The sequence below is a fragment of the Canis aureus genome, chromosome 11 (genome assembly GCF_053574225.1).
Source record: "Canis aureus isolate CA01 chromosome 11, VMU_Caureus_v.1.0, whole genome shotgun sequence".
Classification (NCBI taxonomy): Eukaryota; Metazoa; Chordata; class Mammalia; order Carnivora; family Canidae; genus Canis; species Canis aureus.
The window spans coordinates 1,182,374-1,254,462 of record NC_135621.1 but is presented as its reverse complement, the minus strand read 5'-3'; the positions used below and the strand labels follow the sequence as shown (position 1 = coordinate 1,254,462).

General features: G+C 46.3%; 2 long non-coding RNA genes across 4 annotated transcripts; both read right to left on the bottom strand.

Moving 5' to 3' along the window:
* Positions 1–12,556: 12,556 nt before the first annotated feature.
* LOC144322917 (uncharacterized) lies at positions 12,557–47,820 on the bottom strand. 3 transcript variants are annotated; one of them, XR_013388503.1, is made up of 6 exons: positions 47,685–47,820; positions 47,361–47,455; positions 35,262–35,998; positions 23,928–24,095; positions 14,113–14,249; positions 12,557–13,088 (listed from the first exon to the last, which is right to left on the bottom strand). It is a non-coding gene; the product is annotated as an uncharacterized LOC144322917 (long non-coding RNA). The 3 variants fall into 3 exon arrangements; XR_013388502.1 differs by lacking the exon at positions 47,685–47,820 and having other exon boundaries at positions 47,361–47,562; XR_013388504.1 differs by lacking the exons at positions 23,928–24,095; positions 47,685–47,820 and having other exon boundaries at positions 47,361–47,560.
* Positions 47,821–50,209: 2,389 nt separating this feature from the next.
* Positions 50,210–69,305, bottom strand: LOC144322916 (uncharacterized). The gene is made up of 2 exons (XR_013388501.1): positions 69,094–69,305; positions 50,210–51,088 (listed from the first exon to the last, which is right to left on the bottom strand). It is a non-coding gene; the product is annotated as an uncharacterized LOC144322916 (long non-coding RNA).
* Between the last annotated feature and the right edge of the window lie 2,784 nt (positions 69,306–72,089).

The window sequence follows — 72,089 nt, the reverse complement described above, 5'->3', positions numbered from 1 at the left end:
GACTGCAGAGGTAGTGGAGGCACGGAGATGTGCCTGCTGGGTTTCAAAAAGGAGCACAGAGAGGTTGGAAGCATCCTACGGAGGGGGTGCCCCTCCTAGGATAGGACACCAGGTCCCTGTGAAGGCTACGGATGGTGAAATCTGTCCTCCTCTCTTTCACCTTCTGGTTTTCCTCCTCTTTTGTTCTTCCTAATTCTAGTTTAGCCTCCACCCTGCATCCAAGACAATGACCAAAGAGGCTTCGTTATGACATCGCGTCCTAAAGGAGGCCGAGCTCTGGCTACCGGGTTCAGAAATGGTCATTGCCTAGGTGTATGCTGATCCCCCGAAGTCGTGGCTTCACGGCTCTTCTCTCCCTGCAGAACGAGGGGAACCACAGGTCTTACAATGAAAGACGCCCACTTACACTGAGGCAGGACTATCCCTTGTGGAGGACGTCATCTGGGCTAAGTAGGATTAGTGGGGCGATCAAGAATAGTTCGCAGGTGAGACATAAGCAAACACTTACCTTTGAAGTCATGCTTTATTTGTTCATCCATTTATTATTTGTTAAATATTTTCATTTCATGTCCTCTCTATACCCAACATGGAGTTCAAACTCACAACCCTGAGATCAAGATCCCCCAACCAGGCCAGCCAGGCACCCCAGTGCCATGTTTCATAACTCTTTGCTTCCTTGCCTATCTCTGCATCGAACTGGAACATTAAGTCCTGGACGGGAAGCTTTAGTTATCTCCGAATCCTAGAATGTTCTCACTGTATCCCAATCCTAGATTGACATTTACCATTGAATAGCACTTTAAATAAATAGTCAGTAAAATAACTACTACAGTAAAGGAAATTATCAACTATTCACGTGTGTGGGCCCTGCTCCCTGGGCTCCCAGGGAAGCTATGGTTTCTTTCACATTGATCAGGTCCAAATGACTCCACCACACCTCAAAGCGTGGGCTCAGTTTCTGCCCTGACACATGTAAGACCCCTGCTTCAATTAACATGTATCAATCAATCAAAGAGAGCCTGACCGGCTCAGTGTGGTTCATAAGAACATGGGACTCTTGTTCTTGGGGTAGCAAGTTCAAGCCCCATGTTGGCTGTAGAGATTACAGAAAAATAAAATCTTAAAAAAATCAATCAGTTGATCTTGGAGAGACAGAGCCCCGGATCCCACAAGGGCAGAGAGCCAACCTACGAATCTACTCACAATATTATAAGCAGCAGTGCACAAAAATTGTACTTTCAGAAGTCTCCTAGAGTGGGGGACACACCAGCCTTAAGGTGTTCAAGTGGAGAAGTGGGGGGCAGTCCCTGGAGCGACAGGGTGGGGTCAGGATCCCAGGGGTCCCAAGGACAGTGGTGCCAACTGTTCCCAGGCACAGGAGCAGGAACCTGGCTGAGAGCAGCGGGGCTCGGGCCAGCTGTCTGCCCTGTGTGGCCATAAGCTGCAAACCCCTGTGCAGTTATGGGGCCCAGTTCCTGGGACAGAGCAGCAAAGGCCAGGAGTGCATGGACACCCTCCCGGGCAGGAAGAGAACAGGTCTCCACAAGGGCAGCCCCTAAAATTTGGAGTTTTAAACTTCAGTCACTTGTCTGTGGGGAGGCTGAGAAAATTGAGGCCGTTGCACTTTAAGTTCACAGTTAGCACAAGTACTGCCATTCCAGGACCCTGTGTATAAGAGCTAAAATTTACATTACTTCAGTTACAGGAAAAAAAGAAAAAAAACTTACAGCTTAAGGTCCCAGAAAGCCCCATATTAGAATGAGAACAAAGCTCAATGCCCTTGAAGGCCTCATATCAAAATGTAAACAGAACTTGAGGAATTGCTCCAGCCCTTCTGGAGGACCCTGAGACCAGCCCTTAAAACTAAGCTAAAACCCACCTCGGGGTCCAAGTCCCTGCTCTGCTGTGTGGGATATACTTGGACCCAACCTTGAGTTTGTAAATCAACCCTCGTGTGTTTGCATCGGTGTCTGCTTGGACAATCTTGGGCACAACACCCCCAAGTGTTGGGCACTTGCAATCTTGGGCACAACACCCCCAAGTCCCCTCCCCACCTGGGCTGATACCCTGTCCCCTCCCACCCAGGCTGACCCTCAGTCACCTCCCGCCCACAGCGGCTCACCACAGCCCCTCACAGAGGTCCCACAGCCACGGTCGGCACTCTGGCCATCCCCGGCCTCCCAGGAGAAGAAAGGAGATTTCAGCAGGACACACTCCTATGGTGGTCCCAGGGCTCCCTGCCCAGGATGGCAGCTGGTGACTGGCCGGTGTCTGTGTCCCTGATGCCGGCTCCTCCTCCCCGGTTTTCCCGCATGAAATGAAGGAGGAGGCTTCGACTCCTCCAGGGACATCACACAGATAGACCTGGACATCAACAAGATGTTTAGCAGGCAAATTAAGTTTTGGGACTGCTAGAGGGTGGGGAGAGGCTGTTGAGTCAGGGGGCTTCTAGGCCCCGGGGGAGGCCCAAGGGCTTCTGGGTAGGGAACACGGGGCTTAAGAGGCCGGGGAAGCAACAGCAGCCAGCAACACACCACTGTATGGTTGGGTGCAGGGGATGACACCCATGCCCCAATCCCCGGGGCTTGGGGGTTGAGGGGGTCACTAGGTCGGTGCCTCTAGGGGTTTCCATGGGAGCTGAACCACACAGGGGCGAGGGACGGCCCCTTGAAAAGCAGGGGGCTGCGGTGGGGCCCGTGGAGGGCAGTAACCGGACCTGCGGGCCAGGCGGCATGGCCGTGGCTGGAGCAGGACACACATCGTTCCCATGAGGGTCGGACGGGTCAGGGTGACACCCACACTCGGTGTTTTATATATATCTAAATTCTATGCATTTAATTTGAGACAATTTGCAATTTGTAAGCATACAGAGTATGATGACCCCCAGATAATGCCCCCGGTCCAGCCAGTGTCCTGCACTGACCACACGGTGCCCCAGGTGCCGGTGTCACAGCAAACCCCAGACTGGGATCGCCTTTATCTCTAGACGTATCCATGTGCGTCTGAGAGAAAGTGGATGCCCTGTGTCGGCAGGCCCCCCATGTCATCCCCTCTTTCCCCACCCCCACAGCATCCCCCTTCATCATAATCCCCAATGGCATCCCACCTATATCATCCCCCTCACACTGACACAGCCCCACACAATCCCCACCCACACTATTCCCCCCACCATCCCCCCTGCACCATCCCCCACACTCCACCACCATCATGCCCCTGCCCCCACAACATCCACCCCCACAGCATCTGTCCCCAGCAAGGACCCTGGGCAGCTGCCCCCTGTGGGACATACTCAGCCTCACCGGGGTTCTCTGGATACCCTGCTCCCATCAGAAGACCGGGTTTCCCATAGAGTACCCAGGGGTTGCAGGAAGGAGGGAAGGCAGAGAGCCCCAGACAGGGTGGGTGCAGGTGAGTGGTGCAGAGGACCCACTGTGCCCTGCCTCCACCCACTGTCCCTCCTGGAGGGCAGCACACCCTGCATAGGACACGCCCCTAACCCAGAGGGACATGGGCTGGCCTGGCCCCAGGCTCTGTGGGGTTGGGGTGATTTGAGCCCCCCCAGGCCCAACACAAAGACTAATGGGATCCAGCCCCCCATGGCCCTGGCCAGCCCTGGATTCTGGCCCCAGGCTGAGAGAGCCCTCCCACAGCTGGATGTGGCCTCTTGGGCCCTGGGTGTGCCCCACAGATCCAGGTCGCTGACCTAGGGCAGCCCTAGGAATCCCGGGACACCCAATGTTGGGGAGAGAAGGGGTAGGCTGGTGGGCCCCACCCACACCCACACTAGGAGACAGGCTCCACCAGGTTCTGGGGCCCCAGGGCCCCGAGACCGGGGTCCAGCTACACTGCAGGGAACAGTGCAGGAGTCCATGAGCTCAGGTCCAGCTCAGCTCTGTTGCCCTCAGAACCGTCTCTCTTGCTGAAACCTCAAGACATGTCCCCACCCGGAGTCCAAACATGCTCCCAGGTGGGGGACTCCAGCACCCGTCCCCACTCCACATGTGATTCTTGCCCTCCCCAAAAGGACAGAAAGGTCTCCCTCCACAGGGGAAAGCACGTGCCCTCGGCTCTGAGCCCCATTGCTGTAGATCGTCAATAAAGTGTTGTGGTGCGAAAATGCACAGCCAGCCCATTTATGTGTATCCCAGAACTCTGAGCAGAGGGCGTGGAGAGACCCCGAGAGAGGAGGAGGGGCTACATCCATGCCCCAAACAGCCCCTACAGTGGCGCTGCCAGTCACACCCAGCTGACATCCTCACATGCCTTCCAGGGGCTGCCAGACACCAGGGTCAGGCACCATAGACTTTACTGGGACTCAGCCTGTGCCCAGCAGGCCAGGAGGGGCTGGGACAGAGTGACAGCCAGGGAGCCTCAGGGTACCAGTGTCTGTGGAAGAGACCTGGGTGGTCTGTGCTCTCTCTGTCCAGGGGGCCAGGGCTGGCTGGGTTCCGGGGCACTTCCTCCCCTCCCCGTATCCCCGTGCCTGTGTGCCTGGGGCACAGAGGGCCTGCGGGGCGGTAGCGTGGCCCTGGAAGGGATGTCAGGACAACAGGCCCTTGTGTTGTGCCCAAGATTGCTAATCCGAGAAACCACCAAGGAGCCCACACCGATGCAAACTCCCGAGGGTTTCTTTACAAGCTGGAGCTTGGGTCCAAGTGCACCGGACACAGAGGTGTAGGGATTTGGACCCCGAGACTAAGAGATGTAGCAGCTTTATAGGAGCCAGTGGCACATGGGAATGCTGAAAGATGTGTAGTCATGTTTGTCCACACGCAGGTGGCTGGTTGAATTACACTTTACCCTATAGTATCGACTTGAACTGGCCTATTACTTTGGTCAGAATCGGGCGCAGCTTTGTGTGGCACAATGCAGGGTTACAATGTGATGACCCGATTTCAGATTAGGGTGTGCCCAGCGGCTTGAGTCGGGTGGGGCAGCGCCTTAAGCCATAAGCAGGTCACGTGGGGTCATAGGGGAGATGGATGGTGGAGCACAAAATGGAATCAGTCTTGCTCTGCTTGTCCAGGGGTAAGGGATTTTTGTTAAATTTACTGGGTCCCACACTGCAGCTCACGCACGTGGGCCACCCTCACAAGGTGTACTCGGCGTGTACGAGTACACCTTGTGGTGCTAGATCTCTCACACCAGCATGTGGAGGGCACCCTCCTCGCCTTAGTGAATAGGGGCTGGGTGAGCATGGGGCTCAGCCTGAAGGCCAGGCAGCACAGGGGACCAAAGAACCCCAGCCCCGTCCCCACCCAGACTCCCAAACACAGGCAGTCCCAGGGCTCCCCAGCCATGGGCAGCTGGCTCCTCAGGAGCTCCCACCAGGATGGCCCCGAGGTCTAGCTCCCTGCTGGAGAGGCATCAGGGAGAAGATAAGCAGCCAGCGCATGGCAGGACCCACTTCCGCACATGGGAATATGGCCAAGCCGGACCTTCCAGCTCAGCCTACCCTGCAGCAGAAAATCACTGCACGCGCGAGCCATTGGTCTGCCATGAGAGCCTAGCTAGCCGCCCAGCGCCAGCACCAGAAATGATGTTGTGCCAACCATTTCGGCATTTGGGTGAGCCAGCCAGAGGATCCAATAGCTGCACGTGATAGCTACATGTGATAGACACACACACACCACAAAACCAACAAAAGTTGGAATCCACCCAATGTTGTCTAACAGCAGCCAGATGGTTACATACACGACGCTGTGGTCCCCAATATGATACATTAAAGACGCAATAAACCATGACTGCAGAGGTGCTAGAGGCACAGAGATGTGCCTGCTGGGTTCCAACAAGGAGCACAGAGGGGCAGGAAGCATCCTACGGAGGGGAGGCCCCTCCTTGGAAAGGACATCATGTCCCTGTGAAGGCTACGGACGGTGAAATCTGTCCTCCGCTCTTTCAGCTTCTGGTTTACCTCCTACATGCCATTTTCCTCAATCATAAGACCAAAAATTTATTTTATGTTTTTAAATTTCTTTTATTGGAGTCCAATTTGTATGAATTCTTGCTTCAGCAAGGGTGCCATTCAGGAGGAGAGGAGAGATAATGATTTTCTCAGACAGACAAAATATAAAGGTGTTCATGACCATTTAACCAGTCCAGTAAGGAATTTTAAGAGGGACTCTTCTAGTGGGGGAAAAAAAGAGACCAAAAACAACAACTCTAGAAAGGCCCAGAGTACGTCACCAGAAACACCAACTCTTCCGGTAACACAAAATCACAAAGTTCATATCTTTGAATAATCACTCTGAATGCTGATAGACTAAGTAATCCATTCAAAAGATATAGGGTATCAGAGTGGCTTAAAAAACAGGATCTGGGATGCCTGGGTGGCTCAAGGTGTTGAGCATCTGCCTTTGACTCAGGGTGTGATCCTGGAGTCTGGGATCGAGTCCCATATGGGGCTCCTGGTGGGGAGTCTGCTTCTCTTTCTCCCTAATTTTCGGCCTCTCTCTCTCTCTCTCTCTCTCATAAATAAAATCGTTATTAAAAAAACAAGATCCATCTGTATGCTGCCTACAAGATGCTCACCTTAGACCTAGACACACCAGCAGATTGATAGTCAGGGGAGGGAAAATCATCTACCACGCTAATGGATATCAAACGAAAGCTGGAGGACTCATACTTATACCAGACAAATGAGATTTGAAACCAAACCCTGGGGGACACCTGGTGGCTCAGTTGTTGAGCATCTGCCTTCGGCTCAGGGTGTGATCCTGGGATCCCAGGATCGAGTCCCACATCGGACTCCCTTAGGGGAGCCTGCCTCTCCCTCTGCCTGTTTCTGCCTCTGCTTCTCTGTGTATCTCTAATGAAAAAATAAATAAAATATTTAAATCTCAAAAAGGAAGAACAAATACTGTAAGAAGAGATGAAGAAGAACATTATTTCATAATTAAAATGACACTCTATCAAGATCAAACAACTAAATATTTATGCTGCCAACATGAGAGTACCTAAATATAGAAACCAATTAACAACAAACATACAGGAAATCACTGGTAATAATACACTGACAGGGGATTTCAACACCCACTTATGGCAATGGACCGATCATCTAGCAGAATCAACAAGTGAACAATAGCCTTGACACACTGGACCACAGGAACTCAACAGATATAGTCAGAATATTTGATCAGAAAGCAGAATACACATTCCTTTCAACTGCACATGGGACATTCTCCAGAACAGATAATATCAAGGCCCACAAAACAGCTCTCAACAGGTACAACAGTAACAAGAAGGTTGATATCACACCCTGTACATTTTTGGACCACAACGCTATGAAACTTGAAGTCGACAGTAAGAAAAAATTTGGACAGACTAAAAATATGTTGAGTTTATGATCATCCTATTAGAGAATGAATGGAGTAACCAGGAAATTAAAGAGGAAATATAAAACAAACGAAAATTAAAACATGTTTCTCCAAACCTCTGGGATGCAGCAAAGGCAGTCCTAAGAGGGAAATACATAGCAATACAGGCCTACCTCAAGAAACAAGAAGTCTCCAATACACATCGTAACCCTACACCTGAAGGAGCTGAAAAAGAAATAGCAAACATAGCCTAAAGCCTACAGAAGAAGGGAAAAAATAAAAAAGAGAGCAGAAATAAACAATATAGGAAAAACAAAACAGTAGAATGGAAAAACAAAACTGAGAGCTGGTTCTTTAAAATAATTAATAAAATGGATCAAGCCCTAGCAAGCCTTATCAACGAGAAAAGAGAAAAGACCTAAATAAATAAAATCACAAATGAGAGAAGAGAGATCACAATCAACACCAGAAAAATAAGACAATTATAAGGGAATACTATGAAAGATTATATGCAAACAAACTGGGAGACCTGGAAGAAATGGACAAATCCCTAGAAATGAGCAAATGAGCAGAACTGAAATAGGAAGAAATAGAAAGTGTGAACAGACCCATAACTAGCAAAGGAATTGAATCAGCAAGGCACCTGGGTGCCTCAGTGGTTGAGCATGTGCTTTGGCTCAGGTCATGATTCCGGGGTCCTGAGGGATCAAGTCCCACATCAGGCTCCCCACATGGAGCCTCATTTTCCTTCTGCCTATAACTCTGCCTCTCTGTGTCTCACATGAATACATAAATAAAATCTTTAAAAAAGACAACAAAGATGTGAAAGGACCTAAATAAAATCACAAATGAGAAAAGAGAAATAACAACCAACACTAGAGAAATACAAACGATTATAAGAGAACATTATGAAAAATTATATGCCAGGAACCTAGAACCTGGAAGAAATAGATCAATTCCTGGAAATATATAACATAGCAAAAATGAAAAAGGAAGAAATAAGAAACTTGAACAGATAGATAACCAGCAAAGAAATTGAATCTGCAATCAAGAATCTCCCAACAGGAGATGCTTAGATCAATAGAACAGAATGGAAAGCCGAAACAAGATACAAACCTGTAACTCTATGATCCATTAATCGACAACAATGCAGCAAGGAATATCCAATGGCACAAAGACAGTCTCTTCAACAAACCCTAACCCTGACCGCAGGATAAGAACAAATGGTGTTGGGAAAACCAGGCAGCCAAATGCAGAAGAATGAAACTGGACCACTTTCTTACTCCATATATATAAAAAATAAATTCAAAATGGATGAAAGACCTAACTGTGAGACCTGAAACCATACAAAGAAGAAAAGATAGGCAGCAAAGTCTTTGACATTGGCCATTGGGTCTTCTTTCTAGATATGCCTCTGAGGTGAGGGAAACAAAAGCAAAAATCCTATTGGGACTTTAAGAAATTCAAAAGCTTCCGCAAAGTGAAGGAAACAACCAAAGCTAAAAGGCAACATACAAAATGAAAGGAGATATTGGTAAACAACACATCCACTAAAGAGTTAGTATGCAAAACACATAAAGCAAATATAAATCTCAAGATCCTAAAAACAAATTATGCAACTGGAGATGGGCAGAAAAATGAATGGACTTTCTCTCTGAAAGACTGCCAGATGGCGACCAGACACAAGGAAAGACACTAAGCATCACCCATCATCAAGGAAATGCAAATCAAAACCACAATGATAGTTCACCTGACAGCCGTCATAATGGCTAATATTAACAACACAAGAAAAAACAAGTTTTAGTGAGGCTATGAGAAGGGGTCGCTCCCTTACACTCCTGGTGGGCATGCGAACAGATGTAGTCACTGTGGAAAACAGTGTGGAGGGTCCTCTAGTAGTTAAAAATAGGTGATCCCTGGGTGGTGCAGTGGTTTGGTGCCTGTCTTTGGCCCAGGGCATGATCCTGGAGACCGGGGATCGAATCCCACATTGGGCTCCCGGTGCATGGAGCCTGCTTCTCCCTCTGCCTGTGTCTCTGCCTCTCTCTCTGTGACTATCATAAAAAAAATTTAAAAAAAAGTTAAAAATAGAGCTAACCTACGATTCCAAATTTGCAGAGCTAGGTATTTACCCTGAGGACACAAAAGTACTTTAGTAGATTCGAGGGGGACACGCAGACCAGTGTTTCTAGCAGCGTTATCAACAACAGCCAAACTGTGGATACAGCCCTACGTCCATCGGCAGATGAACGGGCAGAGACAGTGTGGTAAATATACACACTGCGACATCACTCGGTCATCAGAAGGGATGAAATGAAGCCATTTACAATGATGTGGAAGGAGTGGAAAGAATTTATGCTAAATGAACTCAGAGAAAGATAGATACCAAATATCATACAATTGCATTCACAGGTGAATTTTAAGAAACCAAACAAACTGGCAAAGGGGCTCAGGGGGGATGAGAGAAGCAAGCCAAGATACCCACTCTTAACCACAGAGAATAAACTAATAAATACCAGAGGAAGGTGAGGGGATGGGGAATCAAGGGATGGGGACAGTGGAGGGCACCTGTGACCAGTACCAGGCGTTGTATCCAAGTGTTGAATCACTAAGTGGTAAACCTGAAACTATATCATACTGTGTTTACAAACAGGAATTCAAGTAAAACTTTAAAATAATAATTGGTAGTATTGATGAAACATGTGCGCACTAGAGAAAAAATCAGAAAGGCAACTAAAAATCTAAATAAAGAGTATTTAGAGCCACAAATCCCCTCCTTAGCTCAGCTTGGAAGAAGTCTGTAATGTCTATTCTGACCCCATCAGAAGCCTGGATTTTGAGTCTCTGGGGAGGCCACTAATTTGGTGGAGTCAGGCTATCTTTGAACCCAAAACCTAAATAGAGTGCATAAAACTCAACGACCCAAGATACTAGGAGTCCCAGTGCAGGCACATGCCAGGACCCAAACTCTAACCATACACAGACATAACCCTAACCCTACACTTAATCCTAATGTTAAACTAACCCTTAAACAAGACCCATCACTAATCGACAACCAAACACAAACCCCAAGACCAAAACACATTCAGTGAACCTTCCTGCCAACACTCACCCTAACTCCTAAAACTATTCGAAACCCTTAACCCTGACCCCTGTCTTAAATCTAACCCTAACCTCAACTTAATGTACTCAAATCCTATTCCTAACCTTAACCTGTACCCTAACCCTAACCCTCTAATACTAATCCTATCTCATACCCCAAATGGTACTCTAACTTGTACCCTAAAACTAACTCCTAAACTACTCCCTAAACCTATCTCTTACCCTGACCTGACCCTAATCCCTAACTAAACACTAACCCTAACCCTAGCCTTAACCTCTATCCTAAACCTAATCCTCGCCCTAACCCTAAACGTAGCCATAACTTTTACCCTAACCCCTAACACTTACCCCTAACCCTAACTCACACCCTAACCCCTAACCCTAAATGCAAACCTAAGCCCAACCCTAACTGTAACCATAACCCTAACCCCACCTCCAAACCTCCTGTCCTAATCCCTGAAGCCTAAACCCTAAACCTAACTCTAAATCCTGTCACTAACCCTAACCCCTTTCCCTAATCCCTAACCCCCATCTTAACTCCTAACCACTGACTCTTAACCTTATCCCTCACCCTAACCTGTATTCCTGTATACAGCTTAATCACAAACACCTAACATCTAACCTAAGCCTAACCACCAACTGCCTCCCCTCCCGACCCTACCATTCATTCTACCCATTCACTTACCCTGTGGTTCTGAGTAGTCCCTTCTGATGTGGACGTGACCCCCAACGGCGCCTCCAGAGTCCTCCAGGGGGTCCTGAGGAAGCAGGGCTCCTGTGAGTATGGACATGGCCCCAATTGTTCCTGAGTCATAGTCAGAGGGTCCTGAGGATGCTGGGTCTCCTGTCACTGTGGACTATGCCTCACATCGTCTGGAAGCCTCACAGCAGGTCCTCAGGTGGCCCGGGGCTCCTGTCAGCCTGGACATGGCCACAGGTCCCCAGAAAACTCACCACACGTCCTGAGGAGCTGTGGGCTCCTGTCAGCATAGACGCAGCCCCATATTTCCCGAAGCCAAAGTGCATGTCCTGAGGAGGACGGGGGTCCTGTTAGTGTTGAGGTGGCCCAACATTTTCCTCAAGCCTCACCAGAAGACCTGAGGATGCTGGGGGCTCCTGTCAGCATAGATGTGGCCCCAAATCTTCTCAAACCTTCACAGTGGGTCCTGAGGAGGCTGGAGACTCCTGTCAGTGTGGATGCGGCACCCACATTTTTCTTAGGCCTCACCACAGGCCCTGACAAGCCTGGAGTCTTCTGTCCGCATGGATGCATCCCATATTTCCCCAAGTCAACACCAGGGATCCTAAGGATTCAGCATCCTGTTGTGTCGATGTGACACAACGTCCTCCCGAAGCATCACCGAGGGTTCTGAGGAGGCCGGGGCTCCTGCCACCATTAATGCGGCCCGCAGCTTCCAGAAGCCTGAACTTATGTCCTGAGGTGGCCCAGGGGCTCCTGTCAGCGTGGATGCGGGCCCACATCTTCCTGAAGCTGTGGCTCATCAGCGTGGACGTGTCCCCACGTCCTCCTCAGGCCTCCCCAGCACAGGCTGGCTCCTGTTAGTGCAGGCAGAGGAGGCCTACTGCACATTCATGCCCGCTGGGTGGGGCCTGGGCTCGGGCGCCCCCTGCAGGACGCTCAGGCGCTGCAGGAGGCTGTGCAGAAGGCAGCAGGCGCTCCAGGGGCTGCACCTGCCTCCTTCCAGGCTCCTGCTGTGGCCTGTTAGCTTTGGAAACGTCTCACTGAAACGGAGCCCAACACCTGGCTTCCCCAGAAATACTTAAGGACAAGGAATTGGAGCCCACAGGATGCGAAATGAAATGTGGACCAGGGTTTTACCACGTCCCGCAAAACCCACCCAACCCTCTTCCACTGTGGGCGGGATTGCGGGCTGGTGCAGCCACCCTGGAAACAGTGTGGAGGCTCTGTAGGGCGACTCTATTTGTAACATCCTGTGAACAGCAGGTGAACGGCCTGATTTCACTCCGAAGATACAGATGCAGTGAGACTTGGGACACCTGCACCCCAATGTATACAGCAGCCGGGTCCACAGTAGCCACACTGTGGGAGGAGCCTCGGTGCCCTGTGGCAGATGATGGATAAAAAGGATGGGAGATAGATGATGGTCATAGAGGAATGGAACTCAGCTATCAAAGAGAAGGAAATATTGCCATTTGCAATGACGTGGATAGAACTAGAGGGATCATGTTAAATGAAATAAGTCAGTCAGGAAAGAGAATGACCGTGTGGTGTCATTCATAGGTGGAATTAAAAAGCAAAGCATATAACAACTGTGAAGGGAAGGAAAAACAAATAAGATGAAAACAGTTGCAGGAAATACAGACTCTTTTTTTTAATTTTTATTTATTTATGATAGTCACAGAGAGAAAGAGAGAGGCAGAGACATAGGCAGAGGGAGAAGCAGTCTCCATGCACCAGGAGCCCGATGTGGGATTCGATCCCGGGTTTCCAGGATCGCGCCCTGGGCCAAAGGCAGGCGCCAAACCGCAGCGCCACGCAGGGATCCCCGAAATACAGACTCTTAATGATAGGAAACAAAATGATGGTCGTTGGAGGCGGGGAGGTTAACAGAGGACCTGCATGAAGGAGGTCACGTGATGTCACGAGCACTGCTGTTATCTCCAACTGGTGAATCCCTGATTCTTCCTCTGAAAGTATAATACACTATCCGTTAATTAATTGGGTTTAAATTAAATTAAGTTAAAAAAATCCATTGTATCAGAGCACATTTCCTTCTGGACTCTCTGTTTTGCTCCTTCAGCTTATGCCCGAACCACCCCCCATGGGACTGGTTTGCCTAAGTAGGCTCCACGCACCGTCCATGGCCCAGCCCAGGGCTAGAACTCACGACCCCTGAGGTCAGGAGTCAGATGCTTAACCAACGGAGCCAGCTGGGGGCCCGAGAACCACACTGCTTTATTCTTTGTGTCTGTGACATCGTTTGAAATAGGAAAGTGCTGCGTCCCACTCTCTCTTGCTCCTCCAGTACTGATTTGCTGTCCGGGGTCATTTGTGGGGGCAGATTGATGTTATGTTTTTTTTTGCTATTTCTAAGATATGCCACCATGATTTTGATAGGAATGACTTTGAAACTGAGGGTGGCTTCAGAAACTGTGGACATTTTCACAAGATGAGGCTCCCACCCCTCGAACCCAGGACGGCCTCCCAGAACAGAGCCATGTATGGCTCAGTGAACAAGTCTTGTGCTCCTATGGTTCAGTCTCATTATTTATTCTCCTTGATGCTCCTGAGAAGGGAGTCACGTCCTTCCTTTCCTTCCTGAGTGCTCATTGTCGGGACAGAGCAAGGCTACTCTGCTCTGTAGGGTCAGTTTGTGTCCGTGACTTTACTGAACTCACTCCTTAGTTCTAACAGGTTTTGGTGGAGGCTCCCAGGTTTCCTGTTTCCAGTATCGCGTCTTCAGCATATAGGGACAGTGTGACGTCCCCCTTCCAGGTGTGGAACCTTTTCTGTTTACAGTTTAATGTCCTAGAAAGCCCCACAATAGAATCAAAACTGAGCCCAGGCCAAGGGCAGGAAGCCCCTATTAGAATGAGAACAGAGCTCAATGCCCTTGAAGGCCCCATATCAAAATGTACACAGAACTGAGGAATTGCTCTAGCCCTTCTGGAGGTCCCCGAGACAAGCCCTTAAACCTAAGCAAAAACTCACCTCGGGGTCGAAGCCCCTGCTCCGCATTGTCAGGTATACTTGGACACAAGCTCGAGCTTGTAAATAAACCCTCGTGTGTTTGCTTCGGTGTGGGCTTCTCCATGGTTTTTCGGATTCGCAATCTTGGGCACAACAGTCTGAGATAAAAAAAAACAAAACCAAAAGCATTTCGGACGCGGGCAAAGTGAAAGCAGGGTTCTGAGAGATGCGCTTGGGGGCTCTTCTGTGGAGGGCTTGCAGACTGGGGGGTGGGATGCTTAGCCCCAGAACCAGAGGACCCAGTGTCCCCTCCCAAATCACGCCAAACAGCGCCAATCTCAGGGAGCACCACTGCGCCACCTGCTGGAGGCCAGAGGCGCTGAAGACCACCCCAACCCTGACCCCGCAGGTGCATCTCCCAGGCAGATGTGCACCTGACAATCAGCACCATGGGCCATCCCCAGACCCCACACAGACCATTCTCTGCCACCAAGTTGTCAGACCCAAGAGGCTGCAGAGCTTCAGCGCTGCCTGGAAAGAAGGGTCTAGCTTCCTTTGTATTTTGTGCTTTATTTTTATTTATTTTTTTTATTCTATTTTATTAATTGCCTTATTTTATTTTTTATGTATGTACCTTATATATTTCTTATTTTTACTTTCATGGAACATTAATTGTGTTTGTTATTTTGGGATTTAGAATCTTTTTACAAGGAGGCCAAAATAATCTAGTGATTTTTTGGGGGGAGGGCAGTTGTTATTGTTTTTCTTGGTTTTTCTTTTTCTTCCTACTTTCTTTTCTGGAAAATATAATGAGATCGAGAAATTCACCTCCATAAAATAACATGAGGTAGTATTCACAGCCATGAAGTCCATCAAAACAAATATATGATGTCTAAATACAGTTTAGGGATCCCTGGGTGGCGCAGCGGTTTGGCGCCTGCCTTTGGCCCAGGGCGCGATCCTGGAGACCCGAGATCGAGTCCCACGTCGGGATCCCGGTGCATGGAGCATGCTTCTCCCTCTGCCTATGTCTCTGCCCCTCTCTCTCTCTCTCTCTCTCTCTGTGTGTGTATGTGACTATCATAAATAAATTATTAAAAAATAAATAAATAAATAAATAAATAAATAAATAAATAAATAAATACAGTTTAAAACAATGATTATAAAGATAGCAGCTGGGCTGGAAAAAGAGCACAGAAGAAAACTAGAGAATCCCTTACTGTAGAAATAAAAGAACTAAATTTTAGTCAGGCGAATGTTAAAAACAGTATAACTGAGATGCAGTCCCAAGTGGAAGCCTTAAAAACAAAGAAAGTTATGGACCACAGAGGCAGATTTAGGGAACTCAGCCACTTATTAAAACAATAACATTCATATCATAGGAGACTCAGAAGATGAAGAGAGAGAAAAGGTGGGCCTTACTCATCCAATAGAAACCACAAATACCCACCATTGCTTCAATGTGGATGTAACTGGAAGTTATTATGCTGAGTGAAGTAAGTCAATCAGAGAAGGACAAACATTGTATGTTCTCATTCACTTGGAGAATATAAATAATAGTGAAAGGGAATATAGGGGAAGGGAGAAGAAATGTGTGGGAAATATCAGAAAGGCAGACAGAACATAAAGACTCCTAACTCTAGGAAGCTAACTAGGGGTGATGGAAGGGGAGGAGGTCAGGGATCTGTATGAATGGGTGACGGGCACTGAGGGGGGCACTTGACGGGATGAGCACTGAGTGTTATTCTGTATGTTGTCAAATTGAACACCAATAAAAAGTGAATATATTATTTAAAAAAAAAGAAAGAGGGAAAGAAAGAAATAGTGGCACCTTGGTGGCTCAGTCAGTTAAGCTTCTGCCTTAAGTCAGATCATGATCCAGGTCCCAATGTAAGCTCCCTGTTCAGCAGGGAACCTGCTTCTCCCTCTCCCTCTGCCCCTCTCACTCATGGTTTTTCTCTCCTCTCTCTCTCAAATAAATAAAAAACATCTTTGAAAAAGAAACTAAAAAAAACAAAGCCACAAGAAGAGAAATCTCCCACGTAGAAGAATTTCAAACAATTTGTGCAGACATTCCACCCTCAAGTTGATGAGCATAGCTTCCCACTCTTACGTGTGGAATACATATAGTAACTTCCTTCTACAAAATATATTATGAAAAACTTAAAATAATAATGATAATAATAAGAAGAAGAAGAAGGAGGAGGAGGAGGAGGAGGAGGAGGAGGAGGAGAATCACTTAACTACGGAGAAAGATGACAAACACTATCTCAGCAAGATGATCAGATCGATACCAAGACTGATAAATCATGTTGAAAGTATCTATCCTTTATATGATATAATGAAAATGGCAGTATATCTTTGTATATAATCCACAAAAAACAGTTCAATCATGAGATAAACGAAAGACATGTCTCAACTGAGGGAAATTTTCAAAATACTCTACTTCTCAAAGTATTCTAGTGCAACAACAAGGAAAGGCTGAAAGACTGTCACAATCCAGAGGAGCCTAAGAAAACAGGAGGACAAATGGAATGTGATATGAGGGATGGTAACTTAGCAAAAACTAAGGAAATCTGAATAAAGTATGGTCCTTGGTTAATGCAACTATTTTAATATTGATTCATTAGCTAATATTTGTACCATACTGATATAAGATATCAATAATTGGAGAAATTGAGTGCAAGTGCATGCGAATGCTCTGTACTATCTTCTCAATTTCCCTATAAATCTTTCTTTTTTTTCCTAATAAATAAGATTTATTTTGAAAATTGACTTAAATGAATCAGGCTCCAAGTGTGAAGACATTTTAAGAATAGTTAAATTAACTTTTTCCTTATTCTTAAAGACTTCCTTCGATGGGAACAAAGTAATAATTTTATATCAGAAGGAAAGAAAAACACTTATGAACACGTATAATGTCTCCTCAACCTGAAAAGCAGGAATGGATAATAAATAGCAAAAATCAGATAAAAAATACTTCTATTATAATAGACACCAAATTGCAAGGGCATTTAAAATTAGCAATGCATAACATTTATTTCCTTGACATTTGTCTTCCAAAGAGTTCAAAGTGTTTCAGTGTCAGTTGAAACAGGGGAAGAATCTCAGGGAAGAATCCTTCACATAATAATAGGACCACTGGTAATAATATATCTCAGTTCTTTCCAAATCCATAAAGATGCAATTCCTGAGGAGTGACTGAGCTGTGAAGAAAAAGATGAGAAACCCTCATCCCTCTGAATTACTTGTGTCAGAATATTTTAACCATAGTACTATGGATAGTAGTAAATTATCCTTATTAACAGGAAATACGTCTCAGATTGGAATCTGAGCAATCAGAAGGGCAGAGAAAAAACACTTTGAATCGCTCTTCATCTTATAAAGAGAAAGGACAACTTTTTTATGTACGAAGTCAGTTGTCAAGATAGCCTTAGAGAATAAGATTCTGCAGCATCGAATCCCGCTGCACAGCTGGGACGCCCACGCCCCAGGTCTTCCTGATCCCAAATCCCTGGGCCTGTCCCCCACACAGGCTGCCAGGCTGAGGTCATTTGCAATTGCTCTCTTAGGAGCTCCGGGGAAGGGGGAAGGAGCTAGATAGGATGGGAAGGGATGCAAGGAGGCCAAGAAAATGAAGGCCTTTCCACTTTAAGTTCAGCGTTCGAACACGTCCAGCCATCCCAGGCCCCCGTGAAGAAGAGATGAAATTTACATTACTTCAGTTACAGGAAAAAAACAAAAGTTTACAGCTTAATGCCCTGGAAAGCCCCACAATAGAATAAGAACTGAGCCCACGCCAAGGGCTGGAAGCGCCTATTAGAATGAGAACAGAGCTCAATGCCCTTGAAGGCCCCATATCAAAATGTAAACACAACTTGAGGAATTGCTCCAGCCCTTTTGGAGGTCCCCAAGACAAGCCCTTAAAAGCAAAACACCACCTTGGGGTCCAAGTCCCTGCTCTGCTGTGTCGGGTGTACTTGGACGCAAGCTCGAGTTTGGAAATTAACCCTTGTGTGTTTGCATCAGTGTCAGCTCCGTAGTGGTTTCTCGGATTCACAATCTTGGGCACAACACCCCATGTCCCCTCCCACCTGGGGCTGAACCACTATCCCCTCCCATCCAGGCTGACACTCAGTCACCTCCCCGCCCACAACAGCTGGGCACAGGCCCTCACACAGGTGTCACGGGCAGGGTGGACCCTTTCATCATGCCTGGCCTCCCAGAGGAAAGAAAGAGGTTTCGGCAGGACACACTCCCATGGTGGCCCCAGGGCTCCCTGCCCAGCACAGCAGCTCGTGACAGGTTGGGGTCTGTGTTCCTGACGCCTGCTCCTCCTCCCCGGGTTTCCCACAGGAAATGAAGGAGGAGGCCCTGGTCTCCTCCAGGGACATCTTGGAGGTAGACTTGGATGTCACCAGGATGTTCGGCAGCCACACCATATTTTGGGATGGTTAGGGGGTCGGGTGAGGCTGCTGGGCCAGGGGTCTTCGGGACACCAAGGGAGGCCCGGGGCCTTCTGGGTAGGGAAAACGGGGCTACTGAGGCCGGGGGAGCAATAGCAGCCAACACCACACTGCTCCATGGTAGGATGCTGGGGCTGACACCCGTGCCCACACTCCCGGTGCCTCGGGGATGAGGAGGCCACTAGGATGGGGCCTCCAGGGGTAGCCATGGGAGCTGAAGACCAAAGAGGAGAGGGACGGTTCCCTGAGAAGCAGGGGATGGGGTGGGGGATGTGGGGGCAGGAACTGGACCTGGGGTCAGGCTGCATAGCCGCGGCTGGAGCAGGACCACATCGATCCCATGAGGGTCGGACGGGTCAGAGTGACACCCACTCTCGGTGCTTTATATTATTCTAAATTTTATGCATTTAATTTGAGACAATTTGCAATTTGAAAGCATATATAGTAAAATGACCCCCAGAAAATGCCCCCGGTCCAGCTGGGCCCTGCAATGACCACACGGAGCCCCAGGGGCAGGTGTCACTGCAAACCCCAGACTAGTCGCCTTTAACTGTAGATGTCTCCTTAGCATCATAGAGGAAGGAGATTTCCTGTGTCCGCAGGCCCCCCACGACATCCCCCACATTTCCCACTCTCACACCATCCTCCTACATCATCATCCCCAATGGTATCCCACCTACACATCCCCCTCACACCCACACAGCCCCACACAATCCGCACTCACACTATACCCCAACACCATCACCCCTACACAATCCCCCACACTCCACCACCATCATACCCCTGCCCCCACACCATCCACCACCACACCATTGGCCCCCAGCAATGACCCAATGCAGGTGCCCCCTGTGGGACATGCTCAGCCTCCCCGGGGTTCTCTGGATACCCTAATCCCATCAGAAGCCCGGGTGTCCCATAGTACTCAGGGGTTGCAGGGAGGAGGGAAGACAGGAAGCCCCCGACAGGGTGGGTGCAGTTGAGTGATGCAGAGGACCCACTGTGCCCTGCCTCCACCCACTGTCCCTCATTTAGGGCAGCAAACACTGCACAGGACACCAGCCCCTAACCCATGGGGATCTGGGCTGGCCTGGCCCTGGGCTCTGTGAGGGCTGGGGTGATTTGAGCCCGCAACACAGGCCCAACACAAAGACTAATGGGATCCAGCACACACAGCCCTGGATAGCCCTGGATTCTGGCCCCAGGCTGAGCCAGCCCTCTCACAGCTGGATGGTGGGCCCCACCTGCACCCACACCAGGAGGCTGGCTCCTACAGGTGCTGGGGCCCCAGGGAGCCTGAGGCCGGGGTCCAGCTGCCCTGCGGAGACTCAGCACAGAAGCCCATGAGCTGCAGGTCCAGGTCAGGTCAGCTCTGCTGTCCTCAGAACCGTCTCTCAGACTGAAACCTCAGGACACACGCCCCCACCGAGTCCACACATGCTTCCAGGTGGGGGACTCCAGCATCCGTCCCCAACCCATGTCATTCTTGCCCTTCCCTAAGGGACAGAAAGGTCTCCATCCCCAGGGGAAGGCGTGCACCCTCGGCTCTGAGCCCGTTTACTGTAGAAAGTCAATAAAGTGTTGTGGTGTGAAAATGCACAGCCAGCCCACTTCTGTGTCTCCCAGAACACTGTTCACGGGGCATGGAGAGACCCCCAGAGAGGAGGAGGGGGTACCACCTAGGCCCCACAAGCCCCTGCAGGGGCGCCGCCAGGAACACACGGCTGACGTCCCCACGTGCCTTCCACGGGTGGCCAGATGCCGGGGTCAGGACCCAACGGACTTTACTGGGACTCAGGCTGTGCCCCGCGGGCCAGGAGGGCCTGGGACAGAGTGACACCAGGAAGCCTCAGGTCACCAGGGTCTATGCAAAGCGACCCAGAGATCTGTGCTCCCTCTTTCCAGGAGGCCGTGGCTGGCCGGGTACGGGGCACTTCCTCCCCTCCCCGCATCCCTGTGCCTGTGTGGCTGGGGCAGAGAGGGCCTGCCGGGCGGTCAGCATGGTCCTAGAAGGGATGTTAAGGACAGTACGCCTTTGAGTTGTGCCCAAGATTGTGAATCCGAGAATCCACTGAGGAGCCAACACCGATGCAAACTCCCAAGGGTTCCTTACAATCTGGAGCTTGTGTCCTAGTGCACCCGACACAGCGGAGCAGGGATTTGGACCCTGAGACTAAGAGGCATAGCAGCTTTATAGGGGCCATTGGCCCATGGGATACACAGAAAGTTGCACAGTCGTGTCGGTCCACATGCAGGTGGCCGATTGAATTACACCTTACCCTATAGGATCCACTTGACCTGGCCTATTTCTTTGGTCAGAATCGGCGTGCAGTTTTGGTGGGCACAAAGCAGGGTTACATTGTTATGAGCCAATTTACGATTACGGTGTGCCCAGCGGCTTGACTGGGTTGGGGCAATGCCTTAAGACATAAGCAGGTTATGTGGGGGTCATAGGGGAGGTGGCGGTTGTAGCACAAAATGGAATCAGTCCTGCTCTGCTTGTCCAGGGGTAGGCGATTTTTGATAAATTTCCTGGGCCCCACACTTGCAGATCATGCACCTGGGCCACCCTCACCAGGTGGACTCACTGTGCATACCTTGTGGTGCTGGATCTCTCACACCAGTGTGTAGAAGGCACCCTCCTCGCCCTAGTGAGTAGGGGCTGGGTGAGCATGGGGCTTGGCCCGAAGGCCAGGCAGCAGAGGACCGAGGAACACCAGCCCCATCACCACCCCTACTCCCACACACAGGCTGCCCCATGGCTCCCTGTAATGGGCACCCGGCACCTCTGGAGATCCACCTAGGGTGGCCCCGAGGTCCGGCTCCCTGCTGGAGAGGCATCGGGGAGAAGAGAAGCAGGCGGCGCTTGGGGAGACCCACTGCCGGACTTGGATTGTGGCCGAGCCAGACCTTCCACCTCAGCTGACCCTCCAGCTGAAATTCACCTCAGGAGCGAGCCCTGGGTCAGCCAGGAGAGCCCAGCTAGCCACCCAGCATCAGCGCCAGAAATGATGTTGTACCAACCATTTCGGCATTTGGGTGACCCAGCCGGAAGATCTGATAGCTGCATGTGACAGCTTCATGTGATAGACACACACACACCTCACAACCAACAAAAGTCAGAATCCCCCCAATGTTGTCAAACAGCAGCTGGATGGTTACATACACGACGCCGTGGTCCCCAATAGGATACCTGGAAGATGCTATAAACCATGACTCCAGAGGTGCTGGAGGCACGGAGATGTGCCTGCTGTGTTCCAAAAAGGAGTGCAGAGGTGCATGAAGCATCCTACAGAGGGGGGGGGGCCCTCCTAGGAAAGGACACCAGGACCCTGTGAAGCCCACGGATGTTGAAATCATTCCTCTTCTCTTTCAGCTTCTGCTTTTCCTACTAAATGCCATTTTCCACAATCATAATAGCAAAAATTTATTTTATGTTTTCATATTTCTTTTTATTGGAGTCCAATTTGTATGAATTCTTGCTTCAGCAAGGGTGTCATTCAGGATAGAAAGAGAGAGAAAGATTTTCCCAGACAGGCAAAGTATAAAGGAGTTCATGACCACTAAACCAGTCCAGTAAGGAATTTTCAGAGGGACCATTCTAGTGGGGGAAAAAAGAGACCAAAATCAACAAAGACTAGAAAGGACCAGAGAACGTCACCAGAAACACCAACTCTACTGGTAACACAAAGGCACAAAGTTCATATTTTGAATAGGCACTCTGAATGCTGATACTAAATGCTCCAATCAAAAGATATAGGGTATCAGAGTGCCTTAAAAAACAAGATCCGGGATGCCTGGGTGGCTCAGGGTTTGAGCCTCTGCCTTTGAATCAGGATGTGATCCTAGAGTCTGGGATCGAGTCCCATATTGGGCTCCTGGTGGGAAGCCTGCTTCTCTCTGGGCCTAATTTTCTGCCTCTCTCTCTCTCTCTCTCTCTCTCTCATGCTCTCAAAAATAAACTCGTCATTAAAAAAACAAGGTCCATAGGTATGCTGCCTACTAGATGCTCACCTTAGACCTATAGACACCAGCAGATTGAAAGTCAGGGATGGAAAATCATCTATCACGCTAATGGTTATGAAAAGAAAGTTGGAGGACCAATGCTTATGTTAGAAAAACTAGATTTGAAACCAAACCCTGGGGGACACCTGGTGGCTCAGTGGTTGAGCATCTGCCTTTGGCTCAGGGTGTGTTCCTGGGATCCCAGGATCGAGTCCCACATCGGCATCCCTTTGGGGAGCCTTTCTCTCCCTCTGCCTATGTTTCTGCCTCTGCTTCTCTGTGTATCTCTCATGAATAAATAAATTAAATATTCAATCTCAAAAAAGAAAGAACAAATACTATAAGAAGTGATGAAGAAGGGCATTATTTCATAGTTAAAAAGACTCTCTATCAGGATCAAACAACTAAATATTTATGCTGCCAACATGGGAGTACCTAAATATGGAAAACAATTACCAACAAATGTACAGGAACTCACTGATAATAATACAATGACGGGATTTTAACACCCACCCACTTATGGCAATGGACCGATTGTCTATGCAGGAAATCAACAGGGGAACAATAGCCTTGACACACTGGACCACAGGGACCCAACAGATAGTCTGAACATTTCTTCCTAAAGCTGAATACACATTACTTTCTTTTTCTTTTTAAGATTTTATTTATTTATTCATGATAGTCACACACAGAGAGAGAGAGGCAGAGACATAGGCAGAGGGAGAAGCAGGCTCCAAGCAGGGAGCCCGATGTGGGATTTGATCCCGGGTCTCCAGGATTGCGCCCTGGGCCAAAGGCAGGCGCCAAACCGCTGCGCCACCCAGTGATCCCAGAATACACATTCCTTTCAAGTGCACATGGGACATTCTCCAGAACAGATCATATCATAGGCCACAAATCAGCCCTCAACAGGTACAACAGGTTCAAGAAGTTTGATATCACACCCTGTATATTTTTTTTTAATTTTTATTTATTTATGATAGTCACACAGGGAGAGAGAGAGGCAGAGACATAGGCAGAGGGAGAAGCAGGCTCCATGCACCGGGAGCCTGACGTGGGATACGATCCTGGGTCTCCAGGATCGCGCCCTGGGCCAAAGGCAGGCGCCAAACCGCTGCTCCACCCAGGGATCCCCACCCTGTATATTTTTGACCACGATGCTATGAAACTTGAAGTCGGCAGTAAGAAAAAATTTGGACAGACCAAAAATACGTGGAGATTATGAACATCCTACTAGAGAATGAATGGAGCAACCTGTAAATTAAAGAGGAAATTTAAAACAAATGAAAATGAAAACATGTTTCTCCAAACCTCTGGGATGTAGCAAAGGCAGTCCAAAGAGGGAAGTACATAGCAATACAGGCTTACCTCAGGAAACAAGAAGTCTGGGATCCCTGGATGGCGCAGCGGTTTGGCGCCTGCCTTTGGCCCAGGGCGCGATCCTGGAGACCCGGGAACGAATCCCACATCGGGCTCTTGGTGCATGTAGCCTCCTTCTCCCTCTGCCTATGTCTCTGCCTCTCTCTCTCTCTGAGACTATCATAAATAAATAAAAATTAAATAAAATGTTTAAAAAAAAGGAAACAAGAAGTCTCTAATACACAACCTAATCCTACACCTAAAGGAGCTGGAAAAGGCATAGCAAACAAAGCCTAAAGCCTACAGAAGAAGGGAAAAAATTAAGATGAGAGCAGAAATAAACAATACAGAAATAAAAAAACAGTAGAATGGAATAACGAAACTAAGAACCGGTTCTTCAAAATAATTAATAAAATGGATCAAGCCCTATCCAGGCTTATGAATGAGAAAAGACCTAAATAAATAAAATCACAAATGAGAGAAGAGTGATCACAATCAACACCAGAAAAATAAGACAAACATAAGGGAATACTATGAAAGAATATATGTTAACAAACTGGGAGACCTGGAAGAAATGGACAAATCCCTAGAAATGTGCAAACAAGCAAAACTGAAATAGGAGAAATAGAAAATGTGAACATACCCATAACTAGCAAAGGAATTGAATCAGCAAGGCCCCTGGGTGCCTCAGTTGTTGAGCATGTGCTTTGGCTCAGGTCATGATCCTGGGGTCCTGGGGAATCAAGTCCCACATCAGGCTCCCCGCATGGAGCCTCATGTTCCCTGTGCCTATACCTCTGCATCTCTGTGTCTCGCATGAATACATAAATAAAATCTTTAAAAAAGAAAAAAGATAAAAAGATGAGAAAGGACCCAAATAAAATCAGAAATGAGAAAAGAGAAATAAAAACCAACACTAGAGAAATACAAAAGATTATAAGAGAATATGATGAAAAATTATATGCCAGCAACCTAGAACCTGGAAGAAATAGATCAATTCCTGGAAATATATAACATAGCAAAAATTAAAAATGAAGAAATAAGAAATTTGAACAGACAGTTGACCAGCAAAGAAATTGAATCAGCAATCAGGGTTCTACCAATAGGAGATGCTTAGATCAATAGAACAGAATGGAAAGTCAAAACAAGATACAAACATGTATCTATGACACATAATGGACAACAAGGCAGGAAGGAATATCCAATGGCAGAAAGTCTCTTCAACAAACCCTAACCCTGACTGCAGGATAAGAACAAATGGTGTTGGGAAAACCAGGCAGCCACATGCAGAAGAATGAAACTGGACCACTTTCTTACACCATATATATAAAAAATAAATTCAAAATGGATGAAAGACCTAAATGTGAGACCAAAAAACATATAAAGAAGAAAAGATAGGCAGCAATGACTTTGACATTGGCCATTGGATCTTCTTTCTAGATATGCCTCTGAGGTGAGGGAAACAAAAGCAAATATCCTATTGTGACTTCATCAAATTGAAAAGTTTCTGCAAAGTGAAGGAAAGAACTAAAGCTAAAAGGCAACATACAGGAGCAGGGGCAAGATGGCGGAAGAGTAGGGTCCCCAAGTCACCTGTCCCCTCCAAATTACCTAGATAACCTTCAAATCATTCTGAAAATCTTCGAATTCTGCCTGAGATTTAAAGACAGACCAGGGGGGGAGGAGCAAGATGGCGGAAGAGTAGGGTCTCCAAATCACCTGTCTCCACCAAACTACCTAGAAAACCTTCAAATTATCCTGAAAATCTATGAATTCGGCCTGAGATTTAAAGAGAGACCAGCTGGAATGCAACAGTGAGAAGAGTTCGCGCTTCTATCAAGGTAGGAAGACGGGGAAAAAGAAGTAAAGAAACAAAGGCCTCCAAGGGGGAGGGGCCCCGCGAGGAGCCGGGCTGAGGCCGGGGCGAGTGTCCCCAGGACAGGAGAGCCCCGTCCCGGAGGAGCAGGAGCTGCACCGACCTTCCCGGGCAGAAAGGGGCTCGCGGGGAGGTGGAGCAGGACCCAGAAGGGCGAGGATGCCCTCGGGCTCCCGGGGACAGTAACAGCAACTGCGCTCCCAGGAGAGTGCGCCGAGCTCCCTAAGGGCTGCAGCGCGCACGGCGGGACCCGGCGGGACCCGGAGCAGCTGAAGGGGCTTGGGCGGCGGCTCCGCGGAGGGGGCTGCGCGGCCCCGGGAGCAGCTCGGAGGGGCTCGGGCAGAGGAAGAGGCTCCGTGCAGAGGGGGCTGCGCGGTTCCAGGAGCAGCTCGGAGGGGCTCGGGCGGCGGCTCCACGGAGGGGGCTGCGCGGCCCGGGAGCGCGAATCCAACAGCGCAGGCTCCGGAGCACAGGGCGCCGGGACACAGCCCAGGATCCCGCCTCCCCCGGGACAGGCAGAGGCCGGGAGGGCCCAGGACAGCAAGGACGCTCCTGCCCCAGCTGAGCAGATCAGCGGCCCCGCCCCGGAGCCTCCAGGCCCTGCAGACGGAGTTCCTGCCGGAGCTGAATCCAGGTTTCCAGAGCTGCCCCGCCACTGGGGCTGTTCCTCCTGCGGCCTCACGGGGTAAACAACCCCCACTGAGCCCTGCACCAGGCAGGGGCACAGCAGCTCCCCCAACTGCTAACACCTGAAAATCAGCACAACAGGCCCCTCCCCCAGAACACCAGCTAGACTGACAACTTCCAGGAGAAGCCAAGGGACTTAAAGAACACAGAATCAGAAGATACTCCCCGGTGGTTCTTTTTTTGTTTGTTTGTTTTTGTTTTTGTTTTGTTTTGCTTTTTGATTTGTTCCTTCCCCCACCCCCTTTTTTTCTCCTTTCTTTTTCTTTCTCTTTTTCTTCTTTTTTTTTTCGTTTTTTTTCTTTTTCTTCCCTTTTTTTTTCTCTTTCTCTTTTCTTTCCTTCTTTCTCTCCTCTCTTTTTCTCTTTTTCCCAATACAACTTGCTTTTGGCCACTCTGCACTAAGCAAAATGACTAGAAGGAAAACCTCACCTCAAAAGAAAGAATCAGAAACAGTCCTCTCTCCCACAGAGTTACAAAATCTGGATTACAATTCAATGTCAGAAAGCCAATTCAGAAGCACTATTATACACCTACTGGTGGCTCTAGAAAAAAGTATAAAGGACTCAAGAGACTTCATGACTGCAGAATTTAGAGCTAATCAGGCAGAAATTAAAAACCAATTGAATGAGATGCAATCCAAACTAGAAGTCCTAACGACGAGGGTTAACGAGGTGGAAGAACGAGTGAGTGACCTAGAAGACAAGTTGATAGCAAAGAGGGAAACTGAGGAAAAAAGAGACAAACAATTAAAAGACCATGAAGATAGATTAAGGGAAATAAACGACAGCCTGAGGAAGAAAAACCTACGTTTAATTGGGGTTCCCGAGGGCGCCGAAAGGGACAGAGGGCCAGAATATGTATTTGAACAAATTCTAGCTGAAAACTTTCCTAATCTGGGAAGGGAAACAGGCATTCAGATCCAGGAAATAGAGAGATCCCCCCCTAAAATCAATAAAAACCGTTCAACACCTCGACATTTAATTGTGAAGCTTGCAAATTCCAAAGATAAGGAGAAGATCCTTAAAGCAGCAAGAGACAAGAAATCCCTGACTTTTATGGGGAGGAGTATTAGGGTAACAGCAGACCTCTCCACAGAGACCTGGCAGGCCAGAAAGGGCTGGCAGGATATATTCAGGGTCCTAAATGAGAAGAACATGCAACCAAGAATACTTTATCCAGCAAGGCTCTCATTCAAAATGGAAGGAGAGATAAAGAGCTTCCAAGACAGGCAGCAACTAAAGAATATGTGACCTCCAAACCAGCTCTGCAAGAAATTTTAAGGGGGCCTCTTAAAATTCCCCTTTAAGAAGAAGTTCAGTGGAACAGTCCACAAAAACAAAGACTGAATAGATATCATGATGACACTAAACTCATATCTCTCAATAGTAACTCTGAATGTGAACGGGCTTAATGACTCCATCAAAAGGCGCAGGGTTTCAGACTGGATAAAAAAGCAGGACCCATCTATTTGCTGTCTACAAGAGACTCATTTTAGACAGAAGGACACTTACAGCCTGAAAATAAAAGGTTGGAGAACCATTTACCATTCGAATGGTCCTCAAAAGAAAGCAGGGGTAGCCATCCGTATATCAGATAAATTAAATTTACCTCGAGGACTGTAGTGAGAGATGAAGAGGAACACTAAATGATACTTAAGGGATCTATCCAACAAGAGGACTTAACAATCCTCAATATATGCCCCGAATATGGGAGCTGCCAAATACTTAAACCAATTAATAACCAAAGTGAAGAAATACTTAGATAATAATTGTCTTATACTTGGTGACTTCAATCTAGCTCTTTCTACCCTCGATAGGTCTTCTAAGCACATCTCCAAAGAAACAAGAGCTTTAAATGATACACTGGACCAGATGGATTTCACAGAAATCTACAGAACTTTACATCCAAACTCAACTGAATGCACATTCTTCTCAAGTGCACATGGAGCTTTCTCCAGAATAGACCACATACTGGGTCACAAATAGGGTCTGAACCGATACCAAATGATTGGGATCGTCCCCTGCATATTCTCAGACCATAATGTCTTGGAATTAGAACTAAATCATAATAATAAGTTTGGAAGGAGCTCAAACACGTGGAGGTGAAGGATCATCCTGCTAAAAGATGAAAGGGTCAACCAGGAAATTAAGGAAGGATTAAAAAGATTCATGGAAACTAATGAGAATGAACATACAACCATTAAAATATTTGGCTTGCAGCAAAAGCAGTCCTAAGGGGGAAATACATCACAATATAAGCATCTATTCCAAAAGGCGAAACTACTCAAATACAAAAGCTAACCTTACACATAAAGAGGCTAGAGCAAAAAAAAGCAGATAGATCCTACACCCAACAGAAGAATAGAGTTAATTAACATTCGAGCAGAACTCAAGGAAATTGAGACCAGAAGAACTGTGGAAAAGATCAACGGAAGGAGGAGTTGGTTCGTTGAATGAATTAATAAGATAGATAGACCATTAGCCAACCTTATTAAAAAGAAGAGAGAGAAGGGATCCCTGGGTGGTGCAGCGGTTTGGCGCCTGCCTTTGGCCCAGGGCACGATCCTGGAGACCCGGGATCGAGTCCCACATCAGGCTCCCGGTGCATGGAGCCTGCTTCTCCCTCTGCCTGTGTCTCTGCCTCTCTCTCTCTCACTGTGTGCCTATCATGAATAAATAAAAAAAAAATTAAAAAAAAAAAAGAAGAGAGAGAATATTCAAATTAATAAAATCATGAATGAGAAAGGAGATGTCACTACCAATACCAAGGAAATACAAAGGATTTTAAAAACATATTATGACCAGCCATACACCAATAAATTAGGCAATCTAGAAGAAATGGACGCATTCCTGGAGCCAGAAACTGCCAGAACTGGAACAGGAAGAAATACAAAACCTGAACAGGCCAAAAACCAGGTAGGAAATTGAAGCAGTCTTTCAAAACCTCCCAGGACACAAACGTCCAGGGCCAGATGGCTTCCCAGGGGAATTCTATCAAACGTTTAAAGAAGAAACCATACCTCCTACTAAAGATGTTTGGAAAGTTAGAAAGAGATAGAGTACTTCCAAATTCATTCCATGAGGCCAGCATCACCTTAATTTCAAAACCAGACAAAGACCCCACCAAAAAGGAGAATTACAGACCAATAGCCATGATGAACATGGATGCAAAAATTCTCAACAAGATACTAGCCAATAGGATCCAAAAGTACATTAAGAAAATTATTCACCATGACCAAGTAGGATTTATCCTCGGAACACAGGCTGGTTCAACACTCTTCAAGCAATCAATGTGATTCATCATATCAGCAAGAGACAAACCAAGAACCATATGATCCTCTCATTAGATGCAGAGAAAGCATTTGACAAAATAGAGCATCCATTCCTGATCAAAACACTTCAGAGCATAGGGAGAGAAGGAACATTTCTCGTCATCTTAAAAGCAATCTAGGAAAAGCCCACAGCAAATATCATTCTCAGTGGGGCCGCACTGGAGGCCTTTCCCCAAAGATCAGGAACAAGACAGGGATGTCCACTCTCCCACTGCTATTCAACATAGTACTGGAAGTCCCAGCCTCAGCAGACAGCAAAAAGACATTAAAGGCATTCAAATTGGCAAAGAAGTAGTCAAACACTCCCTCTTCTCAGATGACATAATACTTTACCTAGAAAACCCAAAAGCCTCCACCCCAAGATTGCTAGAACACATACAGCAATTTGGTAGCGTTGCAGTTTACAAAATCAATGCCCAGAAATCAATGGCATTTCTATACACTGACAATGAGACTGAAGAAAGAGAAATTAAGGAGTCAATTTCATTTACAATTGCACCAAAAAGCTTAAGGAATAAACCTAACCAAGGAGGTAAAGGATATACCCTAAAAACAATAGAACACTTCTGAAAGAAATTGAGGAAGACACAAAGAGATGGAAAAATATTCCATGCTCATGGATTGGCAGAATTATCATTGTGAAAATGTCAATGGTACCCAGGCATGAACACGTTTAATGCAAACCCTATCAAAATACCATGGACTTTCTTCAGAGAGTTAGAACAAACTATTTTAATATTTGTGTGGAATCAGAAAAGACCCCGAATAGCCAGGGGAATTTAAAAAAGACAACCTTATATGGGGACATCAGAATGCCAGATTTCAGGGTGTACTACAAAGCTGTGGTCATCAAGACAGTGTGGTACTGGCACAAAAACAGACAAATAGATCAATGGAACAGAATGGAGAACCCAGAAGTGGACCTTGAACTTTATGGTCAACTAATATTCGATAAAGGAGGAAAGACTATCCATTGGAAGAAAGACAGTCTCTTCAATAAATTGGGCTGGGAAAATGGACATTCACATGCAGAAGAATGACACTAGACCACTCTCTTTCACCACACACAAAGATAATCTGAAAATGGATGAAAGATCTAAATGTGAGACAAGAGTCCATCAAAATTCTAGAGGAGAACACAGGCAACACCCTTTTTGAACTTGGCCACAGTAACTTCTTGCAAGATACATCCACGAAGGCAAAAGAAACAAAAGCAAAAATGAACTGTTGGGATTTCATCAAGATAAGAAGCTTTTGCACAGCAAAGGATACAGTCAACAAAACTAAAAGACAACCTACAGAATGGGAGAAGATATTTGCAAATGATGTATCAGATAAAGGGCTAGTTTCAAAGACCTATAAAGAACTTCTTAAAATCAACACTAAAGAGACAAAGAATCCAATCATGAAATGGGCAAAAGACATGAAGAGAAATCTCACAGAGGGAGACACTGACATGGCCAACATGCACATGAGAAAATGCTCTGCATCACTTGCCTCAGGGAAATAGAAATCAAAACTACAATGAGATACCACCTCACACCAGTGAGAATGGGGAAAATTAACAAGGCCGGAAACCACAAATGTTGGAGAGGATGCGGAGAAAAGGGAACCCTCTTACACTGTTGGTGGGAATGTGAACTGGTGCAGCCACTCCGGAAAACTGTGTGGAGGTTCCTCAAAGAGTTAAAAATAGACCTGCCCTATGACCCAGAATTTGCACTCTTCCCTATTTACCCAAAATATTCAGATGCAATGAAACGCCGGGACACCTGCACCCCGATGTTTTTACCACGAATGTCCACAATAGCGACACTGTGGACGGAGCCATGGTGTCCATTGAAAGATGAATGAATAAAGAAGATGTTTATGTATACAATGGAATATTCCTCAGCCATTAGAAACGACAAATACCCACCATTTGCTTCAACGTGGATGGAACTGGAGGGTATTATGTTGAGTGAAGTAAGTCAATCGGAGAAGGACAAATGTATGTTGTCATTCAATGCGTTAATATAAATAATAGTGAAAAGGAATATAAGGGAATGGAGAAGAAATGTGTGGGAAATATGAGAAATGGAGACAGAACATAAAGACTCCTAACTCTGAGAAAGTAACTAGGGATGCTGGGAGGGGAGGAGGGCAGGGGGTGCAGGTGAATTGGTGACGGGCACTGAGGGGGGCACTTGCCGGGATGAGCATGGGTGTTATTCTGTTTGTTGGTCAATTGATCACCAATAAAAAATAAATTTACTAAAAAAAAAAGTTCAAACAGCTAAACATTTATGCTGCCAACATAGGAGTACCTAAATATAGAAACCAATTAACAACAAACATACAGGAAATCACTGATAATAATACAATGACAGGGGATTTTAACACCCACTTATGGCAATGGACTGATCGTCTATGCAGAAAATCAACAGGGGAACAATAGCCTTGACACACTGGATGACAGGGACTCAACAGATATAGTCTGAACATTTCTTCCTAAAGCAGAATACACATTCCTTTCAAGTTCACATGGGACATTCTCCAGAAAAGATCATATCATGGGCCCTCAACAGGTACAACAGGTACAAGAAGGTTGATATCACCCCTTGTACATTTTCGGACCACAACGCTATGAAACTCGAAGTCGACAGTAAGAAAAAAAATTGGACAGACCAATAATACATGGAGATTATGAACATCCTACTAGAGAATGAATGGAGCAACCAGGAAATTAACAAGGAAATCTAAAACAAATGAAAATGAAAACATGTTTCTCCAAACCTCTGGGATGTAGCAAAGGCAGTCCTAAGAGGGAAGTACATAGCAATACAGGCCTAAAGAAACAAGAAGTCTCCAATACACAACCTAACCCTACACCTAAAGGAGCTGGTAAAGGAATAGGAAACAAAGCCTAAATCCTACAGAAGGGAAAAAATAAAGATGAGAGAAGAAATAAACAATGCAGAAAAAACAAAACAGTAGAATGGAATAACGAAACTAAGAGCTGGTTCTTCAAAAATTAATTAATAAAATGGATCAAGCCCTAGCCAGCCTTATCAACGAGAAAAGAGAAAACCAAAATAAATAAAATCACAAATGAGAGAAGAGAGATCACAATCAACACCAGAAAAATAAGATGATTATAAGTGAATACTATGAAAGATTATACACTAACAAACTGGGAGACCTGGAAGAAATGGACAAAACCCTAGAAATGTGCAAATGAGCAAAACTGAAATAGGAAGAAATAGAAAATATGAACAGACCCATAACTAACAAAGAAATTGAATCAGTAAGGCACCTGGGTGCCTCAGTGGTTGAGCATCTGCCTTGGCTCAGGTCATGTTCCCGGGGTCCTGGGGGATCACGTCCTACATAAGACTCCCTGCATGAAGCCTCATTTTCCCTCTGCCTATAACTCTGCTTCTCTGTGTCTCTCATGAATACATAAATAAAGGTGAAGCCACTGTGGAAAACAGTCTGGAGGGTCCTCGAGAAATTAAAAATAGGGGATCCCTGGGTGGCGCAGTGGTTTGGTGCCTGCCTTTGGACCAGGGCGTGATCCCTGAGACCCGGGATTGAATCCCACGTCGGGCTCCCAGTGCATGTAGCCTGCTTCTTTCTCTCCCTGTGTCTCTGCCTTTGTCTCTGTGACTATCATAAAAAAAAATTTAAAAAAGACGTTAAAAATAGAGCTACCCTACGATTCCAAAATTGCACAGCTAGGTATTTACCCCGAGGATACAAAAGTAGTTTAGTAGATTTTAAGAGGAACATGCAGCCCAGTGTTGGTAGCAGCGTTATCAACAACAGCGAAACTGTGTATAGAGCCGAGATGTCCATCGACAGATGAATGGGCAGAGACGATGTGGTAAATATACACACTGCGACATCACTGGGTCATCAGAAGGGATGAAATGAAGCCATTTGCAATGACGTGGGAGAAGTGGAAGGGACTTATGCTAAATGAACTCAGTCAGTCAGAGAATACAGATTCCAAATACCATACAATTGCATTCACATGTGAATTTTAAGAAACCAAACAAACTGGCAAAGGGGCAAAGGGTGAGATGAGACATGCAAACCAAGAAACACACTCTTAACCACAGAGAATAAACTAATAAATACCAGAGGAAGGTGGGGGGTGTGAAATCAGGGGATGGGGATAGTGGAGGGCACCTCTGACCAGTACCAGGCGTTGTATTCAAGGGTTGAATCACTATGTGGTAAACCTGAAACTATATCATACTGTGTTTACAAAGAGGAATTCAAGTAAAACTTTAAAATAATAATTGGTAGTATAGAGAAAACATGTACACACAAGAGATAAAATCAGAAAGGCAACTGAAAATCCAAACAAAGAGTCTTTAGAGCCACAAATCCCCTCCTTCGCTCAGCTCACGAGAATCCTGCCATGCCTATTCTCACCCCAGAGAAGACTGGATTTTGATTCTCTGGGGAGGCCACTGACTTGGTGGAATCAGGCTATCTTTGAAACCAAAACCTAAATAGGGTGCATAAAACTAAACTGCCCAAGATGCTAGGAGTCCCAGTGCAGGCACATGCCAAGACACAAACTCTAACCATACACAGACATAACCCTTACCCTACACTTAAGCCTAATGTTAACCTAACACTTAAACAAGAACTATCACTAATCAAAAACCAAACACAAACCCCAAGACCAAACCACATTCACTGAACCTACCTGCCAAGCCACACCCTAACTCCTAAACCTATTCTGAGGTTTCCTTAACTCTGACCCTTAACTTAAATCTAACCATAACCCTAACCTCTAACCCTAACTTAATGTACTCAAATCCTATTCCTAACCTTAATTTGTACCCTAACCCTAACCCTCTAATACTAACCCTATCTCATACCCCAAACTGTACACTACCCATACCCTAAAACTAATCCCTAACCCACTGCCTAACCCTATCTCTTACCCTTTTCCAAAACCATATCCTGACCCTACCCTGACCCTGACCTGACCCTATACCTAACCCCTAACCAAACACTAACCCTAGCACTAAACCCTATCCTAAGCCTAACCCTCACCCTAACCCTAAACCTAGGCCTAACTTTAACTCTAACCCTTAACGCTAACCCCTAACCCTAACTCACACCCTAACCCCTAACCCTAACTGCAAACCTAATCACAACCCTAACACCAACCATAACCCTAACCCCAACTCCTAACATCCTGCCCTAATCCCTAAGCCTAAACCCTAACCCTACCTCTAAATCCTGTCCCTAACACTAACCCTAACCCCTTTCCCTAATCCCTAACCCCCAGCCTAACTCCTAACCATTGACCCTTACCCTTATCCCTCACGCTATCCTCTAATCTGTAACCATAAGCATAATCACTAAACCCTAACATCTAACCTAACTTAACCACCAACTGCCTCCCCTCCCCTGACCCTACCATTCATTCTACCCATTCACTTACCCTGTGGTTCTGAGGAGTCCCTTCTGATGTGGACGTGGCCCCCAACGGCACCTCCAGAGTCCTCCAGGGGGTCCTGAGGAAGCCAGGATCCTGTGAGTGTGGATGTGGCCCCACGTGTTCTTGGGTCATAGTCAGCAGGTCCTGAGGACACGGGTCTCCTGTCACTGTGGACTATGCCTCACATCCTCTGGAAGCCTCACAGCAGGTCCTCAGGAGGCCGAAGGCTCCTGTCAGCCTGGACATGGCCCCGTGGCCCCCAGAAAACTCACTGCGCGTCCTGAGGGGGCTGTGGGCTCCTGTCAGCATAGACGCAGCCCCATATGTCCTGAAGCCAAAGTGCTGATCCTAAAGAGGCTGGAGACTCCTGTCAGTTTGGATTCGGCACCCACATTTTTCTTACGCCTCACTACAGGCCCTGATAAGGCTGGGGTCTTCTGTCTGCATGGAAGCATCCCCATATTTCCCGAAGTCTACACTGGGGGTCCTGAGGACGTCAGCGTCCTGTTGTGTGGGCGTGGCCCCCAGTCCTCCCATAGCCTCACTGTGGATTCTGAGGAGGCCAGGGCTCCTGACACCATGGATGCGGCCCCCACCTTCCAGAAGACTCAAATTATGTCCTGAGTGGCCCGGGAGCTCCTGCCAGAGTGGACGCAGCACCACAGCTTCCTGAAGCCTCCCTGCAGGTCCTGAAGCGGCCCAGGTGTTCCTGTCAGGGTGGATGTGGGCCCACATCTATCCTGGGAATATGAGCAATCAGATGGGCAGAGAAAAAAACACTTTGACTCGCTCTTCGTCTTATAAAGAGAAAGGACAGCTTTTCTATGTACAAAGTCAGTTGTCAAGATAGCCTTAGGGAATAAGAGTTGCAGCATCAAATCCCGCTGCATAGCTGGGACGCCCGAGCCCCAGGTCTTCCTGATCCCAAATCCCTGGGCCTGTCCCCCTACACAAGCTGCCAGGCTGAGATCATTAGCAATTGCTCTCTTAGGAGCTCTGGGGAAGGGGGAAGGAGCTAGATAGGATGGGAAGGGACACAAGGAGGCCTAGAAAATGAAGGCCTTTCCACTGTAAGTTCAGCATTCCACAAGTCCAGCCATCCCAGGCCCCTGTGAAGAAGAGCTGAAATTTACATTACTTCAGTTACAGGAAAATAACAAAAGTTTACAGCTTAATACCCTGGAAAGCCCCACAATAGAATAAAAACTGAGCCCAGGCCAAGTGCAGGAAGCCCCTATTAGAATGAGAATAGATCTCAATGCCTTTGAAGGCCCCATATCAAAATGTAAACAGAACTTGAGGGGGATCCCTGGGTTGGCACAGCGGTTTGGCACCTGCCTTTGGCCCAGGGCGCGATCCTGGAGACCCAGGATCGAATCCCACGTCGGGATCCCGGTGCATGGAGCCTGCTTCTCCCTCTGCCTGTGTCTCTGCCTCTCTCTCTCTCTCTCTGTGACTATCATAAAAAAATAAAATATTTAAAAAAAAAGAAGTTTAAAAAAAAAAAGAACTTGAGGAATTGCTCCAGCCCTTCGGGAGTACCCCGAGACCAACTCTTAAAACTAAGCTAAAACCCACCTCAGGGTCCAAGTCCCTGCTCCGCTCTGTCGGGTATACTTGGACACAAGCTCAAGCTTGTAAATAAACTCTCATGTGTTTGCCTTGGTGTCAGCTTCTCGGTGGTTTCTCGGATTAGCAATCTTGGGCATAACAGTCTGAGATAAAAAAACAAAACCAAAAGAAGCTCGGACACAGGTAGAGTGAACGCAGGGTTCTGAGAGAAGCCGCGGAGACCTGGGGGCTTGGCCGCTCTTCTGTGGAGGCCCCAGCAGACTGGGGTGGGGGATGCTCTGCCCCAGAGCCAGAGGACCCAGAGACCCCACCCGCATCCCGCCTATCAGGGCCAGGTCTCAGGAACAGGGCAGCACAGCCCACTGAGCCCAGAGGCGCTGACCCCCACCCCGCCTCTGACCCGCGCAGGTGCATCTCCCAGGCAGATGTGCACCTGACAATCAGCGCCATGGCCCATCCCCAGACCCCACACAGAGCATTCGTTGCCACCAAGTTGTTGGACCACAGTGGCTGCAGAGCTAAAGCTCTGCCTGGAAAGTAGGGTCTAGATTCCTTTGTACTTTGTGCTCTTTTTTCATTTATTTTCTTTGATTCTTTTTTATTAATTGCCTTATTTTAATTTCTATGTATGTACCTTATATATTTCTTATTTTTGCTTTCATAGTACTTTAATTGTGATTCTTTTTTTAATTTTTTTCAATTTATTTATGATAGTCACAAACAGAGAGAAAGAGAGAGAGAGAGAGAGAGAGGCAGAGACACAGGCAGAGGGAGAAGCAGGCTCCATGCACTGGGACCCCGACTTGGGATTTGATCCAGAGTCTACAGGATTGTGCCCTGGGCCAAAGGCAGGCACTAAACCGCTGTGTCACCCAGGGATCACTTTAATTGTTTCTGTTTTGGGATTTAGAATCTTTTAACAAGCAGGCCAAAATAATCTGGGTTTTATTTTGTTTTGTTTTGTTTTTTTGGGGGGAGGGCAGTTGTTATTGTTTTTCTTGTTTTTTCTTTTTCTTCCTTCTTTCTTTTCTGGAAAATATAATGAGATGGAGAAAATCACCTCCATAAAATAACATGAGGTCTACTCACAGCCAGGAAGTTCATCAATACACATATATGATGTCTAAATACAGTTTAAAACAATGATTATAAAGACAACAGCTGGGCTAGAAAAAGAGCACAGAAGAAAACTAGAGAATCCTTTACTGTAGAAATAAAAGAACTAAAATCTAGTCAGGCCAATGTTAAAAATGGTATAACTGAGATGCAGTCCCAAGTGGAAGCCTTCAAAACAAGAATGGTTATGGACCACAGAGACAGACGTAGGGAAGTCATCCACTTATTAACAATAACATTCATACCATAGGAGACTCAGAAGATGAAGAGAGAGAAAAGGTGGGCCTTTCTCAGACATTAGAAACAACAAATACCCACCATTTGCTTCAACGTGGATGGAACTGGAATGTATTATGCTGAGTGAAGTAAGTCAATCGGAGAAGGACAAACATTGTATGTTCTCATTCATTTGGGGAATATAGATGATAGTGAAGGGAATATAAGGGAAGTGAGAAGAAATGTGTGGGAAATATCAGAAAGGGAGACAGAACATAAAGACTCCTAACTCTGGGAAATGAACTAGGGGTGATGGAAGGGGAGGAGGGTGGGGGTGGGGGTGAATGTGTGACGTGTACTGACGGGCTGAGCACTGGGTGTTATTCTGTATGTGGGCAAATTGAATACCAATAAAAGTAAATTTATTACTAAAAAAAGAAAAAGAAAGAAAAAGTGGCATCTGGGTGGCTCAGTCACATAAGCTATTGTCTTAGGCTCAGATCATGATCCAATTCCCAAGGCAGGCTCCCTGTTTGCAGGGAACCTGCTTCTCCCTCTACATCTGCCCCTCTCGCTATTGGTTTTTCTCTCCTCTCTCTTTCAAATAAATAAATTACATCTTTAAAAAGAAACAAAAAAACAAACCCAGAAGGAAGAGAAATCTCCCATGTAGAAGAATTTCAAAGAAGTTGTACAGACATTCCACCCTCAAGTTGATTAGCATAGCCTCCCACTCATATGTATGGAATACACATAGTAACTTCCTTCTACAAAATAGAATATGAAAATGTGTATATAAAAATGATAATATAATAATAATAATAATAATCACTTTACTATGGAGAAAGCTGACAAACACTACCTCAGCAAGATGATCAGATTGATACCAAGACTGATAAATCATGTTGATAATATCTATCCTTTATATGATATAATTAAAATGGCAGTATATCTCTTTATATAATCCACAAAAAGAGTTTAATCATGAGATAACAGACATTTCCTAACTGAGGTAAATTTTACAAAATACTCTACTTCTCAAAGTGTTCCAGTTCAACAACAATAAGGAAAGGCTGAAAGACTGTCACAATCCAGAGGAGCCTAAGAAAACATGAGGACAAATGGAATGGGATATGAGGGATGGTAACTTAGCAAAAACTAAGGAAATCTGAATAAAGTATGGTCTTTGGTTAATGAGAATATTTTAATATTGATTCAAGGCTAATATTTGTACCTTCCTAATATACCACCAACATCATATCCCTACCCCACAACATCCACCCCCACACCATCGGCCCCCAGCAAGGACCCAGAGCAGCTGCCCCCTGTGGGACATGCTCAGCCTCCCTGGCGTTTTCTGGATACCCTGCTCCATCAGAAGCCTGATTTTCCCATAGAGAACCCAGAGGTTGCAGGGAGGAGGGAAGGCAGTGATCCCCGAAAGGCTGGGTGTAGGTGAGTGGTGCAGAGGATACATTGGGCCCTGCCTCCACCCACTGTCTGTCCTGGAGGGCGGCACACCCTGCACAGGACACCAGCCCCTAACCCAGAGGGACCTGGGCTGACCTGGCTCTGTGCTCTGTGGGGAATAGGTTGAATTGAGCCCCTCCCAGGCCCAACACAAAGACTAATGGGATCCAGGCCCCCATGGTCCTGGTCAGCCCTGGATTCTGGCCCCAGGCTGAGCGAGCCCTCTCACAGGTGGATGTGGCCTCCTGGGCCCTGGGCGTGCCCCACAGATCCAGGTCGCTAACCTAGGGCAGACTGGGGGATCCCGGGACACCCCAGGGTAGGGAAAGGATGGATAGGCCGGTTGGCCCCACCCAACCCCACACCAGGAGGCAGGCTCTTCCAGGTATTGGGGCCCCAGAGGGCCCAAGGCAGGTGTCCAGCTGCCCTGCGGGGTCCCAGTACAGGAGCCCATGAGCTGCAGGTCCAGGTCATCTCTGCTGTCCTCAGAACAGTCACTCAGGCTGAAATCTCAGGACAAACGCCCCCACCCGGAGTCCACACATGTTCCCACAATGTGGACTCTAGCACCCGCCTCTCCACACCGTGTGATTATTGCCCTCCCCTAAAGGACAGAAAGGTCTCCCTCCCCAGGGGAAGGCGCGCATTAGGCTCTGAGCCCCTTTGCTGTAAAAAGTCAATAAAGTGTTGTGAAAAAATGCACAGCCAGCCCGTTTCTGTGTCTCCCAGAACTCTGTGCATGGGGCATGAAGAGACTCCCAGAGAGGAGGAGGGGGCACCATCCAGGCCCCAAATAGCCCCTGCAGGGGTGCCACCAGGTACACAGAGCTGACGTCCCCACGTGCCTTCCAGGGGCAGCCAGACGTCAGGGTCAGGACCCCACAACTTTACTTAGACTCAGGCTGTGTCCCCCAGGCCAGGTGGGGCTGGGACAGAGTGACAGCCAGGGAGCTTCAGGTCACCAGGGTCTGTGCACAGCGACCTGGGAGGTCTGTGCTCCCTCTGTCCTGGGGGCCAAGGATGGCCGAGTTCCGGGGCACTTCCTCCCGTCCTCGCATCCCCGTGCCTGTGTGCCTGGGGCACAAAGGGCCTGTGGGGCGGTCAGCGTGGCCCTGGAAGGGATGTCAGGACACCAGGCCCTGGTGTAGTGCCCAAGATTGTAAATCAGGGAAACCACCAAGGAGCCCACACCGATGGAAACTCCCGAGGGTTTCTTTACAAGCTGGAGCTTGGGTGTAATTTCACCAAACACAACGGAGCAAGGACGTGGATCCCGAGATTAAGAGGCATAACAGCTTTATAGGGGCCAGTGGCCCATGGGATATGCAGAAAGTTGCACAGTCATGATGGTCCACACGCAGGTGGCCAATTGAATTACACCTTACCAAATAGTATCCACTTGAGCTGGCCTATTACTTTGGTCAGAATCGTCGCACAGTTTTGGGGGGCACAAAGCAGGGTTACATTGTTATGAGCCGATTTCCGATTAGGGTGTACCTAGCGGCCTGACTAGGGTGGGGCAGCGCCTTAAGCAATAAGCAGCTCATGTGGGGGTCATAGGGGAGGAGGTGGGTGTAGCACAAAATGGAATCAGTCCTGCTCTGCTTGTCCAGGGGTAGGGGATTTTTGTTAACTTTCCTGGGTCCCACACTTGCAGCTCACGAACCTGGGCCACCCTCACCAGGTGGACTCACTGTGCACAGCTTGTGGTGCTGGATCTCTCACACCAGTGTGTAGAGGGCACCCTCCTCACCCTAGTGAGTAGGGGCTGGGTGAGCATGGGGCTCGCCAGAAGGCCAGGCAGTACAGGGGACCGAGAACCCCAGCCCAGACCCCAACTCGACTCCCATACACAGGCAGCAACAGGGCTCCCCGCCATGGGCAGCCAGCTCCTCAGGATCTCCCCCCAGGGCGGCGCTGAGGTCTGGCTCCCTGCTGGAGAGGCATCTGGGAGAAGAGAAACAGCAGGTGCTCAGCGGGACCCCCTGAGGACATGGGAATTTGGCCGAGTTGGACCTTCCAGCTCAGCTGACCCTCCAGTGGGAAGTCACTGCAGGAGCGAGCCCCGAGTCGGCAAGGAGAGCCCAGCTATCTGCCCAGCGCCAGCACCAGAAATGATGTTGTGCCAACCATTTGGGCATTTGGGTGACCCAGCCAGAGGATCAGTTACCTGCACGTGATAGCTACATGTGATAGACACACACACACCCCAAAACCAACAGAAGTCGGAATCCCCCCCAATGTTGTCTAACAGGAGCCAGATGGTTACATACACGACGCTGTTGTCACCAGTAGGATACATGGAAGATGCAATAAACCATGACTGCAGAGGTGCTAGAGATACAGAGATGTGCTTGCTGGTTTCCAACAAGGAGCACAGAGGTGCAGGAAGAATCCTACGGAGGGGAGGCCCCTTCATGGAAAGGACACCATGTCCCTGTGATGGCTACGGATGGTGAAATCTGTCCTCCTCTCTCTTAGCTTCTGGTTTTCCTCCTAAATGCCATTTTCCTCAATCATAAGACCAAAAATTTATTTTATGTTTTTAAATTCCTTTTTATTGGAGTCCAATTTGTATGAATTCTTGCTTCAGCAAGGGTGTCATTCAGGAGAGAAGGAGAGAGAAAGATTTTCTGGACAGTCAACATATCAAGGATTTCATGACCACTTAACCAGTCCAGTAAGGGATTAAGAGGGACTCTTCTAGTGGGGGAAAAAAAGAGACCAAAAGCAATAAAGACTAGAAAGGACCAGAGAACATCACCAGAAACACCAACTCTTCTGGTAACACAAAGGAACAAAGTTCATATCTGTGAATAATCACTCTTAATGCTGATAGACTAAATTTTCCAATCAAAAGATATAGGGTATCAGAGTGGCTTAAAACACAGGATCTGGAATACCTGGGTCGTTCAAGGGGTTGAGCATCTGCCATTGACTCAGGCTGTGATCCTGGAGTCTGGGATCATGTCCCATATTGGGCTCCTGGTGGGGAGTCTGCTTCTCTCTCTCCCTAATTTTCAGCCTCTCTCTCTCTCTCTCTCTCTGATAAATAAAATCATTATTAAAAAAACAAGGTCCATCTGTATGCTGCCTACAAGATGCTCACCTTAGACCTATAGACACCAGCAGATTGATAGTCAGGGGAGGGAAAATCATCTACCACACTAATGGATATCAAAAGAAAGCTGGAGGACCCATACTTATATCAGACAAACGAGATTTGAAACCAAACCCTGGGGGACACCTGGTGGCTCAGTGGTTGAGCATCTGCCTTCAGGCTCAGGGTGTGATCCTGGGATCCCAGGATCGAGTCCCACATCACCCTCCCTTTGGGGAGCCTGCCTCTCCCTCTGCCTATGTTTCTGCCTCTGCTTCTCTGAGTATCTCTCAAAAATAAATAAATAATATATTTAAATCTCAAAAAGAAACAACAAATATTGTAAGAAGAGATGAAGAAGAACATTATTTCATAATTAAAAAGACTATCAAGATCAAACAACTAACTATTTATGCTGCCAACATGAGTACCTAAATATAGAAACTGATTAACAACCAACGTACAGGAAATCACTGATAATAATACACTGACAGAGGATTCCAACACCCACTTATGGCAATGGACCGATCGTCTATGCAGAAAATCAACAAGGGAACAATAGCCTTGACACACTGGGCAACAGGGACTCAACAGATATAGTTAGCATATTAGTTCCAAAAGGAGAATAAACATTCTGTTCAATTGCATATGGGACATTCTCCAGAACAGATCATATCAGGGCCCACAAATCAGCCCTCAACAGGTACAACAGGTACAAGAATGTTGATTTCACACCCTGTTCATTTTCAGACCAAGGCGCTATGAAACTGGAAGTCGACACTAAGAAAAAAATTGGACAGACCAAAAATACGTGGCGTTTATGATCATCCTACTAGAGAATGAATGGAGCAACCAGAAAATTAAAGAGGAAATTTAAAACAAATGAAAATGAAAACATGTTTCTCCAAACCTCTGGGATGTAGCAAAGGCAGTCCTAAGAGGGAAGTACATAGCAATACAGGCCTACCTCAAGAAACAAGAAGTCTCCAATACACAACCTAACCCTACACCTGAAGGAGCTGAAAAAGGAATAGTAAACAAAGACTAAAGCCTACAAAAGAAAGGAAAAAAATTAAGATCAGAGCAGAAATAAACAATACAGAAACAACAAAACAGTAGAATGGAATAACAGAACTAAGAGCTAGTTCTTTAAAATAAGTAATAAAATGGATCAAGCCCTAGTCAGCCTTATGACGAGAAAAGAGAAAAGACCTAAATAAATAAAATCACAAATGAGAGAAGAGAGATCACAATCAACATCAGAAAAATAAGACAATTATAAGGGGATACTATGAAAGATTATACGCTAACAAACTGGGAGACCTGGAAGAAATGGACAAATCCCTAGAAATGTGCAAATGAGCAAAACTGAAATAGGAAGAAATAGAAAATGTGAACAGACCCATTACTAGCAAAGGAATTGAATCAGCAAGGCACCTGGGTGCCTCAGTGGTTGAGCATGTGTTTGGCTCAGGTCATGATCCCGGGGTCCTAGGGGTTCAAGTCCCACATCAGGCTCCCCGCATGGAGCCTCATTTTCCCTCTGCCTATACCTTTGTATCTTTGTGTCTCTCATGAATACATAAATAAAATATTTAAAAAAGAAAAAAGATAAAAAGTTGAGAAAGGACCCAAATAAAATCAGATGAGAAAAGAGAAATAAAAAACAACACTAGAGAAATACAAACGATTATAAGAGAATATGATGAAAAATTATATGCCAGCAACCTAGAACCTGGAAGAAATAGATCAATTCCTAGAAATATATAACATAGCAAAAAGGAGAAATGAAGAAATAAGAAATTTGAACAGACAGATAACCAGCAAAAAAATTGAATCAGCAATCAGGGTTCTCCCAACAGGAGATGCTTAGATCAAGAGAACAGAAAGGAAAGCCAAAACAAGATACAAACCTGTATCTATGACCCATAAAGGATAACAAGGCAGGAAGGAATATCCAATGGCAGAAAGACAGTCTCTTCAACAAACCCTAACCCTGACCCCAGGATAAGAATAAATGGTGTTGGGAAAACCAGGCAGCCACATGCAGAAGAATGAAACTGGACCACTTTCTTACACCATATATATAAAAAATAAATTCAAAATGGATGAAAGACCTAAATGTGAGACCTGAAACCAATCAAAGAAGAAAAGATAGGCAGCAACATCTTTGACATTGGCCACTGATTTTTCTTTCTAGATATGCCACTGAGGTGAGGGAACAAAAGCAAAAATGCTACTGGGACTTCATCAAAATGAAAAGCTTCTGCAAAGTGAAGGAAACAACCAAAGCTAAAAGGCAACATACAAAATGAAAGGAGATATTGGTAAACAACACATCCAATAAAGAGTTAGTATGCAAAACACATAAAGGAAATATAAATCTCAAGATCCTAAAAACAAATTATGCAACTAGAGATGGGCAGAAAAATGAATGGACTTTGTCTCTGACAAGACAGCCAGATGGCCACCAGACTCACAGAAAGACACAAAGCGTCACCCATCATCAGGGAAATGCAAACCAAAACCACAATGATATGTCACCTGAGAGCTGTCATAATGGCTAAAATTAACAACACAAGAAACAACAGGTGTTGGTGAGGTGTGGAGAAAGGGTAGCCTCCTTACATTCCTGGTGGGCATGCGAACACATTTAGCCACTGTGGAAAACAGTGTGGAGGGTCCTAGAGAAGTTAAAAAAATTGGATCCCTGGGTGGTGCAGTGGTTTGGTACCTGTCTTTGGCCCAGGGTGGGAACCTGGAGACCCGGGATTGAATCCCACTTTGGGCTCCAGGGCATGGAGCCTGCTTCTCCCTCTGCCTGTGTCTCTGCCTCTCTCTCTGTGACTATCATAAAAAAAATTTTAAAAAAGAAGTTAAAAATAGAGCTACCCTACGATTCCAAAATTTCACAGGTAGGTATTTATCCCGAGGATAGAGAAGTACTTTAGTAGATTCGAGGAAGGACACGCAGCCCACTGTTTGTAGCAGCGTTATCAACAACAGCCAGACTATGGATACAGCCCAGATGTCCATCGACTGATGAATGGGCAGAAAGATGTGGTAAATATACACACGCAACATCACTCGGTCATCAGAAGGGATGAAATGAATCCATTTACAGTGACGTGGAAGGAGTGGAAAGGATTTATGCTAAATGAAATCAGTCAGAGAAAGACAGATACCAAATACCATACAATTGCATTCACATGTGAATTTTGAGAAACCAAACTGGCAAAGGGGCGGAGGAGGCATGAGAGAAGCAAACCAAGATACACACTCTTAACCACAGAGAATAAACTAATAAATACCAGGGGCAGGTGGGGAGGATGGTGAATCAGGGGATGGGGATAGTGGAGGGCACCTGTGACCAGTACCAGGCGTTGTATCCAGGGGTCTAACCACTATGTGGTAAACCTGAAACTATATCATACTGTGTTTACAAAGAGGAATTCAAGTAAAACTTTAAAATAATAATTGGTAGTATAGAGAAAACATGTGCACACAAGAGATAAAATCAGAAAGGCAACTGAAAATCCAAATAAAGAGTCTTTAGAGCCACAAATCCCCTCCTTAGCTCAGCTCAGGAGAAACCTGCCATGTCTATTCTCACCCCAGCAGAAGCCAGGATTTTGATTCTCTGGGGAGGCCACTGACTTGGTGGAGTCAGGCTATCTTTGAACCCAAAACCTAAATAGAGTGCATAAAACTAAACTGCCCAAGATGCTAGGAGTCCCAGTGCAGGCACATGCCAAGACCCAAACTCTAACCATACACAGACATAAGTCTAACCCTACACTTAATCTTAATGTTAACCTAACTCTTAAACAAGACCCATCACTAATGGAAAACCAAACACAAACCCCAAGACCAAAACACATTCACGGAACCTTCATGCCAACCCTCACCCTATATCCTAAACCTATTCTAAACCCTTAACCCTGACCCCTACCTTAAATCTAACCCTAACCTCTAACCCTAACCTTAACTTAATGTACTCAAATCCTATCCTAACCTTAACCTGTACCCTAACCCTAACCCTCTAATACCAATCCTATCTCATACCCCAAACTTTACTCTAACCTGTACCCTAAAACTAACTCCTAAACCACTCCCTATACCTATCTCTTACCCTTTTCCAAAACCGTACCCTGACCCTGACACTGACCTGACCCTAAACCCTAAATAAATACTAATCCTATCCCTAGCCCTAACCCCTATCCTAAACCTAACCCTTGCCCTAACCCTAAACCTAGCCCTAAATTTTACCCTAACCCCTAACCCTTACCCCTAACCCTAACTCACACCCTAACACCTCACCCTAACTGCAAACCTAAACCCAACCCTAACTGTAACCATAACCCTAAATCCACCTCCAAACCTCCTGCCCTAAACCCTAAAGCATAACCCTAACCCTTACTCTAAATACTGTCACTAACCCTAACCTCATTCCCTAATCCCTAACCCCCATCCTAACTCCTAACCACTGACCCTTACCCTTATCCCTCACCCTAACCTCTAATCCGTAACCATAAGGTTAATCACAAACACCTAACATCTAACCTAAGCCTAACCACCAACTGCCTCACCTCCCCTGACCCTACCATCCATTCTACCCATTCACTTACCCTGTGGTTCTGAGGAGTCCCTTCTGATATGGACGAAGCCCCCAATGTCTTGTGCTCTTTTTGTTCAGTCTCCTTATTTATTCTCTGTGATGCACCTGAGAAGGGAGTCACATCCATCATTTCCTTCCTGAATGCTCACTGTCAGGACACAGCAAGCCCACAATAGAATAAAAACTGAGCCCAGTCCAAGGGCAGGAAGCCCCTATTAGAACAGATCTCAATGCCCTTGAAGGCCCCATATCAAAATGTAAACAGAACTTGAGGAATTACTCCACCCTTCAGGAGTTCCCCGAGACCAACTCTTAAAAATAAACTAAAACCCACCACGGGGTCCAAGTCCCCGCTCCACTGTGTTGGGTATACTTGGACACAAGTTCGAGCTTGTAAATAAACCCTCATGTGTTTGCATTGGTGTTGGCTTCTCGGTGATTTGTGATTTCTCAGATTCACAGATTCACAATCTTGGGCACAACAGCCTGAGATAAAAAAAGAAAACCAAAAGAAGCTCGGGTGCAGGTAGAGTGAACGCAGGGTTCTGAGAGAAGCTGCGGAGACCCGGGGGCTTCGGGGTTCTTCTGTGGAGGCCCCAGCAGACTGGGGGGTGGGATGCTCAGCCCCAGAGCCAGAGGACCCAGCGTCCCCACCTGCATCCCGCCCATCAGGGCCAGGAATCAGGGAGCAGCACAGTGCCTCCCGCTGGAGCCCAGATTCGCTGACGCCCACCCCGACTCTGACCCCCACAGGTGCAACTCCCAGGCAGATGTGCAGCTGACAATCAGCGCCAAGGCCCATCCCCAGACCCCACACAGACCATTCGCTGTCACCAAGTTGCCAGACCACAGAGGCTGCAAAGCTTCAGCTCTGCCTGGAAAGTAGGGTCTAGATTCCTTTGTACTTTGTGCTCTATTTTTAATTATTTTCTTTGATTCTTTTTTATTAATTGCCTTATTTTAATTTAATGTATGTACCTTATATATTTCTTATTTTTACTTTTATGGTAGTTTAATTGTGTTTCATATTTTGGGATTTAGAATCTTTTAACAAGCAGGCCAAAATAATCTGGTGGTTTTTTTTGGAGGGCACTTGTTATTGTTTTTCTTGATTTTTCTTTTTCTTCCTTCTTTTTTTCTGGAAAAAATAATGAGATAGAGAAATTCTCCTCCATAAAATAACATGAGGTAGTACTCACAGCCAGAAAGTTCATCAATACACATATATTATGTCTAACTACGGTTTAAAACAATGATTATAAAGATAGCAGCTGGGCTGGAAAAAGAGCACAGAAGCAAACTAGAGAATCCCTTACTGTAGAAATAAAAGAGCTAAAATCAAGTCAGTCCAACGTTTAAAATGCTATAACTGAGATGCAGTCCCAACTGGAAGCCTTCAAAACAAGAAAGGTTATGGACCACAGAGGCAGACGTAGGGAAGTCAGCCACTTATTAAAACAATAATATTCATATCATAGTAGACTCAGAAGATGAAGAGAGAGAAAAGGTGGGCCTTACTCAGCCATTAGAAACAACAAATACCCACCATTTGCTTCAACGTGGATGGAACTAGAAGGTATTATGCTGAGTGAAGTAGGACAATCAGAGAAGGACAAACATTGTATGTTCTCATTCATTTGGGGAATATAGGTAATACTTAAAGGGAATATAAGGGAAGGGAGTAGAAATGTGTGGGAAATATCAGAAAGGGAGGCAGAACAAAATACTCCTAACTCTTGGAAATGAACTAGTGGTGATTGAGGGGAGGAGGGCAGGGTTGAGGGTGAATGGGTGACGGGCACTGAGGGGTCACTAGATGGGATGAGCACTGGGTGTTATGCTGATTTGGCAAACTGAACACCAATAAAAAATAAATTTATTATTTAAAAAAAAAGAAAGAAAGAAAGAGTGGCACCGGGGTGGCTCAGTCAGTTAAGCTTCTACCTTAAGTCAGATCATGATCCAGGTCGCAAGGAAGGCTCCGTTTTCAGCAGGGTACCTGCTTCTCCCTCTCCCTCTGCTTCTCTCACTCATGCTTTTTCTCTCTTCTCTCTCTCAAATAAATAAATAACATCTTTGAAAAAGAAACAAAAAAAAAAGAAACCCACAGGGAAGAGAAATCTCCCTTGTAGAAGAATTTCAAACAATTTGTGCAGACATTCCACTCTCATGTTGATGAGCATAGCTTCCCACTCTTACGTGTGGAATACACATAGTAACTTCCTTCTACAAAATATATTATGAAAGACAAAATAACATGATGATAACAATAATTAATAATAATGAAAAGAATCACTTAACTATGGAGAAAGATGACAAACACTACCTCAGCAAGATGATCAGATCGATACCAAGACTGATAAATCATGTTGAAAGTATCTATCCTTTATATGATATAATGAAAATGGCAGTATATCTATGAATAAAATCCACAAAAACAATTCAATCATGAGGTAAACAACAGACATGTCCCAACTGAAGGAAATTTTACAAAATACTCTACTTCTCAAAGTGTTCCAGTGCAACAACAAGGAAAGGCTGAAAGACTGTCACAATCCAGAGGAGCCTAAGAAAACAGGAGGACAAATGGAATGTGATAAGAGGGATGGTAACTTAGCAAAAACTAAGGAAATCTGAATAAAGTATGGTCTTTGGTTAATGCGACTATTTTAATATTGATTCATTAGCTAACATTTGTACTGTACTAATATAAGATATCAATAATTGGAGAAATTGAGTGCAAGTGCATGCGAATGCTCTGTACTATCTTCTCAATTTCCCTATATATCTTTGTTTTTTTCCTAATAAATAAGATTTATTTTGAAAATTGACTTAAATGAATCAGGCTCCAAGTGTGAAGACATTTTAAGAATAGTTTAATTAACTGTTGCCTTATTCTTAAAGAGTTCCTTTGATGGAAACAAAGTAAAAATTTTAGATCAGAAGGAAATAAAAACACTTATGAACACGTATAATGCCTCCCTAACCTCAAAAGCAGGAAAGGATAATAAATAGCAAAAATCAGATAAAAATACTTTTAGTATAGTAGACACCATATTGCAAGTGCAATTAAAATTAGCAATGCATAACAATTATTTCCTTGACTTTTGTCTTCAAAAGAGTTCAGTGTTTCAGTGTCAGTTGAAACAGGGGAAGAATCTCAGGGAAGAATCCTTCACATAATAATAGAACCATTGGTAATAATGTCTCTCAGTTCTTTCCAAATCCATAAAGATGCATTTCCTGAGGAGTGACTGAGCTGGGAAGAAAGAGACGAGAAACCCTCATCCCTCTGAATTACTTGTGTCAGAATATTTTAACCATAGTACTATGGATAGTAAATTATCCTTATTAACAGGAAATACATCTCAGATTGGAATCTGAGCAATCAGATGGGCAGAGAAAAAAGGCTTTGACTCACTCCTCATCTTTTAAACATAAAGGACAGCTTTTCTATGTAAAAGTCAGTTGTCAAGATAGCCTTAGGGAATAAGAGTCTGCAGCATCGAATACCGCTGCACAGCCGGGGTGCACGCAACCCAGGTCTTCCTGATCCCAAATCCCTGGTCCTGTCCAACACACGCTGCCACACTGAGGTCATTTGCAATTGCTCTCTCAGGAGGTCCGGGGAAGGGGAAAGGAGTTAGATAGGATGGGATGGGATGCAAGGAGGCTGAGAAAATGAAGGCCTTTCCGCTTTAAGTTCAGCATTCGAACACGTCCAGCCATCCCAGGCCCCTGTGAAGAAGAGATGAAATTTACATTACTTCAGTTACAGGAAAAAAACAAAAGTTTACAGCTTCATGTCCTAGAAACCCCCACAATAGAATAAGAACTGAGCCCACGCCAAGGGATGGAGGGGCCTATTATAATGGGAACAGAGGTCAATACCTTTGAAGGCCCCATATCAAAATGTAAACAGAACTTGAGGAATTACTCCAGCCCTTCTGGAGGTCCCCGATACAAGCCCTTAAAACTAAGCAAAAACCCACCTCGTGGTCCAAGTCCCTGCTCCGCTGTGTCGGGTGTACTTGGACGCAGGCTCGAGTTTGGAAATTAACCCTTGTCTGTTTGCATCAGTGTCAGCTCCATAGTGGTTTCTCGGATTTGCAATCTTGGGCACAACATCCCCATGTCCCCTCCCACCTGGGCTGAACCCTTATCCCCTCCCACCCATGCTGACCCTCAGTCACCTCCTCGCCCACAACAGCTGGGCACAGGCCCTCACACAGGTCCTACGGGCATGGTGGGAACTCCCGCCATGCCCGGGCTCCCAGGGGAAGGAAGGAGGTTTCGGCAGGACACACTCCCATGGTGGCCCCAGGGCTCCCTGCCCAGCATGGCAGCTCGTGACAGGTGGGGGTCTGTGTCCCTGATGCCTACTCCTCCTCCCCAGTTTTCCCACAGGAAATGAAGGAGGAGGTCCTGGTCTCCGCCAGGGACATCACCCAGGTAGACTTGGACGTCAACAGGACATTCGGCAGCCACACCGTATTTTGGGATGGCTAGGGGGTCGGGTGAGGCTGCTGGGCCAGGGGGCTTCAGGGCCCCGAGGGAGGCCCGGGGCCTTCTGGGTAGGGAAAACGGGTTTCTGAGGCCGGGGGGAGCAATAGCAGCCAACAACACACTGTTCCATGGTAGGATGCTGGGGATGACTCCAGTGCCCACACTCCCAGTGCCTCGGGGATGAGGAGGCCAGTAGGATGGGGCCTCCAGGGGTTGCCATGGGAGCTGAATGCCAAAGGGGAGAGGGACGGCCGCCTGAGAAGCAGGGGATGGGGTGGGGGTCGTGGGGGGCAGGAACCGGACCTGGGGGCCAGGCAGCATGGCCGCGGCTGGAGCAGGACATACATTGATCCCATGAGGGTCGGACGGGTCAGGGTGACACCCACTCTCGGTGCTTTATATATTTCTAAATTCTTTGCATTTCATTTGAGACAATTTGCAATTTGAAAACATACATAGTATAATGACCCCCAGATAACGCCCCCAGTCCAGCCAGGGCCCTGCACTGACCACACGGTGCCCCAGGGGCAGGTGTCACTGCAAACCCCAGACTAGTCGCCTTTAACTGTAGATGTCTCCTTGTGCATCTTAGAGGAAGGAGATGCCCTTTTTCCACAGGCCCCCCACGACATACCCATCATTCCCCACTCCCACTCCATCTGCCTACATCATCATCCCCAATGGCATCCCACAGACTCCATCCCCATCAAAACCACGCAGCCCCACACAATTCCCACTCACACCATACCCCAACTCCATCACCCCTACACCATTCCCCACTCTCCACCACCATCATACCCCTGCCCCCACACCATCTACCACCACACCATTGACCCCCAGCAAGGACCCAGTGCAGGTGCCCCCTGTGGGACATGCTCAGCCTCCCTGGGGTTCTCTGGATACCCTGATCCCATCAGAAGCCCGGGTGTCCCATAGAGTACCCATGGGTTGCAGGGAGGAGGGAAGACAGGGAGCCCCCAACAGGGTGGGTGCAGGTGAGTGGTGCAGAGGACCCACTGTGCCCTGCCTCCGCCCACTGTCCCTCATTGAGGGTGGCATACCCTGCACAGGACACCAGCCCTTAACTCATGGGGATCTGGACTGGCCTGGCCCTGGGCTCTGTGAGGGCTGGGGTGATTTGAGCCCTCACCCTAGGCCCAACACAAAGACTAATGGGATCCAACCCACATGGCCCTGGCCAGCCCTGGATTCTGGCCCCGGACTGAGGGAGCCCTCTCACAGCTGGATGTTGACTCCTGGGCCCTGGGGTAGGATGGTGGGCCCCACCTGCACCCACACAAGGAGGCAGGCTCCTCCAGGTGCTGGGGCCCCAGGGATCCCAAGGCCGGGGTCCAGCTGCCCTGCGGGGCCCAGCACATAAGCCCATGAGGTGCAGGTCCAGGTCAGCTCTGCTGTCCTCTGAACTGTCTCTCAGACTGAAATCTCAGGACACACGCCCCCACCCAGAGTCCACACCTGCTCCCAGGTGGGGGACTCCAGCACCCGCCCGCCAACACATGTCATTCTTGCCCTCCCCTAAAGGACAGAAAGGTCTCCCTCCCCAGGGGAAGGTGTGCACCCTCGACTCTGAGCCTGTTTACTGTAGAAAGTCAATACGAAAATGCACAGCCAGCCCGTTTCTGTGTCTCCCAGAACACTGTTCACGGGGCATGGAAAGACACCAAGAGAGGAGGAGGGGGTACCACCTTGGCCCCACCAGCCCCTGCAGGCGCGCCACCAGGAACACCCAGCTGACGTCCCCACGTGCCTTCCACAGGTAGCCAGATGCCGGGTTCAGGACCCAACGGACTTTACTGGGACTCAGGCTGTGCCCCACGAGCCAGGAGGGCCTGGGACAGAGTGACAGCCAAGAAGCCTCAGGTCACCAGGGTCTGTGCAAAGCGACCCGGATGTCTGTGCTCCCTCTGTCCAGGAGGTCGTGGCTGGCCAGGTACGGGGCACTTCCTCCCCTCCCCACATCCCCTTGCCTGTGAGCCTGGGGCAGAGAGGGCCTGCAGGGCAGTCAGCATGGCCCTAGAAGGGATGTCAGGACAGTAGTCCCTTGTGTTGTGCCCAAGATTGTGAAACCGAGAAACCACTGAGGAGCCAACACCGATGCAAACTCCCAAGGCTTTCTTTACAAACTGGAGCTTGTGTCCAAGTGCACCTGACACAGCGGAGCAGGGACTTGGACCCTGAGACTAAGAGGCATATCAGCTTTATAGGGGCCAGTGGACCATGGGATATGCAGAAATTTGCACAGTCATGTCAGTTCACACGCAGGTGGCCGATTGAATTGCACCCTACCGTATAGTATCCACTTGAGCTGGTCTATTACTTTGGTCAGAATCGGTGCACAGATTTGGTGGGCACAAAGCGGGGTTCACTGTTATGAGCTGATTTCTGATTAGGGTGTGCCCAGCAATCTGACTAGGGTGGGGCAGCACCTTAAGCCATAATCAGGTGATGAGGGGGTCATAGGGGAGTTGGCGGGTGTAGCACAAAATGGAATCAGTCCTGCTCTGCTTGCTCAGGGGTAGGAGATTTTTGTTAAATTTCCTGGGTCCCACACTTGCAGCTCATGCACCTGGGCCACCTGCACCAGGTGGACTCAGCGTGCACACCTTACGGTGCTGGATCTCTCACACCACCGTGTGGAGGGCACCCTCCTTGCCCGAGTGAGTAGGAGCTCGGTGAGGATGGGACTCAGCCTGAAGGCCAGGCAGCACAGGGTCTGAGGAACCCCATCCCCATCCCCACCCCGACTCCCACACACAGGCAGCCCCAGGGCTCCCCTCCATGTGCACCCGCCTCCTCAGGAGCACCCCCCAGAGCGGCCCTGAGGTCTGGCTCCCTGCTGGAGAGACATCAGGGAGAAGAGAAGCACATGGTGCTTGGCAGGACCCACTGCAGGACCTAGGAATGTGGTCAAGCCGGAACTTCCATCTCAGCAGACACTCCAGTGGAAAGTCATTGCATGAGCCAGCACAGGGTCGGTAGGAGACCCCAGTAGCCACCCAGCTCCAGCACCAGAAATGATGTTGTGCCCACCATTTTGGCATTTGGGTGACCCAGCCGGAGGATCCGATAGCTGCACGTGATAGCTGCATGTGATAGACACACACACACCCCAAAACCAACAAAAATCAGAATCCCCCCAATGTCAAACAGCAGCCAAATGATTCCATACACGACGCTGTGGTCCCCAAAAGGATACATGGAAGATGTTATAAACCACGACGACAGAGGTGTCAGAGGTACAGAGATGTGCCTGCTGGGTTCCAACAAGGAGCGCAGAGGAGCAGGAAGCATCCTATGGAGGGGGGGCCCTCCTAGGAAAGGACACCAGGTCCCTGTGAAGGCTACGGAGGGTGAAATCTGTCCTCCTCCCTTTCAGCTTCTGGTTTTCCTCCTAAATGCCATTTTCTTCAATCATAACACCAAAAATTTATTTTATGTTTTTAAATTTCTTTTTATAAGAGTCTAATTTTTATAAATTCTTTCTTCAGCAAGGGTGTCATTCAGGATAGAAGGAGATATAAAGATTTCCCAGACAGGCAAAATATAAAGGAGTTCATGACCACTTAACCAATCCAATAAGGAATTTTAAGAGGGACTCTTCTAGTGGGGGAAAAAAAGAGACCAAAAGCAACAAAGACTAGAAAGGACCAGAGAACGTCACTGGAAACACCAACTCTACAGGTAACACAAAGGCAGTAAGTTCATATCTTTCAATAATCACTCTGAATGCTGATAGACTAAATGCTCCAATCAAAAGATAGAGGGTATCAGAGTGCCTTAAAAAACAGGATCTGGGATGCCTGGGTGGCTCAGGTGTTGAGCCTCTGCCTTTGACTCCGGGTGTGATCCTGGAGTCTGGGATTGAGTCCCATAGTGTGCTAATAGTGGGGAGCATGCTTCTCTCTCTGCCTAATTTTCTGCCTCTCTCTCTCTCTCTCTCTCTCTTATGCTCTCAAATATAAAATCGTTATTAAAAGAACAAGATCCATCAGTATGCTGCCTACTAGATGCTCACGTTAGACCTATAGAAACCAGGAGATTGAAAGTCAGGGGATGGAAAATCATCTATCACGCTAATGGTTATGAAAAGAAAGCTGGAGAACTCATACTTATATCAGACTAACTAGATTTGAAACCAAACCCTGGGGGACACCTTGTGGCTCAGTGCTTGAGCATCTGCCTTCGGCTCAGGGTGTGATCCTGGGATCCCAGGATTGAGTCCCATATTGGCATCCCTTTGGGGAGCCTGTCTCTCCTTCTGCCTATGTTTCTGCCTCTGCTTCTCTTTGTATCTCTCAAAAATAAATAAATAAAATATTTAAATCTCAAAAAAGAAAGAATAAATACTGTAAGAAGAGATGAAGAAGGACATTATTTCATAATTAAAAAGACTCTCTATCAGGATCAAAGAACTAAATATTTATGCTGCCAACATGGGAGTACCTAAATATGGAAACCAATTAACAACAAACATACAGGAACACACTGATAATAATACACTGACAGGGGATTTCAACACCCACTTATGGAAATGGACTGATTGTCTATGCACAAAATCAACAGGGGAAAATAGCCTTGACACGCTGGACCACAGGGAATCAACAGATATAGTCTGGACATTTCTTCCTAAAGCAGAATACACATTCCTTTCAAGTGAACATGGGACATTCTCCAGAACAGATCATATCATGGGCCACAAATCAGCCCTCAACAGGTACAACAGGAACAAGAAGGTTGATATCACACCCTGTACCTTTTCAGACCACGACTCTATGAAACTCGAAGTCAACAGTAAGAAAAAATTTGGACAATCCAATAATACGTGAAGATTATGAACATCCTACTAGAGAATGAATGGAGCAAACAGGAAATTAAAGAGGAAATTTAAAACAAATGAAAATGAAAACATGTTTCCCCAAACCACTGGGATGTAGAAAGGGCAGTCCAAAGAGGGAAGTACATAGCAATACAGGCCTACCTCAAGAAACAAGAAGTCTCTAATACACAACCTATCCCTACACCTAAAGGAGCTGGAAAAGGAATAGCAAACAAAGCCTAAAGCCTACAGAAGAGGGAAAAATAAAGATGAGAGCAGAAACAAACAATACAGAAATTAAAAAAACAGTAGAATGGAATAACGAAACTAAGAGCTGGTTCTTCAAAATAATTAATAAATGGAATCAAGCCTTATCCAGCCTTACGAATGAGAAAAGAGAAAAGATCTAAATAAATAAAATCACAAATGAGAGAAGAGTGATCACAATCAACACCAGAAAAATAAGACAATTATAAGGGAATACTATGAAAGAATATATATTAACAAACTGGGAGACCTGGAATAAATGGACAAATCCCTAGAAATGTGCAAAAGAGAAAAACTGAAATAGGAAAAAATAGAAAATGTGAACAGACCCATAACTAGCAGAGGAATTGAATCAGCAAGGCACCTGGGTGCCTCAATGGTTGAGCATCTGCTTTGGCACAGGTCATGATCCCGGGGTCCTGGGGAATCAAGTCCCACATCAGGCTCCCCGCATGGAGCCTCATTTTCCCTCTGCCTATACCTCTGCCTCTCTGAGTCTCTCATGAATATATAAATAAAATATTTTAAAAAGGGAAAAGATAAAAAGATGAGAAATTACTGAAATAAAATCACAAATGAGAAAAGAGAAATAACAACCAACACTAAAGAAATACAAACGATAATAAGAGAATATGATGAAAAATTATATGCCAGCAACCTAGAACCTGGAAGAAATAGATCAATTCCAGGAAATATATAACATAGCAAAAATGAAAAATAAATAAATAAGAAACTTGAAAAGACCGATAACCAGCAAAGAAATTGAATCAGCAATCAGGGATCTCCCAACAGGAGATGCTTAGATCAAGAGAACAGAATGGAAAGCCAAAACAAGATACAAACATGTATCTATGATCCATTAATGGACAACAAGGCAGGAAGGAATATCCAATGGCACAAAGACAGTCTCTTCAAGAAACCCTAAACCTGACCCCAGGATAAGAACAAATGGTGTTGGGAAAACCAGGCAGCCACATGCAGAAGAATGAAACTGGACCACTTTCTTACACCATCTATATAAAAAATAAATTCAAAATGGATGAAAGACCTAAATGTGAGACCTGAAACCATACAAAGAAGAAAAGATAGGCAGCAACATCTATGACATAGGCCATTGGATCTTGTTTCTAGATATGCCTCTGAGGTGAGGGAAAGAAAAGCAAAAATGCTATTGGGACTTCATCAAATTGAAAAGCTTCTGCACAGTGAAGGAAACAACCAAACCTAAAAGGCAACATAGAGGAAGAAGGGCAAGATGGCGGAAGAGAAGAGTCCCCAAGTCACCTGTCCCCACGAAATTACCTAGATAACCTTCAAATCATCCTGAAAATCTAGGAATTCGACCTGAGATTTAAACATATATCAGCTGGAATGGTACAGAGAGAAAAGTTCACGCTTCTATCAAGGTAGGAAGACCAAAAAAGGAGTAAAGAAACAAAAGGCATCCTAGGGGGAGAGGCCCCCGAGGAGCCGGGCTAAGGCCAGGGCGAATGCCCCACGGTCAGGAGAGCTCTGTCCCAGAGATGCAGGAGCTGCACCAATCTTCCAGGGTGGAATGGCGCCCGCAGGGATTCAGAGCAGGACTCCAGGAGGGTGGGGATACCCTCGGGGTCCATGGGAAACTAACAGACACCTGCACACCCAAGAGAGTGAACCGAGCTCCCTAAGGGCTGCAGGGCACATGCATTGCCTCAGGAGCAGCTCTGAGGGGCTCAGGTGGCGGCTGTGTGTGGAGGGGGCTGCGGGTCCCTGGGAGCAGCTAGGTGGCAGCACCTAGGGCAGAGGAAGAGGCTCCATGTGAGGGGGCTGCGCAGCTCCTACAGCAGCTCAGAGGGGCTAGGGCGGCAGCTCCGTGGAGAGGTGGCTGCACGGCTGGGAGCGAGAATCCAACAGCACAGGCCCCGGAGCACAGAGCGCCATGACACAGCCCAGGATTCGGCCTCCCCCAGGACAGGCAGAGGCCCGGAGGGCCCAGGACAGCAATGACGCTCCTGCCAAGAGCTCAGCAGATCAGCAGCCTCACCCTGGAGCCTCCAGGCCCTGCAGATGGACTGTTCTGGAGTTACTGTGGGGGCTCAATACCAGTTTTTAGACCTGGCCACTGCCACTGGGGTTGTTTCTCCTTGGGCTTCATGGGGTAAACTACCCCCATTGAGCGCTTCACCTGGCAGAGGGAGAGGAGCTCTCCCAAGGGCTAACACCTGAAGATCAGCACAACAGGCCCTTCCCCCAGAAGACCATCTAGACAGACAAGTTCCAGGGGAAGTCAAGGGACTTAAAGTATACAAAATCAGAAGATACTCCCCCATGTTTTATTTATTTCTGATTGCTTCCCCCACCCTTTTTCTCCCCCGTTCTTTCTTTTTCTTTCTCCTTTTATTCTCTTTTTTTGCTTTTTTTAGTCCTTTTTCCTTTTTTCTTTTTCTCTTCTCTTTCCTTTTTTCTATCCTCTCTTTTTCTCTTATTCCCAATACACTTGTTTCTGGCCACTCTGCTTTGAGCAAAATGACTACAAAGAAAAGCTCAACCCAAAAGAAAGAAACAGTCCTCTCTCCAACAGAGTTACAAATCAGGATTACAATTCAACGTCAGAAAACAAATTCAGAAGCACTATTATACAGCTACTGGTGGCTCTAGAAAAAAACATAAAGGACTCAAGAGACTTCATGACTGCAGAATTTAGATCCAATCAGGCCAAAATTTAAAAGTCAATTGAATGAGATGCAATAGAAACCAGAAGTCCTAAAGATGAGGGTTAACGAGGTGGAAGAACGAGTGAGTGACATAAAAGACGAGTTGATGGCAAAGAGGGAAACTGAGGAAAAAAGAGACAGACAATTAAAAGACCAGGAAGACAGATTAAAGGAAATAAACGACAGTCTGAGGAAGAAAAACCTATGTGTAAATGCGGTTCCAGATGGCGCCAAAAGGGATAGAGGGCCAGAATATGTATTTGAACAACTCCTAGCTGAAAACTTTCCTAATCTGGGAAGGGAAACAGGCATTCAGATCCAGGAAATAGAGAGATCGCCCCCCCCTAAAATCAATAAAAACCGTCCAACACCTCGACATTTATTAGTGAAGCTTGCAAATTCCAAAGATAAAGAGAAGATCCTTAAAGCAGCAAGAGACAAGAAAATCCTGACCTTTATGGGGAGGAGCATTAGGGTAACAGCAGACGTCTCCACAGCAACCTGGCAGGCCAGAAAGGGCTGGCCGGATATATTCAGGGTCCTCCATGAGAAGAACATGCAACCAAGAATACTTTATCCAGCAAGGCTCTCATTCAAAATGGAAGGAGAGATAAAGAGCTTCCAAGACAGGCAGGAACTGAAAGAATATGTGAACTCCAAACCAGCTCTGCAAGAAATTTTAAGGGGGACTCTTAAAATTCCCCTTTAAAAAGAAGTTCAGTGGAACAATCCACAAAACAAGGACTGAATAGATATGATGACACTAAACTCATATCTGTTGATAGTAACTCTGAACGTGAACGGGCTTAATAACCCCCTCAAAGGCGCAGGGTTTCAGACTGGATAAAAAAGCAGGACCCAACTATTTCCTCCCTCAAGAGACTCATATTAGACAGAAGGACACCTACAATTTGAAAATAATGGGTTGGAGAACAATTTACCTTTCAAATGGTCCTCAAAAGAAAGCAGGGGTAGCTATCCTTATATCAGAAAAACTAAAATTTACCCCGAAGACTATAGTGAGAGATGAAGATGGACACTAAATCATACTTAAAGGATCTATCCAACAAGAGGACTTAACAATCCTCAATATATACTCCCCAAATATCGGAGCTACCAAATATTTAAACTAATTAATAACGAAAGTGAAGAAATACTGGTGACATCAATCTAGGTCTTTCTACCCTCGATAGGTCTTCTAAGCACAACATCTCCAAAGAAACGAGAGCTTACAATGATACACTGGAGCAGATAGATTTCACAGATATCTACAGAACTTTATATCTAAACTGAACTGAATAAACATTCTTCTCAAGTGCACATGGAACTTTCTCCTGAATAGACCACATACTGGGTCACAAATAGGGTCTGAACCGATACCAAAAGATTCAGATCGTCCCCTGCATATTCTCAGACCATAATGCCTTGAAAGTAGAACTAAATCACAACAAGAAGTTTGGAAGGACTTCAAACACATGGAGGTTAAGGACCATCCTGCTAAAAGATGAAAGGGTCAACCAGGCAATTGAGGAAGAATTAAAAAGATTCATGGAAACTAATTGGAATGAAGATACAAACGTTCAAAATCTTTTGCATGCAGCAAAAGCAGTCCTAAGGGGGAAATACATCACAATACAAGCATCCATTCAAAAACTGGAAAGAACTCAAATACAAAAGCTAACCTTACTCATAATGGAGCTAGAGAAAAAAACAGCAGCTAGATCCTATGCTCAAGAGAATAAGAGATTTAATTAAAATTTGAGCAGACCTCAAGGAAATTGAGACCACAAGAAATGTGGAATAGATAAACAAAACCAGGAGTTGGTTCTTTGAAAGAATTAATAGCATACATAAACCATTAGCCTGTCTTATTAAAAGAGAGAGAAAACTCAAATTAATAAAATCATGAATGAAAAAAATAAAATAAAATCATGAATGAGAAAGGAGAGACCACTACAAACACCAAGGAAATACAAACGATTTTAAAAACATATTATGAACAGCTATATGGAAATAAATTAGGAAATCTAGAAGAAATGGAGGCATTCCTGGAAAGCCACAAACTACCAAAACTGGAACAAGAAGAAATAGAAAACCTAAACAGGCCAATACCCAGGGAGGAAATTGAAGCAGTCATCAAAAAACTCCCAAGTCACAAAAGGCCAGGACCAGATGGCTTCCCAGGGGAAATCTATCAAACGTTTAAAGAAGAAACTATACCTATCCTACTAAAGCTGTTTGGAAAGATAGAAAGAGATGGAGTACTTCCAAATTCGTTCTATGAAGCCAGCATCACCTTAATTCCAAAACCAGACAAAGACCCCACCAAAAAGGAGAATACAGACCAATATCCCTGATGAACATGGATGCAAAAATTCTCAACAAGATAAAGCCAATAGGATCCAACAATACATTAAGAATATTATTCACCATGACCAAGTAGGATTTATCCACGGGACACAAGGCTGGTTCAACACTCATAAAACAATCAATGTGATTCATCATATCAGCAAGAGAAAAACCAAGAACCATATGATCCTCTCATTAGATGCAGAGAAAGCATTTGACAAAATAGAGCATCCATTCCTGATCAAAACACTTCAGAGGGTATGGATAGAGGGAACAATCCTCGACATCTTAAAAGCCATGTAGGAAAAGCCCACAGCAAATATCATTCTCAATTGGGCAGCACTGGGAGCCTTTCCCCTAAGATCAGGAACAAGACAGGGATGTCCACTCTCACCAGTGCTATTCAACATAGTATTGGAAGTCCTAGCCTCAGCAATCAGACAACAAAAAGACATTAAAGGCATTCAAATTGGCAAAGAAGAAGTCAAACTCTCCCTCTTCACCAATGACATGATACTCTACCTAGAAAACCCAAAACCCTCCCCGTGAAGATTGCTAGAACTCATACAGCAATTTGGTAGCAAGGCAGGATACAAAATCAATGCCCAGAAATCAATGGCATTTCTATATACTAACAATGAGACTGAAAAAAGAGAAATTAAGGAGTCAATTTCATTTACAATTGCACCCAAAAGCATAAGATACCTAGGATTAAACCTAACCAAGGAGATAAATGATCTATACCTAAAAACTATAGAAAACTTCTGAAAGAAATTGAGGAAGACACAAAGAGATGGAAAATATTACATGCTCATGGATTGGCAGAATTAATATTGTAAAAATGTCAATGTTACCCAGGCAATGTACACGTTTAATGCAATCCCTATCAAAGTACCATGGACTTTCTTCAGAGAGTTAGAACAAATTATTTTAAGATTTGTGTGGAATCAGAAAAGACCCCGAAAAGCCAGGGGAAGTTTATTTTATTTTATTTTTAATTTTTATTTATTTATGATAGTCACACACGGAGAGAGAGAGAAGCAAAGACACAGGCAAAGAGAGAAGTAGGCTCCATGCACCGGGAGCCCTATGTGGGACTTGAAACCGGGTCTCCAAGATGGCGCCCTGGGCCAAAGGCAGGCGCCAAACCGCTGCGCCACCCAGGGATCCCAAGCCAGGGGAATTTTTAAAAAGAAAACCATATCTGGGGGCATCACATGCCAGATTTCAGGTTGTACTACAAAGCTGTGGTCATCAAGACAGTGTGGTACTGGCAGAAAAACACACATAGATCAATGGAACAGAATAGAGATCCCAGAAGTGGACCTTGAACTTTATGGTCAAGAAATATTCAATAAAGGAGGAAAGACTATCCATTGGAAGAAAGACAGTCTCTTCAATAGATGGTGCTGGAAAATTGGACATCCACCTTCAGAAGAATGAAACTAGACCACTCTCTTTCACCATAAACAAAGATAAACTCAAAATGGATGAAAGATCTAAATGTGAGACAAGAGTCCATCAAAATCATAGAGGAGAACACAGGCAACACCCGTTTTAAACTTGGCCACAGCAACTTCTTGCAAGGTACATCCATGAAGGCAAAAGAAACAAAAGCAAAAATGAACTATTGTGACTACATCTAGATAAGAAGCTTTGGCACAGCAAAGGATACAGTCAACAAAACTAAAAGACAACCTACAGCATGGGAGAAGATATATGCAAAAGACGTTTTAGATAAAGGGCTAGTTTCCAAGATCTATAAAGAAATTCTTAAAATCAACACCAAAGATACAAACAATCCAATCATGAAATGGGCAAAGACATGAAGAGAAATCTCACAGAGGAAGACATTGACATGGCCAACATGCACATGAAAACATGGTCTGCATCACTTGCCCTTAGGGATATACAAATCAAAACCACAATGAGATACCACCTCACACCAGTGAGAATGGGGAAAATTAACAAGGCAGGAAACCACAAATGTTGGAGAGGATGCGGAGAAAAGGGAAGACTCTTACACTGCTGGTGGGAATGTGAACTGGTGCAGTCACTCTGGCAAACTGTGTGGAGATTCCTCAAAGAGTTAAAAATAAAGCTGCCTGACGACTCAGCAATTGCACTGTTGGGGATTTACCCCAAAGATTCAGATGCAATGAAACGCCGGGACACCTGAACGCTGATGTTTATAGCAGAATGTCCACAATAGCCAACTGTGGCAGGAGCCTCGGTGTCCATCAAAAAATGAATGGATAAAGATGATGTGACTTATGTATATAATGGAATATTACTGAGACATTAGAAACGACAAATACCCAACATTTGCTTCAACGTGAATGGAACTGGAGGGTATTATGCTGAGTGAAGTAAGTCAGTCGGTGAAGGACAAACAGTGTATGTTCTCATTCCTTTGGAGAATATAAAGAATACTGAAAGGGAATATAAGGGAATGGAGAAGAAACGTTTGGGAAGTATCAGAAAAGGAGAGAGATCATAAAGACTCCTAACTCTGGGAAAAGAACTAGGGTTGCTGGAATGGGAGGAGAGAGGGGGGTGGGGGTGAATGAGTGACGGGCACTGAGGGGGACACTTGACAGGATGAGCAGTGCGTGTTATTTTGTATGTTGGTCAATTGAACACAAATAAAAAATAAAATTATTTTTAAAAAAAGATCAAACAACTACATATTTATGCTGCCAACATGGGAATACCGAAATATAGAAGCCAATTAACAACAAACATACAGGAACACACTTATAATAATACAATGACAGGGGATTTTAACACCCACTTATGGCAATGGACCGATCGTCTATGCAGATAATCAACAGGGGAACAATAGCCTTGACACACTGGACCACAGGGACTCAACAGATATAGTCTGAACATTTCTTCCGAAAGCAGAATACACATTCCTTTCAAGTGCACATGGGAAACTCTCCAGAATAGATTATATCATGGACCACAAATCAGCCCTCAACAGGTACAAGAAGGATGGTATCACACCAGTACATTTTCGGACCATGAGGCTATGAAACTCGAAGTCGACAGTAAGAAAAAATTTGGACAATCCAAAAATTCATGGAGATTATGATCATCCTACTAGAGAAGGAATAGAGCAACCAGGAAATTAAAGAGGAAATTTAAAACAAATGAAAATGAAAACATGTTTCTTCAAACCTCTAGGATGTAGCAAAGACAGTCCTTAGAGGGAAGTAGATAGCAATACAGGCCTACCTCAAGAAACAAGAAGACTCCAATACACAACCCAACACTACACCTAAAGGAGCTGGAAAAGGAATAGGAAACAAAGCCTAAAGCCTACAGAAGAAGGGAAAAATAAAGATGAGAGCATAAATAAACAATACAGAAACAACAAAACAGTAGAATGGAATAATGAAACTAAGAACTGGTTCTTCAAAATAACTAAGAAAATGGATCAAGCCCTAACCAGCCTTATCAACAAGAAAACAGAAAAGAACTAAATAAATAAAATCACAAAAGAGAGAAGAGTGATCACAATCAACACCAGAAAATAAGACAATTATAAGGGATACTATGAAAGATTATACACAAACAAACTGGGAGACCAGGAAGAATTGGAGAGATCCCTAGAAATGTGCAAACGAGCAAAACTGAAACAGGAAGAAATAGAAAATGTGAGTAGACCCATTACAAGCAAAGGAATTCAATCAGAAAGGCACCTGGGTGCCTCAGTGGTTGAGCATCTGCTTTGGCTCAGGTCATGATCCCGGGGTCCTGGGGAATCATGTCCCATATCAGGCTCCCTGCATGGAGCCTCATTTTACCCCTGCCTATACCCCTGCCTCTCTGTGTCTTGCATGAATACATAAATAAAATCTTTAAGAAAGAAAAAAGATAAAAAGATGAGAAAGGGGATCCCTGGGTGGCGCAGCGGTTTGGCGCCTGCCTTTGGCCCAGGGCGCGATCCTGGAGACCCGGGATCGAATCCCACATCGGGCTCCCGGTGCATGGAGCCTGCTTCTCCCTCTGCCTGTGTCTCTGCCTCTCTCTCTCTCTCTCTCTGTGACTACCATAAATAAAAAAAAATCTTTAAAAAAAAAAAAGATGAGAAAGGACCCAAATAAAATCACAAATGAGATGAGAGAAATAACAAGCAAAACTAGAGAAATACAAACGTTTATAAGAGAACATTATGAAAAATTATATGCCAGCAACCTAGAACCTGGAAGAAATAGATCAATTCCTGGAAATATATAACATAGCAAAAATGAAAAAGGAAGAATTAAGAAACTTGAACAGATAGATAACCAGCAACGAAATTGAATCAGGAATCAAGAATCTCCCAACAAGAGATGCTTAGATCAATAGAATAGAATGGAATGCCGAAGCAAGATACAAACCTGTAACTCTATGATCCATTAATCGACAACAAGGCAGCAAGGAACATCCAATGGCACAAAGACAGTCTCTTCAACAAACCCTAACCCTGACCCCAGGATAAGAACAAATGGTGTTGGGAAAATCAGGCAGCCACATGCAGAAGAATGAAATTGGACCACTTTCTTACACCATATATATAAAAAATAAATTCAAAATGCATGAAAGACCTAAATGTGAGGCCTAAAACCATACAAAGAAGAAAAGATAGGCAACAACGTCTTTGACATTGGCCATTGGATCTTCTTTCTAGATATGCCTCTGAGTTGAGGGAAACAAAAGCAAAAATACTATTGGGACTTCGTCAAATTCAAAAGCTTCTGCAAAGTGAAAGAAACAACCAACGCTAAAAGGCAACATACAAAATGAAAGGAGATACTTGTAAACAACACATCCAATAAACAGTTAGTATGCAAAATACGTAAAGCAAATATATATCTCAGCATCCTAAACACAAATTATCCAACTGCAGATGGGCAGAAGAAATTAATGGACTTTGTCTCTGACAAGACATCCAGATGACCACCAGACATCGAAAGACACTCAGCGTCACCCATCATCAGGGAAATGCAAATGAAAACCACAATAAGATGTCACCTGACAACCATCAGAATGGCTAAAATTAACAACAGAAGAAACAACAGGTGTTGTTGAGGCTATAGAGAAGAGGAAGCCCCCTTACACTCCTGGTGGGCATGCGAACAGGTGCAGCCACTGTGGAAAACACTGTGGGGGGTCCTCGAGAAGTTAAAAATAGGGGATCCCTGGGTGGTACAGGGGTTTGGCACCTGCCTTTGGCCCATGTCACAATCCTGGAGACCCAGGATCGAATCCCATGTCGGACTAACAGTGCACGGAGCCTGCTTCTCCCTCTGCCTGTGTCTCTGCCTCTCTCTCTGTGACTATCATAAAAAAAATTTTAAAAAGAAGTTAAAAATAGAGCTACCCTACGATTCCAAAATTGCAGAGCTAGGTATTTACCCCAAGGATACAAAAGTCGTTTAGTAGATTCCAAGTGGGACAAACAGCCCATTGTTTGTAGCAGCATTATCAACAACAGCCAAACTGTGGATACAGCCCAGATGTCCATCGACTGATGAATGGGCAGAGACGATGTGGTAAATATACCCACTGCGACATCACTGGGTCATCAGAAGCGATGAAATGAAGCCATTTACAATGACGTGGGAGAAGTGGAAAGGACTTATGCTTAATGAACTCAGTCAGAGAAAGATACCAAATACCATACAATTGCATTCACATGTAAATTTTAAGAAACCAGACAAACTGGCAAAGGGGCAGAGGGGGGATGAGAGAAGCAAACAAAAAAACACACTCTTAACCACAGAGAATAAACTAATAAATACCAGAGGAAGGTGATGGGGATGGGGAATCAGGGATTGGGGATAGTGGAGGGCACCTGTGGCCAGTACCAGGCGTTGTATCCAAGGGTTGAATCACTATGTGGTAAACCTGAAACTATATCATTCTGTGTATACAAACAGGAATTCAAGTAAAACTAAAATAATAATAGGTAGTATTGATGAAACATGTATGCACTAGAGAAAAAATCAGAAAGGCAACTGAAAAATCCAAATAAAGTCTTTAGAGCCACAAATCCCCTCCTTAGCTCAGCTCCGGAGAAGCCTGCCATGTCTTTTCTGACCCCAGCAGAAGCCTGGATTTTGATTCTCTGGGGAGGCCACTTACTTGGTGGAGTCAAGCTATCTTTGAACCCAAAACCTAAATAGAGTGCATAAAACTAAACTGCCCAAGATACTAGGAGTCCCAGTGCAGGCACATGCCAAGACCCAAACTCTAACCATTCACAGACATAACCCTAACCCTACACTTAATCCTAATGTTAACCTAATCCTTAAATAAGACCCATCACTAATCGAAAACCAAACACAAACCCCAAGACCAAAACACATTCACTGAACCTACCTGCCAAACCTCAACCTAACTCCTAAACCTATTCTAAACCCTTAACCCTGACCCCTACCTTAAATCTAACCCTAACCCTAACCTCTAAACCTAAACTTAACTTAATGTACTCAAATCCTATTCCTGACCTTAACCTGTACCCTAACCGTAACCCTCTAATACTAATCCTATCTCATACCCCAAACTTTACCCTAACCCATACCCTAAAACTAACCCCTAGCCCACTCCCAAAACGTATCTCTTACCCTGTTCCAAAACCGTACCCTGACCCTGACCCGGACCTGTCCCTAACCCTAACCAAGCAATAACCCTAACCCTAGTCCTAACCCCTATCCCAACCCTAACACTCGCCCTAATTCAAAACCTAGCCCTAACTATAACCCTAACCCCTCACACTAAACCCTGACCCTAACTCACTCCCCAACCCGTAACCCTAACTGCAAACCTAAACCCAACCCTAACTCTAACCATCACCCTAACCCCAACTCCTAACCTCCTGCCCTAAACCCTAGAGCCTAACCCTAACCCTAACAGTAAATCCTGTCCCTTACCCTAACCCCCATCCTAACTGTTAAATACTGACCATTACCCTTTTGCCTCACCTAACTTCTAATCTGTAACCATAAGCATAATCACTAACACCTAACATATAACCTAAGGCTAACCACCAACTGCCTCCCCTCCCCTAACCCTACCATTCATTCTATCCTTTCACTTACCCTGTGGTTCTGAGGAGTCCCTTCTGATGTAGACGTGGCCCCCAATGGCTCCTCCAGAGTCCTCCAGGTAGTCCAAGCGAGCCGGGCTCCTGTGAGTGTGGACATGGCCCAACGTGTTCTTGAGTCATAGTCAGCAGGTCCTGAGGACGCCGGGTCTCCTGTCATTGTGGACTATGTCTCACATCCTCTGGAAGCCTCACAGCAGGTCCTCAGGAAGCTGGGGGCTCCTGTCAGCCTGGACATGACCCCACGTCCCCTAGAAAACTCACCGCGGGTCCTGAGGGGGCTGTGGGCTCCTGTCAGCATAGACGCAGCCCCATATGTCCTGAAGCCAAAGTGCTGGTCCTGAGGAGGATGGGGTTCCTGTCAGGGTTGACGTGGCCCCACATTTTCCTCAAGCCTCACCATAAGACCTGAGGAGGCTCGGGGCTCCTGTCAGCATGGATGTGGCACATAATCTTCCCAAACCTTCACAGTGGGTTCTGAGAAGGCTGGAGAATCCTGTCAGTGTGGATGCGGCACCCACATCTTTCTTAGGCCTCAACACAGGCCCTGACAAGGCTGGGGTCTTCTGTCCCCATGGTCGCATCCCCACATTTCCCCAAGTCTACACCGGGGGTCCTGAGGAAGTCACCGTCCTGTTGTGTCGATGTGGCCCCAAGTCCTCCCGAAGTGTCACCAAGGGTTCTGAGGAGGCCAGGGCTCCTGTAACCATGAATGCGGCCCCCAGCTTCCAGAAGCCTCAACTTATGTCCTGAGGGGCCTGGGAGCTCCTGCCAGAGTGGATGTCGCACCACATCTTCCTGAAGCCTCCCCGCAGGTCCTGAGGTGGCTCAGGGGCTCCTGTCAGCGTGGATGCGGGCCCATATCTTCCTGAAGCCTCCCCGTGGGTCTTGAGGCTGCTGAGGGGCTCCTGTCAGTGAGGATGCGGGCCCACAATTTTCTGAAACCTCCCCGCGGGTCCTGAGGTGGCTCAGGGCTCCTGTCAGTGTGGACGTGGGCCCACATCTTCTTGAAGACTCCCCGCTGGTCCTGAGGCAGCCCAGGGGCTCCTGTCAGGGTGGATGCGGGCCCACATCTTCCTAAAGCCTCACCGCGGGTCCTGAGGAGACTGGGGCTCCTGTCAGCATGAACGAGACCCAATTTCCCCCTGAAGACTTCCTGAGGGTCCTGTGGAGGCTGCAGCTCATCAGCGTAGATGCGTCCCCACGTCCCCCTCAGGCCTCCCCAGCACAGGCTGGCTCCTGTTAGTGCAGGCAGAGGAGGCCTACTGCACATGCCTGCCCCATGGGAGGGGCCTGGCTTGGGCGCACCCTGTGGGACACTCAGGCGCTGCAGGAGGCTGTGCAGGAGGCAGTGCAGGAGGCAGCGGGTGCTACATGGGCCCCACCTGCCTCCTTTCAGGCTCCAGCTGGGGCCTGTTAGTTTCGGAAACATCTCACTGAAAAGGAGCCCAACACCCTGCTTCCCCAGAAATACTTAAGGACAAGGAATTGGAGCCCACGGGTTGCAAAATGAAATGTGGACCAGACTTTTACCACGTCCTGCAAAACTCACTCAACCCTCTTCCACTGTGGGCGGGACCGTGGGTTCGTGCAGCTTCCCTGGAAACAGTGTGGAGGCCCCTCAGGAAGTTACAAATAGAGCCGCCCTGTGACCAGCAGGTGAACGGCCTGGAGCTCACTCCGAAGATACAGATGCAGTGAGACTTGGGACACCTGCACCCCAATGTCCACTGCAGCTGGGTCTACAGTAGCCACACTGTGGGAGGAGACTCGGTGCCCTGTGGCAGATGATGGATAAAGAGGATGGGAGATAGATGATGGTCATAGAGAGAGGAATGGTACTCAGCTATCAAAGAGAAGGAAATCTTGCCATTTGCAATGTTGTGGATAGAACTCAAGGGAAAATGTTAAGTGAAGTAAGTCACTCGGGAAAGAGAATGACCGTGTGGTGTCACGGTAGAATTAAAGAAGCAAAGCAGATGAACATCAGTGAAGGGAAGGAGAAACAAATAAGATCAAAACAAATGAAGGAAATACAGACTCTTAATGATATGAAATGAACTGAGGGTCGCTGGAGGGGTGGGGGCATAACAGGGGAAATAGGAAAGTGCTGCGTCTCACTCTGTCCTGCTTCTCCAATACTGGTTTGCTGTCAGGGGTTATTTGTTGAGGAAGATGGATGTTATGGGTTTTTTTTTTCCTATTTCTAAGGTCTGCCACCATGATTTTGATAGGAATGACATTGAAACTGAGGGTGGCTTCAGGAACTGCGGACATTTTCACAAGATGAGGCTCCCACCCCACGAGCCCAGGACGGCCTCCCAGAGCCTGGTATGGCTCAGTGCACAAGTCTTGTGCTCCTTTGGTTCAGTCTCATTATTTATTCTCCTTGATGCTCCTGAGAAGGGAGTCACATCCGTCATTTCCTTCCTGAGTGCTCATTGTCGGTACACAGCAAGGCTACTCTGCTCTGTAGGGTCAGTTTGTGTCCCATGACTTTACTGAACTCACTCCTTAGTTCTAACAGGTTTTGGTGGAGGCTCTGGGGATGCCTGTTTCTAGTTCTGCATCTTCAGCATATAGGGACAGTGTGACGTCCCCCTTCCAGGTGTGGAACCTTTGCTGTTTACAGCTTAATGTCCTTGAAAGCCCCACAATTGAATCAAAACTTAGCCCAGGCCAAGGGCAGGAAGCCCCTATTAGAATGAAAACAGAGCTCAATCCCTTGAAGGCCCCATATCAAAATGTAAACAGAACTTGAGGAATTGCTCTAGCCCTTCTGGAGGTCCCCGAGACCAGCCCTTAAAACTAAGCTAAAACCCACCTCAGGGTCCAAGTCCATGCTCTGCTTGTTGGGTACACTTGGACACAAGCTCAAGGTGGTAAATAAACCCTCGTGTGTTTGCATCACTGTTGGCTTCTCGGAGGTTTCTCAGATTCACAATCTTGGGCACGACAGTCTGAGATAAAAAAAGAAAACCAAAAGAAACT